The sequence below is a fragment of the Phascolarctos cinereus genome, unplaced genomic scaffold (assembly GCF_003287225.1).
Source record: "Phascolarctos cinereus isolate Bilbo 61053 unplaced genomic scaffold, phaCin_HiC Scaffold_7;HRSCAF=346, whole genome shotgun sequence".
In the NCBI taxonomy this organism is placed as follows: Eukaryota; Metazoa; Chordata; class Mammalia; order Diprotodontia; family Phascolarctidae; genus Phascolarctos; species Phascolarctos cinereus.
This window is the reverse complement of record NW_027556180.1, coordinates 54,302,624-54,363,243: the sequence shown is the minus strand read 5'-3', so window position 1 is coordinate 54,363,243 and position 60,620 is coordinate 54,302,624. Positions and strand designations below refer to the sequence as shown.

General features: G+C 38.8%; 1 protein-coding gene across 2 annotated transcripts; it reads right to left on the bottom strand.

The window, feature by feature from the left end:
- Positions 1-1,888: 1,888 nt before the first annotated feature.
- GK5 (glycerol kinase 5) lies at positions 1,889-60,238 on the bottom strand. 2 transcript variants are annotated; one of them, XM_020970953.2, is made up of 16 exons: positions 59,971-60,238; positions 46,739-46,832; positions 45,161-45,236; positions 40,898-40,991; positions 36,066-36,197; positions 30,859-30,934; positions 30,477-30,538; positions 30,084-30,157; positions 29,696-29,756; positions 27,645-27,771; positions 25,842-25,946; positions 16,323-16,417; positions 11,980-12,083; positions 10,661-10,720; positions 7,993-8,126; positions 1,889-7,236 (listed from the first exon to the last, which is right to left on the bottom strand). In XM_020970953.2, exons 1-16 carry the CDS (start codon positions 60,169-60,171, stop codon positions 7,088-7,090), a joined length of 1,644 nt encoding a protein of 547 aa, XP_020826612.1. In that variant the 5' UTR covers positions 60,172-60,238; the 3' UTR covers positions 1,889-7,087. The 2 variants fall into 2 exon arrangements, with proteins under 2 accessions (XP_020826612.1, XP_020826613.1); XM_020970954.2 differs by lacking the exon at positions 46,739-46,832 and having other exon boundaries at positions 59,971-60,061.
- Positions 60,239-60,620: the final 382 nt, after the last annotated feature.

The window sequence follows — 60,620 nt, the reverse complement described above, 5'->3', positions numbered from 1 at the left end:
GGGGGCTGGAATGTTAGATCCATTGTAATCATTCTATGACTCTTTATTGCCCATTATTCCCCATGTTGTGTGGGAATAAAATTATGCATTGCATTCTTGATATATGTTTGTCCTTTGGGTACCTTTTTTACTTCTCTAGTTCCTCAGGAAACTGAGATGGGCGTGATGGAATCTAGGAGAGGGTCTAGGGGAGCATTTCCCCTATTGAGGAGACATACCACCTCAGAGCAATGTCCTCAAACCTTGAGGACAAGCAAACAGTCACCAGCCCCCTTGGACTCAGCTTAGCTAACTCCTGTGCTCCACCCGGGTCCTTTGCATTTGTAAGGACCCATCAAAAAGATATTCCACTTGGCACTTCCCTTATTGAGTGACCCAGGTTTTAGGATCTACTGGGGAAAAAATGGCATTTTTAGACTGCAATTAGTCTATTTTCTGTTTTGTCTCCTTTCAAATCAGATCAGGTTGATTTCTTTGTAATAATTTTTGCTTATGTTTCTGTACCAATATCTGTCTTATTACTGCACCCAGCACAAAAACTGCAGCTGAGAAGTATGGATTTTGCATTCCTAAACATGGTGCCTAGCTCATAATGCTTATGTTTTTCTTCTAAAAAGAACTAGACTGTTTGCCTTACTGTAAGATTTTTATGTACTGTAGGTCCATTAGATAATAAAGTTTGCTTCCTGGCCTTAAAATCCCAAGTAATCAAGCCCAAATGCTTAATCTCATCTGAAAGTCTACCACATATTCAGGGATTACCAGACTCTACTTCCCTTCATTCTGAACTGTGCCCAATTGTACTATTATTAAGTGAATCTGGAATTTGAATTGTCTTTGCAGTGGCACGGATCCACTGAGGAAATTTTGTGTGCCTTTTGGTATAGGAACCTAGAGAAAATTTCCCTAGACCGTGAAGGGGACATATTTGGGAGCAATTTTTTCCTGCACGTGTAGATTTTTATAAGATCTATGCCATAGTGAGTGTTTTGAGACCCTTTCCAGTGTGGCACTAGTGAAGCAAGTCAAAGGACAGACAATACTTAGATCTTCCTGGGACTGAAATTAATAGAACGTGGACCTGGACAGTGAATCCAAAACACACCTCAGCAGAGTCGCTGAGAGCAAATTTTTAATAGAGATGGGGTGGGGCGGGATGGGGGAGAAAGAATGTACTGGGGCTCAGTTCTTAGAGCATGTTCAGACTTGCTCTCCCTTGTGGGTTATATAGAACATGTACATTTTCTCTGCCTGCTGACAATTCAACATGTAGACCTTTGGGGAGTCAGTTTCTGGCCATGAGTGATGGATGGTGTAATGATGAAAAATCTTCTGGCTGGCTAAGGAGCTCCAAGAACTAATGTGACTCAGTAGAGGCTGACCTGGCACAGTATGTACACAAAATGATCCAAATGTGGATTGTCTTTTGCCCTTTTCTGTGGTAGTGAGCAAGGCAAGAACTGGAGGGGGGGGCAGCTCACTGGGGGAACTCCTCCCCCACCTGACCACCACGTCTCTGTGAATGCAGGAAGCCTGTTTCTGCACTTATTCTTATCCCAAGATTGAAAACACAAGTGGTGAGCGAGAACTGGAGACCCATCAAAGCCATCCAAGTCCGAGAGCCAGTGACAGCAGGAGCCAAGCCCAGTAAGGCCCTAGCCCAGCAGTACACTGACCTGACAGTCAAGCCACCTTGTCTTATAAGGCATCTCATTCTTGCACCTTCATGTCTCCGACAGAAAAAGTGGGGGGCTAGAACCCTGATCATCAGGTTCAAGACCCTATTCCCAGGCTCCTCCCTTCCTGGCCAATAAGACTCCTCCCCCCAAACCACCAAGAAAGAGCTCTCGTCACACATTAGCAAACAGACCAACCTTGCACCACTGCAAATCCTTAATAATTTTTATTTTTTTTACATAAGTACAATTTTTAGAGATGATGATTTTAAAAAACTAAGCTGGTACTGTCATTATTATTTGCAAAATGTCATCCAGTTATGTTTTTCTAAATATTAAAGAATACAGTACATTCATTTTCCCACAAATGATATTCCTATTTTTTCACAAGTTCCCTTATACAAGGAGGTAGAATATAGATTAAGGCTGAACAGGTCCAAAAGGGATCATCCAGCAGCTCGCCTGTAACTTTGCCGCCTCTCAGGGTCATTCTTTTCTAGGCTCGGTTAATAATAGAGTTTTTGCTAAGTTTTCCATCATACCTCTCAGCCCATTTAGTCATTTTCACAGTTCTCCTTTTAAGGTCATGGATAGCTGGGAGTAGCTTGATGTGTAAAAAACCAGGCCGAAGTTTCATAGTTTAGGAAGGATCTCAAAAAATGAATGAGCCTAGAGAGTGGGTGGATAGGAGCAGGACCTGGACAAGACATTTGTTTGCCTGAGCCTGTGTTCCCTGGAGAGTTTTAGCCTTAACTCTAACAATTATAATAACTTATCACAAAATAAATACTATGAGCCAAAGGGAAAGGATTTTTCTGGAACATAAAATGCTTACCTGCCTTTCTTACCCCTAAGCTAGCCCTTATGAGAATAGGAGGTGAATGGGAACCCATATAAATCTAAGACAAAATTTCCACCAAAACACCTAAACCTCCTAGATTTAATGTACAGATGTTCATGTACAGCTATTTATGACAATCTTAATGACAATTTAGTATTAATGAAGCTAAACTTTTGAAAGAAGAATAGAGTGATAGAGAACAGGCTCATATATCCCAACTGAAATCTATATTATACCACCTTGCATAAATATGAAATTATCAAATAAATTTCCTACTAAATCACTTTGAATCAAATCAAGTCCTAGTATTTCAAAATAAGTTTTTAGAAATATTAAGACAGCTGTATAAAGAACTCTATGTAATGCTTAACACATTTTTAAACAATGATATTGTCATATGGCTAATCACAGATCAACATGACACTAATGAACACAGAACTGCCCCTTTCCGCCCCTCCCTTGTATCCTCCAGTCATGCTGAAGATGTCAGTACACACTTGCAAGTTACCTAATGATATCCTGATCAGTTACATTATTTCAAGCCCCGCTTCAGAGTCATTAAATGGAAAAGGTAAAAATTAAAAGACACAACTATGAGGTACTTATCATTTCTCTACCCCAAAGTATCCCCAAAGGGTACACAGAGCTGCTAGACTCAGCACACCAGCTGTGTGATTAAGGAGGGAAATGGCATGGCATGGGGAAATCAGAGGTTTCCGCCGAGTTTCCCATTTCTGTTCTTTGCCATGTAGTTCTTTCCCTGCTTCCAAGAACACTTCTGCCACACTTACTCACAACAATGGGCTATGCTGATGTGCTGCCTGTACCCCTGGAGACCTCCTCTACATCCCTATGGGTATGTGACTGGGGAGGTACATGCTTGGGGCTATTCCTGGCGTTCATTCTGGGCTCCAGTTGGTACTAAAGGTGCAGGAGTGGATCCTGGGGCTTTTCATTCTCTTTGAGGACATCAATGAAAATTCCCAGAGGTGTTCAGAATCCACTGTTGTTCCTGACTGGTGAGTGAATTTGGACCCAGAGTAGACCCAGGTCTCCTCTACACAGTCTGAGATGTTTTAAAAATCACTGTAAGGTCTAAAGATCTTTAGGTACCTTCTTTTTCCTCTCATAATATCAAGAATATTGAGTTTCTTGCTAGGCTCTGGGGGGAGGGGCTCCTTACCACTTGTTACTTTTAATTAAATAAGGTTGATACTGGGGCAGGTAGGGAACCTCTTCTTACAGCCCCTGTCCTGAAGCACAATTACGCTTGACATTTCTAGAATCCCTTCATTTGGTATTAGTCTGTAATAAATATAAAACCTGTGGAAAAACTGTTGTCTTTCCTTAGAAATATCCCCCCAAACCGTCTAAATATGTGCCTGCAGACATTTACTAACATGGAGGATTTTATTATTTAAAAAGATAAAACTTTGAATAAACCACTTTCCTTCATAAAAAGTGAGATTTTCAGATAGGGCCTTAACAATTAAAAAATGGGGATTCCAGATGCTTGGCTCATACAACTATTTACAATTGTCTCTCTTAATCCAATATATTAACTGTAAACAAACATCACTTGCTATCTACTAGCAGTTTTATGGATAAAAAGAGAAAGGGAAACATACATGTTAAAAGTCCAACATAGAGATGAAATTTCACTCCATTAGCTAAGCACCTACTATGTGCAAGGCACTGTGGGTGATACAGAGAGGAAAAGAACATAATCCCTGCCCTCAAGGAGATTACAAAAGGGGGGCTGTATGAAGGACAAAGAGAAAGGATTTATCAAAAGTGGTCTTTGCCCAGAGATAGGAAGGCATCTTTAAATATCTAGTAAATGAGTGTGGACGAAAGTTTCAAAAACACAAATCCTAGAAAAGCCAGGAATCAGATAACATATTTCCATCCTGTCCTAACACTGCCAAGCATATCCCAGAACTGCATCAATACTGTGGCTTTTCTATATAAAAGAAAAGGAACAAGAGCTGATTGATATGATTCTAACACAAGGTTCTCTTCCTTACATTAAAAGTAGGCCTGTTTTCCTTGAATGACTAGGACCTTTCTTCTTAACAATTGCCCAAGCGATAATGGTGTATAAGAAAGAGGGTTCAGTCTATGAGAAAAGAGGGCACTTGATTCAATGAAATGATTCAAAATTTTTCTACTATGACCTGCAAGAACAAATGTGATAACTTCTCCGATTTCAGCAAAATCTGACCACCTGTCTATCAAACTGTCACCCCAAGGGCCAAAAGACCACAACTAAGACTTGTTTCTAGCCTCGAATAGGAAAAAATATAAGCCACTATTACTTGGGCAGGTCCCCAATTCCCATGAAATTCAGTTATACCTAATAATGTTTATCCTTTAATTTGTGGTAATGCAGTAGCAGAGAGACACAGACAGACAGAGAGGAATTAATAGACAAGGTTGAAGTAAAATTAAAATTTTAGGCATTAGTGACATTGCAGTTTAGGATCTGGCGTGCAAAGACCAAAGCATTACTGACTAAAGCACACCCACTAAATGTTAAGTCTCTGAGAAATGAAAACAGGGGCCTCTCTGAGACTGATTTAATCCCGTCAGATCCCACAGAAAGTTAGCTTCAGGATGATGCTTCAGTGTAAGGCTACCAGAAACAAGAGAAGAAAGGAAGGACTAGAGAAGTCAGGGAGACTATTACACTGAAAAATTTCTATATAACAAGACTTCAAAGTCTCAGTGTAAATCTGTAACTGCTGTTGGAGCTCAACATGCTGGAGATTGGGGAGTAGGAATAATCTGCCCGTCTGGCTTTTTGGTCTTATACAGTATTCTCCGAAGACATGAGTTGTCCATTTTTGGAGGAGACACAAAACTAAAATACCCTGATACCCTGATTACCTTCCCTAAATTCCGTTATGACTTGCCAGTTTTCCCTTTAAATTGAAGTGCTATGGTTTGAAAGAAGAAACAACCTCACAACCAGCAAAACAAGCAAGCAAAAGCCCCCTTATTAAATGGGCAAGTTCTGGCAAAGGGGAAATGAGGGTGGTGGTGCTGATGATGAGGGCCAAACGTCAGCCACAGGCACATGACACGTTATTCTATGCTGTGAAAACTAAAATGAGGCTCAAGTGACTGGGAGTGGGGGCAGCCTAGGCTCCACTTCTACTGTCTTCTCTCTAAAATCTTCACCAAGCAGAGGATCAAAGAATAAAATAGGCTTTCTTTGCTCTCCTTGTAGAAGAAGATGGGGCTGAGAAGGGTATCCAGGGCACCTGCCACTCAGTGGGTTTGCTCTTGCCATCCTCTGGGCCACAGAGGCAGGTTATCAGAAGGCAGACATGCAAGGATGAAATGCCAGAAAGGAAGTTTACAAGAACAGGTTCAAAACAGTGCTCAGAAAGTAGAGGCATCATCATCTTGATCCTACTAAGAACTGTTTTGGTTTTTGCACATTAAACACCAGCAGCCCAGAGATGTTTAAAACAAAATGTGCCAGGACATTAATGTAAGACAACAAAATGCTTGGTGAGATCGTGAGCAAGAGGCAGAAAACAGTAACGGTAAGCTGTATGCTCCCAAAAATGAGATTGCGATCAATTCTGTGATGACGGCCAAAGGCTGTGAGAACGTTGTTTCCCTACTTACCTGTAAATCAGGTAAGTTTATGTAAGCAAGTAATATGATGGAAGGAGAGAAAGAAATTTTCGTTCCTTAGCAAACCCTGTCATTTTTATCAATCAAAAAACCAGTATTTTTTCAAACACTACAAATGACCAATTATGAAAAGTTTGTTTGCAAATCTGCAGAGAAACAATACTCCTATATCATAAGAAAGTAGAAATTAAGGCAGTTAGATAAAGACGACACACTAATCAATAAAGAAACCCAGTCTAAAAACCAAATATTGATAAACAGCTCACATCTGGTCAGAGCACTGAACAATTTAGCTTTAAATTTAAAAAAATCTTTTTTTTTAAGGCAATTGGGGTTAAGTGACTTGCCCAGGGTCACACAGCTAGTAAGTGTCAAGCATTTGGTTGGAGGCCGCATTTGAACTCAGGTCTTCCTGACTTGAGGACCTGTGCTCTATCCACTGCGCCACCTAGCTGCCCCTTTAAATTAAAAACATCTTAATGCTGCTTCAGCACTGCTACAATATTTTGGCACAGTCATCTTTTTATTTAGTACATGGATTGTAAATAAATCTAATGAATTCAAGGGAAAAAAATTACATAATTTTTGAATGAAACACTGAATGGTATTCACCAAAAATTGTTGGTAACAAATCACAATGTTCAGTTATAGCACTGATCTACAATATACATATATATATATAATTTTATATATATAATTTTTAAAGATGAGGACCCAAGGTAAGACAGAATAATTTTGGAGCAGCCAAAGCACAATGGAAATGGCAGACACACTCTCCCTGGAAGGCTATTATGAAACGTGAAACCAAGAAAGATGTGTTCATGAGGTACTGTAGTCTTAGCAAGTTTAAGGTTTGGATAAAAATTATGGTAAAAAGGTTTCCCCAGAAAAAGCAGTACAGTGTTTTGTCTTCTCCCACCCGTTACATCTTGCTGTACCAGTTCATGGAGCGCTTTACAGCCTTGACCCAGTTTTCCATACTAGCTTCATATTCTTTCCATTTCCTCTGTGGCTCAAAAATCCTTTCGCTTTCCCTCAGTCTCTTTAATTCCTCTTTGTTTGTCCAAAACCCTAGAAATAAGGAAAAAAAATATTCTCAAATCTGATAGTAAATCCTGCCTGGAGCCATAAGATTGAACACAAAGACTAGAAATATGTGAGAAGGCACCTCCTGGACAATTTTTTTTACAATTCAAGAGCCTGTCAAGATCATAAGGCTGAAGTACAGGTTTGTGAGGTGGAACATTTACCTCCATACTGACTTCAGAGTGGCCACTGCCTCCAGCAACATCCCTCACAAGCGCTCTAAGTTTTAGGACACAGACTTGGTAAGTTGTGACATTACTGGAGGGACAGTGAGAGGACAAGCACATCAAAGCATGACTGGTGGAGTTGTGAACTGGTCCAGTGGTTCTGGAAAGCACTTACTTCTACCTCAAAAGTCTCTAAAATTGTGAATATCCTTTGACTCAGCGATACCATTACTGGGCATAAAAACCTATGAGGTCAAAGACAGAGGAAAAGGATATCTAGATAACTCTATAAATATACATTTATATATACATGTATGTATGTACATATATGTATAACTAGGCAAATATATATGTGTATGTATACATACATATACCACATGTGTGTGTGTGTATGTATCTATTTATGCTTGTCCTGAAGATGGGAGAGAAGTGCAAACTACAAGCAGTGACTTGACTTAAGTGACGGGTGAGCAGGAGCAAAATGCAAACCCATACAGCCGTCCAAGTCTGTGCTTTATGCTGGGAAATCCTGCACCCAGGACATATTTTAAAAGAAAGCTCTAATCATACATACCAACAGCAAGACCAGCCAGAGAAGCAGCTCCTAAACAAGACATATCGATCTGGGCAGGTCTGTCTATCTTCTCATTAATCAGGTCAGAAGTCATCTGCATAATAAAACTATTCTTGCAGACCCCTCCATCTGCCCTATGGGAAGAAAGATGTACAAGGTAAAATATCAGTAATAAACACATCATTTAATGTTCCTTTAAATCAAAGTGACACCACAAAGGAGTTCCTGTAGTCTTGAGTTTATTAAGATCATCTAACCCAGGGGTGGGAACCTGCGACCCTGGGGCCATATGTAGCCTTCTAGGTCCTTGGGTGAGGTCTTCTGACTGAGTCCAAGTTCTACAGAACAAATCCTTTTACTAAGAGGATCCTAGAGGTCCTAGAGGGCCACATGTAGCCTTGAGGCCACAGGTTCCCCACCCCGATCTAGACCATTCCTCACTAAGGTCTTCCTCATTAGAATGCAAAAGGGCCCTGGTCTCTTGAGGTCTGTGGCTCCTATGGAGCTGTGGAAGGGATGGGATGGGAGTGGAAGGTAGAGGGAGGGAGAAGTTGGCATCAATTGAAATGATTTTTCCAATCACTCAACTAAGATATGGGAGGGGACCTAAATCTCTATTAGCAGAGGAAGTTGAAGAAATTAGAGAAATTTAAAGAAAATTTTGTTATACTTGGCTTTGGAAGTATAGCTTTGGTAAAAAGAGAATACTAATATCTGGGAGATCATGGATAAGTCACTTCACTTGGTCTTTTCTTTGTCTGAAAAATGACAGCCCTGTACTGGGCATCCAGCTCTAAAGATCAAGACTCTGCTTGTGATTCACTGAACAAGTTCCCTGTACCATCTTCCCCCAGCTATCCCATTTATAGCTGGCTACTGAAGAAGCTGCAATAACCAGCTCAAACAGACAGATGGTGAGGAGAAAATAAGGAATTTTTGTAATAGTTCAGAATTCAGACATGAAGTCCCCTGGTCTCAAATGTAACTATGATCCATCTGGACATTCTGACAAAGGGCTTTAGGAAGTGATGCTGTCATTCAAGAGAGAAGCAAACAAAACCGTTAATCATGCCAAGATCCTTAACATCCATCCCATCCAGAAGCCATCCAAGGCTGTGCTTTCCTCTAGGATCCTAATGCCTGCCGTCTAGAGTTCGGGGCAAGAGAAGTTAGGTTTAGGCCTTCTGAAACCTATCAGCACTTCCTCTAGCTCATGCTAGAGTCATCTCTAGAAAATGATGGCAACTATTCTTCCATTAATCCAAAGGAACAAGATTTAAGGAAGATCAAAAGAACTTCAGATGTTGAAATTTGTGAGACTGGATAAGTTAAGATGAATTTTTATTCGTTTTAGTTTTATAGTCTTAGTTAAGAAAGATTTGAGAAGAGAAGGATTTATGACCAAACAGGAGATAGAGAACATTATGAAATGCAAAATGGGTAATTTTGGTTGTATCAAATTGAAAAGTTTTTGCACAAACAAAGCCAGTGCAACCAAGATTAGGAGGGAAGCAGAAAACTGGGAAAGAATTTTTACAACTAGTATCTCTGATAAGGACCTCATTTCTAAAATACATAGAGAACTGAATCAAATTTATAAGAATACTAGTCATTCCCCAGTTGATAAATGGTCAAAGGATACAAACAGGCAGTTTTCAGATGAAGAAATAGAAGCCATCTATAGTCATATGAAAAAAATGCTCTAAATCACTATTGACTAGAGAAATGCAAATCAAAACAACTCTGAGGTACTATATCACACCTATCAGATTGGCCAACATGACAAAAAAGGAAAATGATAAAATGGTGGAGAAGATGTGAGAAATTTGGAACACTAATGAATTGTTGGTAGAGTTGTGAAATGATCCAGCCATTTTGGAGAGCAATTTGGAACTATGCCCAAAGGGCTATAAAAATGTGCATAACTTTGACCCAGCAATAGCACTTCTAGGGCTGTATCCCAAAGATATCATAAAAATGGGAAAAAGATCCACATGTATAAAAACACTTATAGCAGCTCCTTCTGTGGTGGCAAAGAATTGGAAATTGAGGAGATGCTCATCCATTGGGGAATGGCTGAACAAGTTGTGGTATATGAATGTAATGGAATACTATTGTGCTATACAAAATGATGAGCAGGCAGACTTCAGAAAAACCTGGAAAGACTTGTATGGTCTAATATTGAGTGAAATGAGCAGAACCAGGAGAACACTGTACACAGTAACAGCCCCATTATGGGATGACTGACTTTGACAGACTTATCCCTTCTTGGTAATGCAAGGATCTAATTCATATCCAAAAGTCTCATGATGGAAAATGCTATTCACATCCAGAGAAAGAACTATGGAGTCTGAATGTAGATCAAAGCACACTATTTGCTCTTTTTTTCTCTTCTGTTTTGTTTTGTTGCCTTTTTCTTGTGGTTCCTCCTATTGGTTCTAATTCTTCCTTACAACACGACCAATGTGAAAATGTGTTTAATAGGAATGTATATGTAGAGCCTATATTAAATTGCGTGCTGTCTTGGGGAAGGAGGTGGGAAGGGAGGGGGAGAAAAATTTAAAACTCAAAAGCTTATGGAAGTGATTATTGAAAACTAAAAATAAATCAATAAAAAAATTTCTAAAAGAAGAAAGATTCTATCATGTTGGAAGTAAAGTCTACATACCTAACTGTGGTAACAGGAATGGCAATCTCCTTTTGCATCATCTCATACAGTTGTTTATTTCTATTTAAAAAGAAGTGCAAATCATGATTATATGTAGATCCCTCAAAATGAAAAAAAATACACAGTTATATGCAGATGATACTCTTTCATAGGACAGGGATAGGGATGGGACCTGTGATACAGGGAACTCCCAGGTCAGAAAACTCCTTCTATCAATGCAGGTTGGCACCTTTTCTGCAACTTAGTCTCAGAAATCTGCCTAGAGAAGTGGTGTCAAACCCAAATAAAAACAGGGCCACTACACCATACATTAGGAAATATTTGACAAAATAGATAAAAATACAATAGAACACCAATAAGGTTAATATGTAGTTTTCTAAGACAATATATTGCCACTGGGATCCTTATGTGTGGTTTAGTGGCCCCTATTAATTTTTTAAACCTTCATCAGATGACAGTCATAAAGACAGAAACTGGACCTATGGTTTCATTGATTTTAGGGAAATCCCTGGTGAGGCAGCTCTTTCTACCAATGCAGATCAGCACCTTTTCTGCAGTCTTAGAGTTGCCTAGAACACTGAGAGGTTAAGCGATTCACTCAGTGTCACACAGCCAGGATGGAGCAGAGGGCAGACTTGAACCCAGGTCTTATTTGCCTGGAAATGACTATTTGCCACACTACAGCACACCGCCTACTGGGCAAATCCTTAACATTTAAACCCCCATTAAAAAGTCTCTTGAAAATCTGAACCCTTAAAAATTAAATTATATTTTAAACACTGAAAGAGTATTATTAATTAGAGTTTCTGTAGTGAAAAACTCTGCTATTCTCCATAAAAAGGAATCCCAACTTGGACCTTAATAGTCTATACCATAAGTAATGGGATTTTTAAAAAATATTTGCAAGTGCTCTAAGTTATGATTTCATTCATACTAATGCTATCTATTAACAGCTGAAAATAAGAACAAACACAGGACAAGATGTAAATGTTAACAGAACCCTTTAGCTGAAATCACAGAATAAACTTAAGGTAGAAGTGTTTGTCTGCTTTTTAGAACATCAGTACAGGGAGCAGGTCAGCACCTTCTCTACAACATACAGGCTTAGAGAGTTCTTTGGGTCACATAGCCCAGGATGTATCCAAAGTAAGTCTTGAACCCAGGATCTCCAGACCCTGAGGCCAGCCCCTTACCCACTATACCACGCTGCCTCTTTCAAAGTAAAAGTACTCAGGTAATATATTGTTTGATTTCTAGTTGGGAATTACAGAGATTCTTCAAAATGTAAAGTGTGGGCTGAATAGGGATTTATTCAATACCTGAAAGCTATTGACTCCAGTATGGCTCGTACAAGGTGATACTTAGTAGTGGAAGATTTTAGACCCATGAAAGAAGCACATGCACAGGGGTCATTTAATGGAACCTACAAGAGAAAAAAGCACATATTATTAATTTATATGTTTAAATATTTGGGAAAGATTTCAAATAATAAAGAGAAAACTATACATGACAAAGAAGATACTATGAGAAGAAAAAAATTACAGACAATTTGAATTATGATATGGGACACTGAAAACTTGAGTGATTTGTCCAAGGTCACACAGTCAACATGTGACAGAGGCCCGCTCCCTAATCAAAACACCACACTGAATATCATTAGGTAAAATAACACTGTAAAACACGAGATGGAATAAATCCTACCCATATAAAAGAAATACTTTCCTTTAGGGGAAAAAACTCCCTCAAATATTTTCCTGGTAAGTTAGTTAAATGCTCTCTTCTAGTGAATTATATATAGGACGCTAATGGCCTAAAATGATTTTGTACCCAGAAGCTATGAATAATTTACTTCTATGGAGTAATTTACTAGTGCATTTGGAAGAAGGAAGATATTGAATGTGTAAAAATTTCTAAGAGGTAAAATTCTTCGTTTCATGTTTCTCTTAAGTGTGAAAAATCATAGCTAACATAGATAGATGCTTAATTTTTTAACAATATTTAGTATTTTATTTTCCCCAGGTACATCTAAAACCAATTTTTAGCATTCGCTTTTAAAACTCTTGAGTTCCAAATTCTCTCCCTTCCTCCTTCCCCTCTCCCCCTCATTGAGAAGGCAAGCAACTCGACAAAGGCTACACATGTGTAGTCATGCAAAAAATATCCATAATAGCCATGTTGTGAAAGAAAACACAGGCCAAAAAACCTCAAGAAAAATAAAGTAGAAAAAAGTATGCTTCAATCTGTATTCAGACACCAACAGTTTTCTCTGGGGATGGATGGCATTTTTCCTAAGTCCTCCAGAGCTGTTTTGGATCGTTGCATTGCTGAGAATAGCTGAGTCATTCACAGCTGATCGATCTTAGGGTAATCTTTCTCACTTCGGTAAATTTGGAACACAGGTTCCAAATGAGGCAGACTGAGTGTAAGACTTGAAGTCAAGAAGGTACAGGTTCAAATCTGCTTTCACAAAGTTAGGAGCTGGATGAGCACAGGCAATGCACAGCTTCTCCGAGCCTCAGTTAACTCCTCGGTAAGATGAAGACAATAATAGCCACATACCCTCCCTCCTCAGGTTGTGGTTAGGCTCCAAAGAAAGCATGTGTGTGAATTAAAAAGTTTTTGCAAGGGCAGCTAGAAGATGGTGCAGTGGATACAGCACTGGCCCTGGAATCAGGAGGACCTGAGTTCAAATCTGGTCTCAGACCAGACACTTGACACTTACTAGTGGTGCGACCCTGGGCAAGTCACTTAACCCCAAGTGCCTCACTTAAAAAAAAAAGTTTTTGCACAAAGCCAAAGCAACCAAGATTAGAAGGGAAGCAGAAAGCTGAGAAAAATTTTTACACCCAGTGTCTCTAATAAAGGCCTCATTTCTAAAATATATAGAGAACCGAGTCAATTTATAAGAATACAATCATTCCTCAATTGATAAATGGTCAAAGGATATGAACAGGCAGTTCTCAAATGAAGAAATTAAAGCTACCTATAGTCATATGAAAAAATGCTCCAAATCACTATAGATTAGAGAAATGCAAATTAAAACAACTCTGAGGTACCACATCACACCTATCAGATTGGCCAACACGACAAAAAAGGAAAATGATAAATGTTGGAGAAGATGTGGGAAAATTGGAACACTAATACATTGTTGGCAGAGTTGTGAAATGATCCAACCATTTTGGACAGCAATTTGGAACTATGCCCAAAGGGCTACAAAAATGTGCATACCCTTTGACCCAGCAACTGCACTTCTAGGGCTGTATCCCAAAGAGATCATACAAATGGGAAAAGGACCCACACATACAAAAATATTTACAGCAGCTCTTTTTGTGGTGGCAAAGAACTGGAAATAGAGAGGATGCCCATCAATTGGGGAATGGCTGACCAAGTTGTGGTATATGAATGTAATGGAACACTATTGTGCTATAAGAAATGATGAGCAAGCACACTTCAGAAAAACCTGGAAAGACTTGTATGATCTGATGTTGATTGAAGTGAGCAGAACCAGGAGAATGTTGTACACAGTAACAGCCACATTGTGCGATGACTAACTTTGATAAGACTTAGCTCTTCTCAGCAATGCAATGATCTAAGAGAATTCCAAGACTCAAGATGGAAAATGCTATCCACATCCAGAAAAAGAACTCTGGAGTCTGAATGCAGATCGAAGCAGACTATTTTCTCTCTTTTTCTGTTTGTTTTTTCTTCTTGTGATTTTCCCTTTTGGTTCTGATTCTTCTTTGCAACACGACTAACGTGGAAATATATTTAATATGATTGTACATGTACAGCCTATATCAAATTAAATGCCATCTTGGGAAAGGGAAAAATTTATAACTCAAGATCTTATAAAAGTGAATGTTGAAAATGAAAAATGAATGAATGAATGAATGAATGAATGAATTTTTAAAACATGGCCTGGGAAGTGGAGGAAGAGTCAGAAGGTATTGCTGCTTGTCCTCATGCTACTACTTCCTAAAGTCATACAACCCTGTGGAGTGCCAGTTTTCTACTCTTTAAAATGAGTGTAGGGGGCAGATAGATGGCACTGGCCCTGAGGTCAGGAGGACCTGAGTTCAAATATGGCCTCAGACTATACACTTGACCCTTACTAACCGTGTGACCCTGGACAAGTCACTTAACCCCAACTGCCTTAAAAAAAAATGAGTGTAAGCATATTTGCCCTGTTGACTTCACAGAGTTCTCACTGGGTTCAAATAAACAGATACAAGGGAAAGAAGTCAGAGAACTATAAATGATAGTTATAAATGATAACTACATATGATGATATACAAAAGTATTAAAAAGCAAATATGCTCCTAAGATAATCATCATAGCTCTAGAGTTCAAAGCAGAAACAAGTTTTTCTTATTTAAGATGGTCATTTAAAAAAAAACATCCTATTGAAGAAATCATGCACTTAGCAAGACATAGCTTTCCTTTAGTAAATAAGTTTTTCATTTATGTATCACTAAAGTCTATAATTTTTTTTGAGTTTCAACAAAATTGCTTTTCTAAACAACTTTATTTAAAAGGTTTACTGGCATGATACTTGTACTTGAGATGCGTTATTTGGACGCTAGCCTCTCAAGACCTTGATTTCTATTTGCCAGCTTTCAAACACAACTAGATTGGGTGGGATCATTTCTTGTATAAAAATAAGGCATACTGCTACAGGATAGTCTTCTGCATTGGGACTTCAGGAGGAGTTTGTTACTTCCTGTCTAATAGTGAAGGAACACAGATTATTACGATAGCGTGTGTCAAAGAAGACAAAGATATGATCCCTGAAACGAAGTCATTAAACATTTCATAGCATCTTTCTCAAAAAGGGTGAGACTCCGGGCAGCTAAGTGGCCTTGTGGATAGAACACCAGCCCTAGAGTCAGGAGGAACTGAGTTCAAATCTGGCCTCAGACACAACACTCACTAGCTTAACTACCCACTGGTTAAGTGGGCAAGTCACTTAAACCCAATTGCCTCACCAAAAAAAAAAAAAGGGTGAGACTTAAGGCGCTAATTATTTCTTACATTTCCTGGATGAAATCTAACCTCCCTTTTTTTGAAATTTTAATGAAATAACTATTCTTCACTTCTTCCCTTAAGTTGGATGAAATTTGCAGCTGATACACTTCACTCTAAAAAGGACATGCTCTTTCAGAGGAGAGTGAAATGATTTCTGCATATAGCTTATAAATCTTGACTGCAGGGATCCTCAGGTATGGTTTGAGGGTGGGACCCCACTGGGTTAGAGCACTGAGAAGACCTTCAAAGGTACACCGTACTTTCCCAAAGGTAAGGAAATGAATACCTTTGGCAAACCTAGTCCTAGGTTTAAAAAAAAGTTCTGTTTCAGTCCATTGCTAACTTTTGGGTTTGGTTATACTTTTAATGAAAACATTCCTAACTCTGAAAAGTCTGTTCAGTATTAGGACAGTACATGAGACCAATAAGGCCCATCTGAAGGGATCTCTGTTTAATCCTAGAGAGTTTCTTGAGGACTAGGTATGGCTTCTCAGCTTTAGAATCCACTATTAGTTCGACTGACCCTATTCCCCTATAGTGTGCTGTACACGGTCCTCCTGTCCATGTCCAGAGAATCTAGAGATAAGGTGGTAGGTGAGTACAGACAAAATTGACTGGCTGAATTTTTTTCTTTTACCTGCAATCCACTAAAAGATGGAACAAAACACACTCCTTCAGAATCTGGCAAACTTTTAGCCATTTTTTCAGTCTCATCAGCATCCACGAAAAGATCTGCAAAAAGTTTTGGGTTATGTAAAAGAAGAAAAACAAATGAAAATATAATCACATAGAACAACACTGAGATTTATCAGCACCACAACTCCACATACATATGGGATGACCACATAGTAACATGACGGCTCAAGCCCTGCAATGGCCACCTCTTGATATTGAGTACACTTTGCCTCTAATATTGAGGACTCTGTTCTAAAGTTGATGGTATTTTAATCCAGTTAAATTCAAGAAATATTTATTAAGCACCTACTATGCACAATGCCCTAGGGATACAAAGACAGAAGTGAAAGCAATCTTTGCCCTAAAGGGGCTTACATTCTACTGGTTGATATAAATGGGACCAGGACAGACTTTTAAGTTTAATCTGCATTTTGTCCATCACTTTCTTAAGTCTAAACAATCAACAAACCAATGAATCACGCTCTGATTTGTAGTATTTGACAATTTCTGTGGTATAAATGCTCACGCTGCAAATTTACCTGTATAAGCTGGCTCTAGCACATCCCTGGATACAAGGATACAAATAAATGCTCAAATGACATACTGGTTTCATTAATGTGGCTTTTCCTTCCAACAGTGCAGATCTCAATCCATCCGTGACTGCCTATCATGTGATAATTTTTTTCACTCGCAAAACAATTTTTTAAAAGTAAAAAGGTAAGTAAACAGAGCTAATTTAAAGAGGAAGAGAGTAAAACCTGGTGTCCCTATTGAGACTCTCTCCTCTCTTAATCCATCTTCCCCACAGGTGACAAAGGGAATGTCCAAAAGCTCAGATCTGACCACATCACTCCCCTTCTGGATAACTCCAGAGGCCCCTCAGCCTTCTCCTGTTTGGCATTTAAAGCTTTTCATGAACTGACTCACTTTCCAGCCTCATTATCTCCTGTTCTCTCCTTCATACACTTACTCTATGATTCAGTCAAAGTGGTTGTGCTGTCTACCACACAGTGTCCTGTCCCTGTTCCACTGTGGGGTGGTTCGCCCATACCTAGAATGCACACCCTCCTCACCTCTGCCTCATAGAATCCTTTGTTTCCCCTGAAACTCAGGTCAAACATCACTTTCTATACAAAGTCATTCCTGATCACTTACACACCATTTAATTTTAAAAAGAACTAGAGAGGCCTTGAGGCCCCTTCCAATCTGAGTCTGGGATTCTGATTCTAATGTCCCTGTTGGCCCTGGATATTAGAAAGGAAATACTTAGTTCACTAGTGGCCCAGAAAGGTGTTTAAGCTTGGAGTGTAAGCTTATCATGTCAGCATAGGTCTGACAAAAAATGATAAAAAAAGTTTTTAAATGCATAGAACAGAAGGAAGCATGTATAATCAGGGCAGTCTACAAGTTACAGGTAGAATTTGTTACATTTTAAAACAACAAGCAATGTAAATGAAGATTCATGGTTTCACATTAAAGCCTCCTTTGTGTTCACCAGTGTGAACTGGTAGGCTTTTTTGGGGTGTTTAAGCTCTGGATTAATGGAAGGAGGAGGTGCAGAGAGATGGGAAAGTGAAAAAAGATATTTTTGTTAAATTTTAGAAATTAAATAAAAACAATTTAAGTAGCTAGTTAAATTTATAAAAAATTGATTCATGAATTGATTCATGGCTAATTCTTACGCCTGGATTTCACCTAAGGATTTGGGTTTTAAAAGATAGAACAGAAATACAAGAGCACAGACAGACAGGACAAAAGAGTGACATATAGCCTCTGACTAGATTCCTGGGAAGGGAAATAGGCACTTCTACAAGTGAACCCCGTGGCCCTGGGGATGCCAGCTGATAAAAGCAGTAAGACATTTAGGGGCCAAGATAGAAGCTATAGACAAGTGAGCTAGCAGTAATGGAGTGTTAATGGTGGAACAATCCAGGGCCCTCTTGGACCAAGTCTCCTCCATTTAGGAACAGAATTTTATCCAGTCCCAGCAGTAAACACTGACTCTGTACCATGGGAATAAAAGAGAAGCAGGAGCTGGGAATGGACTTTGCTGCAGCTGAGAGAAAAGTAGCAAGAGACACAACCGCAGTGAAGAGCACACCTGGTCCTCCCCCTTGTCTGCCATGAGACGTGCGCTGGCCAAGCCCTAAAGAAAGGAAAGATGAAGGCAGGATCCAGGGGGTGACTCCTGAGGAACCTAGGAAGTAATTTCCTCATTTCATTTCAAGACTACATAGGTGCCATGGGGAAATGGGACTCTCTTCTCCAAGTGAAATCTCTGGCTCTTTAGTTATCCCAAGAGCTCTTTCCTTTTTGGAGGAACCATGCTTAAAGTAGTACTATATAAGTCTAGAGGACTACATATGTCTCTGGAGAGGAAAGACTAATGAGAATGACAAAGAACTGTTGGCAGTTTATGTGAGAAGCTTCCAAGGTAAAATACAAGTAGGTGTGGAACTGTTTGAAGGACTGGATCCACAGAATGAAAAGGATGAATACATAGACAAACAGACATGGATGGAGACAAATGGGCAGACAGATCTTTCATTAAGCAATTACTATGTGCCAGGTAATGCGCTCAGTACTGGGAATACAAATGGCAGTAGAAAGAAAGGCAATCTCTGTCCTTACAGAACGTCTTAAAACAGGGAAAGGCAAAACAGAAAGAGAAGCGTGAAGGGGAAAGGCATACCTATGCTGGCCTGGTATGGCAGAAAATCTGGACAACAGAGTGCTGCTGAGATGGTCTGGGAGTGGCATGGAGGTCCCATGGATGCAATGGGGAATGGGGGAGAAGAGGACAATGGCCTAACACAGGCAGAATGGTAATTGGGTGTCAGCTTGGAAGAAAGTCCCTAGTGAAATGTTCTAAGATGATTTCAACGCTAAAAATTCAACAATTTGCTATCAACAGATGGCAAAGTAGTAGGAAGAAGTACATTTAGCTCTGTCCTCTCCCCCACCCTGCAACTCCTCCAAACAGGAGCCGTAATGGTAGAGTAGAAAAAGCTGAACTTTCCCACATTCCCCTCCAAATTACTTTAAAATAATGCCTCAAATCAAAATTTGGAGTGCAGAGCCAACAAAAGGTCAGAGTGAGACATCCTTCCAGCCCAAGACAACAGAGGAGGTCAGAAAGAAACCTAGCAGAGAAGGCTGGCCTGGAGCCCACATGAATGAAACACCAGTGGTGGGACTACATGGTGGCAACAAAAGCAGCAGCAGTTTCAGGAGTTCTCAAGACAAAGACAACGTGGGGACCTGGTGAATGGTCAGAAAGAGTTTACAGGGTACCCTTGTGCTAGTACTGGCCATAGCACCAGACACTGTTCGGCAACTCCATTGCCTATATCCACTTCTGGGTCATAGCTGAAGGGTGGAGAGAAGCATTTTTGGTCAGAGACCCTGAGGAACTAGAATTAAAAACAGCCATGTGAAAAAAGCCTGAAGCATGAGACAGACACCACACACACACACACACACACACACACACACACACACACACACACACACACAACTAAACATTAACATAAAGTTCCAAAAAAAGCAATAGGATGGAAAAACGAGCAAACAACAACAACAAAAAAAGAACCTGACTATGAAAAGCTACTCTGGTGACAGGGAAGATCAAGACACAAACTCAGAAGAAGACAATGAAGTCAAAACAAGCAAAGCCTCAAAGAAATGTGAACTGGACAGAAGCTCAACAAGATTCTTGGAAGAGCTAAAAATAGTACCTTAAAAATTAGAATTGGGCAAGTGGAAGCTAAAGACTCCATGCCACATCAAGAAATAATAAAAGTCAAAAGAATGAAAAAATAGAAGAAAATATGAAATATCTCATTTGAAAAACAACTGACCTGGAAAATGGATTAAGGAGAGACAATTTATGAATTATTGGATTACTTGAAATACATGATCAAAGAGAGACTAGACATTGCATTTCAAGAAATTATCAAGGAAAACTGCCCTGATATCCTAGAACCAGAGAGTAAAATAGAAATTATAAGAATCTACCAATCAGCACCTGAAAAAGATCCCAAAATGAAAAATCTCAGGAATATCAGTCAAATTTCAGAGCTTCCAGATGAAAGAAAAAATACTTCAGGCAGCCAGAAAGCAACCATTCAAATACCTTGGAGCCACTGTCAGGGTCACATAAGATCTAGCACCTACCACATTAAAGGAGCAGAGGGCTTGGAATACAATATTCCAGAAGGCAAAAAAGCTAAGATTACAACTAAGAATAACCTTCCCAGCAAAACTGAACACAATCCTTCAAGAGAAAAATAGATATTTTATGAAATAGAAGACTTTCAAGCATTCTTGATTTCTATTTTAGAGTAGAATAGAAAATTTGACTTTCAAATACAAGATGCAAAACATAAAAAGACAAATATGAAAGAGAAATCATAAGGGACTAAATAAGGTTAAACTGCTTAACTTTCCATATGGGAAGATGATACATCTTTCTTCTAAGAACCTTATCATTACTAGAGCAGTTAGAAGGATTCTACATAGAAAGAGGGTGTAGGAGTGAGTCAATTATGTTGCGATGATGTAAAAAATTTGATAGGTGAGAAAGAGGGATGCCTTGGGGTGGGGGGGAAGGAAGGTGAAGAATGGGAAAAATTATCTCACCCAAAAGAGATCCACAAGGAAGAGCTTTTATGGTGGAGGGGAAAATGAGGGGGGTGAGGCAATGTTTGAATTTCACAAACGGGGAAAAATACATATACATATACATGCACACATACAGATATATAGATATATAGATATAGATAGATATATATAGATACACACACACATACTCAATTAGTCATAGAAATCTATCTTGCCAAACAGGGAAGCAAGAGGAAAAAGGGATAAGAAAAAGGTGGGGATGATAAAAGGTAAGGCAAATAAAAGAAGGTATGGTCAGAAGCAAAACAGATTTTAGAGGAGGGACAGGACAAAAAGAGAGAGAGATGGCTAAAAGAAGTAAATACAATGGAGGGAAATGCAGTTAGTAATCATAACTGTGAATGGGAATGGGATGAACTCACCCATAAAACAGAAGAGGATAGCAGAATGGATTAGAAACCAGAATGGAACAATATGCTATTCACAAGAAACCTATTTGAAACAGAGAAACAGGAGCTGGAACAGAATCTATTATGCTTCAGCTGAAGTAAAAAAAGGCAGGGGTAGCAATTACGATCTCAGACAAAGGGAAAGCAAAAACAGATCTAATTAAAAGGGATAAGCAGGGAAACCACATCTTGTTAAAAGGAACTATAGACAATGAAGTAATATCAATACTAAACACATGTGTACCAAATTTAATGGCATCCAAATTCTTAAAGGAAAATTTAAGTGAAATTCAGGTAGAAATAGAAAGTAAAACTATAGTAGTAAGGGACTTCAACTTTCCCCTCTTAGAGATAGATAAATCTAACCATAAAATAAATGAGAAAAATACAAGATGAAAAGAATCTTAGAACAGTTAGATATGACAGACCTCTGGAGAAAACTTAATGGGAACAGGAAGGAGTATGATTTTTCTCAGCTGAACACAGTACCTATACAAGAAATGACCATGTATGAGGGCATAAGAACTTCACAACCAAATGCAGAAAAGCAGAAATATTAAATGCACCCTCTTGAGACCATAATGCAATAAAAATTACATTTAATAAATGGCTGTGGAAGCATAAATTAAAATCTAATTGATTTTAAAAAGCTAACTAAATAATCTAACCCTAAAGAATGAATGGGTCAAAGAACAAATCATAGAAACAATCAATAATTTCATTGAAGAAAATGACAACAATGAGACAACATCCCAAAATTTGTGGGATGCAGCCTAAGCAGTATGTAGGGGAAATTTTATATCTCTAAATGCCTACCGTAAATAAAAGAGAGAAAGAATAGATCAAAGAATTGTACATACAACTTAAAAAAAAACTAGAAAAAGAACAAATTTTAAAATCCCCAATTAAACACCAAAGTGGAAATCCTGAAAATCAAAGGAGAGATTAATAAAACTTGTAAGTTAAAAAAAAAATTGACCTAATAAAGAAAGCTAGGAGCTGGTTTTATGAAAAAATCAATAAAATAGATAAAACATTGGTTAAATTGTTAAAAAAAAATGAAAGGAAAAAACCAAATTACTAGTATCAAAAATGAAAAGGGTGAAGGAACCACCAATAAAGATGAAATTAAAGAAATTACTAAGGAGTTATTTTGCCCAATTATATGACAGTATATAATCTAAGTGAAATGGATGAATATTTATGAAAATATAAACTGTCCAGATTAACAGGAGAGGAAACAGAATGCTTAAATAATCCTAATTTAGAAAAAGACATTGAATAAGCCATCAATGAATTCCATAAGAAAAAAAAATCTCCATGACCAGATAGATTTACAAGTGAATTCTACCAAACATTTAAGGAAAAATTAATCCCAAAACTATAGAAACTATTTGAAAAAACAGGTAAAGGAGTCTTATCAAATTCCTCTTATAACACAAACATGGTTTTGATACCTAAACCATGGAGAACAAAAACAGAGAAAGAAAACTAGACCAACTTCCTCAATGAATATCAATGCAAAAAAGTTAAATAAAATACTAGCAAGGAGATCACAGCCTTATATCACAGAGATCATACACTGTGGCCAGATGGGATGCATACCGGGAATGCAAGGCTGGCTCAACATTAGGAAAGCTATCCGCATAATTGACAGCTATCAGTAACAATAACAACAAAAATAATTATGTCAATAGATGCAGAAAAAACTTTTTACAAACTACAACACCCATTCCTATTAAAAACACTAGAAAGCACAGGAATCAATGGAGCCTTTCTTAAAATGGTAATATTATTAATATTAATAAAATGATAGCATCTATCTAAAACCAGAGCAAGAATTATCTGTAATGGGGATAAACTTGAAGTCTTCCCAATAAGATCAGGAATGAAGCAAGGATGTCCATTAATACCACTGCAGTATTATTCAATATCGTACTAGAAATGCTAGTTGTAGCAATAAGACAAGGAAAAGAAATTGAAAGAATGAGAAAACAAAATTATCATTCTTTGCAAATGATAGGATGGTATATTTAGAAAATGCTAGAGAATCAACTAAAAAACTAGATGAAACAAATAACTTCAGCAAAGTTGAGGGATATAAATAAACCCACGCAATTAATCAGCATTTCTACATACTACCAACAAAACCCAGCAGCAAGAGATAAAAAGACAAATTCCACTTAAAGTAACTGCAGACAATATAAAATACTTGGGGGTCTACCTGCCAAGAGAAACCCAAGGATTTTATGAACACAATTATAGAACATTTCACACAAATAAAGATAGATCTAAAGGAACTGGAGAAATATTAATTGCTCACAGGTTGGTCAAACCAATATAATAAAAATGACAATATTACCTAAGTTAATTTATTTATTCAGTACCATACCAATCAAACTAACAAATTATCATTTTATAGACCTAGAAAAAAATAGTAGTAAAATTCATCTGGAAGAACAAAAGGTCAAGAATAACAGAGGAATCAATGAAAGAAAAAGTCAAGGAAGGAAGACTAGCTGTTCCAGATTTCAAACTATATTACAAAGTGGTAATCATCAAAACAATCTGGTACTGGCTAAGAATCAGAGTGGTAGATCAGCAGAACAGATTAACTACACAACACACAGTAGTAAATGGCCATAGTAATTTCGTGTTTGGTAAACCCAAAGACCCAAGCTATTGGGATAAGAATTCAACACCTGACAAAAATTGCTAAGAAAAGTATAAAGTAGTTTGGTAGAAACTAGGCGTAGACCAACATTTCACACCACAAACCAAGATACAGTCAAAATGGATAAATGATTAGACATAAAGCATTATATTACAGCTAAATTAGGGGAGCATGGAAAAATGTACCTGTCAGATCTATGGATAAGGGAAGATAAGGGACAAGTGATAGGACTACAGGAAGTAAAATAGATAATTTTGATTACATAAAATTAAAAAAGTTTTTGCACAAACAAAACTAATGTAGTCAAAATTAGGAAAACAAGAAACGGAAAAAAAAATTTGCAGCAAGTTTCTCTGATAAAGACCTCATATTTCTTAAATATATAGAGAACTGAGCCAAATTTATAAAAATAAGAACTATTCCCCAGTGAATAAATGGTCAAAGGATATGAAAAGGCAGTTTTCAGAAGAAAAAATCAAAGCTATCAATAGTCAAATGAAAAAATGCTCTAAATCACTACTAATTAGATAAATGCAAATTACAACAACTCTGGGATACTATGTCACATCTATCAGATTGGCTAACATGACAGAAAAGGAAAAGACAAATGTTGGAGAGGATGTCTAAAAATTGGGACACTAATGTACTGCTGGTAGAGCTGTGAACTGGTCCAACCATTCTGGAGAAGAATTTGGAACTGTGCTCAAAGGGCTATAAAACTGTGCACACCTTTTGACCCAGCAATACCACTCCTAGGTCTGTATCCCAAAGAAATCAAAGAAAAGGGAAAAGGACCCATATGTACAATAATATTTATAGCAGCTCTTTTTGTGGTAGCAAAGAATTGGAAATCAAAGGGATGTCCATAGATTGAGTAATGGCTGAACAAGATTGTGATGGAATTCTACTGCACTATAAGAAATGATGAGCAAGATGGTTTCAGAAAAACCTGGGAAGACTTAGATGAACTCATGCAAAGTGAAGTGAGCAGAACTAGAAGAAAACTACATATAGTAACAGCAATAGGATAAGGATGATCAACTGTGAAAGACTTTAGCTAGTCTGATCAAGATAATGATCTAAGATAATTCTAAATGTCTTCTAATCATAATTATGATGAAAAATGCTATCCATTTCCAGAGAAAGAACTGATGAACTCTGAATGCAAACTAAAGTATACTTTTAAAACTTTTCTTTATTTTTATTGTTTTATTTTGTTTGTGTTTTCTTTGGAAACATGGCTAATATGGAAATATGTTTTGCATGACATCATACGTATAAACAAAATCAAGGAGAGGGGAGGGGCAAGAAGGAAGGAGAGAATTTGGAACTCAAAATTAAAAAAAATTATTCCTAAAATTTTTTTACATGTAATTGGGAAATATTTAACAAAATAAATTCAAAGTAATTTAAAACAAAAAAACAAACAGATCTCGAAAATGTACCAAACCAACTCCTGATTGGGAAATCCAAGGAAAAAAAACCCAAAAACAAGACAGTGAGGTAGGTAGGTAGTCTTAACTACATCTTTATTTCTCTCAGGTTTTAACTTCCAAATAACCATTTTTGTTCTATTCTTTCAAATTCCAAAAGATTTCTACAAAGAGCTCTTACTCAAAGTCCTTATGCAGAAATAGTCAGTACCCTGTCTGGTTACTATCAAAAGAGTAACTGGTACTAACATTTAAGAGCTTAAATTCTGTATATTTTATGATCAGTTTGAAGGTTTACTTACTCAAATTTTGGGCCCATTTTATGGCAGTACCAGTATCTGCTGCATTGCCTTCAGCCAAGCATACAACTTCTGGACCAATCTTCCAACCAATTAATGGATAGAAACCTTATAAATAAAAATAAGTGCAAGTTATACAATGTTTAATACACAACTCTCTGCTTCAGAGACATTTTAAAATAGGTTAATTCAGTCATCTTAAAGACTTCTACATATCTGTTAATTTCTAAACAAGTACTGTACTAAGTAAAATCCAAAGCTATTTTAAGACAAGTTTATTAGAGAAATTAGTATTCAATTTGATTCAGTCAACATTAAGAGCCTACCATATGCAAAGTGCTTCAGATCAAAGACAAAAAAACCAAAAAACAAAAAACCCCCCAAAAAAACAAACCAGGCCTTGACCTCAAAGAGGTTTCTGGGGATATAAAATGAAGAGACAGAGAGAGAGAATGAAGGAGCCAGCTGAGGAAGGAAGTGGCCCATGAACGGAGCCTCCCGGGACTGCAGCAGTACAAGGTAAAGACTGAGTCCATTCCAGGCGTGTGGATTTGTCTGGTAAAGGCACCAAGGCACGAGATAGAATGCTAAGTTTGAGAAATAGCAACTTAGTCTGTAACTAAGATCATGTGAAGAGGAATAATGTGAAACAAATCTGGAAAGTTAAGGTGAAGCCAGACTCTAGAAGGGTTTTAAATGTTGAGCTGAAGAATGTGTATACTATCCTAGAGGCAACAGGGAAGGACTGAAGATTTGAGCCAAGACGTGACATGGTCAGATTTATGTTTCAGTTGGAAGGCATGTAGATGATGAACTGGAGAAGGGAAGAGACAGGAGGCAAGAAAATGAAATAGGAATCTATTATAACACAGCAGGTGAAAAGTAATGAGTATGTGAATGAGTGTGGTAGTTGCGTGAAGGAGACAAAAGGACCAATGTGAAAAATGTTGTGCAGGTAGAACCGACAAGACTTGGCCATGTAAGAGAGTATGGTGGGTAAGGGAGAGGAAAGAATCAAGGAGAGCCTCCAAGGTTACAAACCCAGGTGCTTGTTTATGTCCTCAAACAACCAGGAACATTTGCAGAAGGTGAAAGTTTGGGAGTCACCAAAAGATATTAAACCTAATTCTAACTTTGGTGGTTTATTGATCACTCCAAAGGCAAAACCCCCTAATGAATCACTATAAATTCAATCATAAAGAGAGAAATCTGCCTGTTACAGAACATGAAATATATTTTTATCTATCCTGTATACACTGTTTGTACATAGTTGTTTGCATGTTGCCTCCCCTCATTAGACTGCAAGCTCCTTGGAAGCAGGGATAGTTTTTGCCTTTTTTTGTATCATCTGGACTTAGCACAGGGCCTGGCACAGTAGTACTAGTTGATTTGACTTCAGGCACAGTCAGATGTCCAGATCAGTTTCCAGTATTATCCAAATATTGTTTAGAAAGCAGACCACAGTGTCCCATATTTTCTGAATAGATATGAAGGGGATAATATTTTACATAAGTATACGTCAATATACATTCTATCACGTAAAAATTCTTTTGTTGCCAGAAGGTAAAGAAAACAACACAAGACAGTAAAGGGAAACGTGAGTTGGTTAGCTCTTAGTAGTACTGACTCAACTTAAACAGAGAAAATATTCAGTTACCTTGTTATGAAAAGCCAACAGAAGACATCACCAATGTACAGCAAGAGATTGCCTCACAGTAAGTATCATGAAAGATGTGCTCAAGTTTTCTTAAGAGGTGCGGTTTTATTCACAATAAACAAACAACAGAAAAGAGGTTGGCCATTTACCTCCAATAGTCTGTTGAACGTTGGTGCCAGTATTAATATCCAAAAAAGTCCCTGTTCCCATCGTGAACTTCACATCTCCTCTCTGAAAGCAGCATTCCCCAAACATGGCTGCCTGCTGGTCAGCTACCTATATTAATTACCAAAAGATAAAATTGACCCAATCAGTTTCAAGGTTATATATCACATCTCATCAGACATTTTTCTTTTATTTTTTTTTTTAGACATTTTACTTTTATTTTTATTTTTTTTAGACATTTTACTTTTAAAAAAATCTATTCAAAAAATAATCAAAGTATGATTCACTCTGGGGCTGGAAATTTATTTGGTTGATTCTTCTATATTGTTATGTATGGGCCTTTCCACTAAAGGGTAAAGGCCTCAAAAATACATATCTTAATATGCGGGTCACAGTGGTGGAGGGTCACAGTGGTGGAGAGAACACAGAGACTGTGTACATGCTCTTGCCTACTGAACAGGCTTGCAATTTCACTTTAGCAATTTGACCACTCAAAAGAACTCAGCCTGTAATGTAGATATGCTGCCACCAGGTGGTGTTAGCAGCCTTCCTGGTTTAGTCTAAACCACCAGGGCTAATCTGCAAGTATGGTTTACACTAGACACAAGGGGGAAATATGAATTTCTAGACTAAAAAAAAAATTAAGTATTAAAAAGAGAAAATCATAGGCATAGAACAGTCTTTTAATTTTAAAAGTTTAAGATTCCCTTCTTATTAATCTGTTTTCTAAACGATTTAATATAATCTTACTTTTACCTCTAAACTTAATTTACAATTATCTTTCTAAATCACCCTGAATTCTTCTATAGAACAAAACCAAACTAAATAAGAAAAAAATCAAACCATGCCTTATATTGTTTTTCTTTATCCATAAAGCTCTTGGAATCAAACAGGGTAGAGTAGTTTTTGGCAGTTAATATGGTTTTTTTTCTTGTCACTATCATAAATGTTTGGTTAATATAAGTCAAATAAATAAATGTCTTAATTTGAATTTTGATCAGCTAAAAGACCTATGTTACCTCCTCTGATTATCTTATATTCCTCTTTTCCATCTAGCACAAGCAGATAATAACAATGCATATAGTATTTCCCTCATGATTATTATTCCCTTTTACAGTATATAGTAAATTATTCAGTTGTTTTTCAGTTATGTCCAATTCTTTGTGACACGATTTGGTGACACCTGAGTGGTTTGTTATTTCCTTCTCTAGCTCACTTGACAGATGAGGAAACTGAGGCAAATGGGGTTAAAAACTTGCCCAATGTTTGAAGCCACATTTGAACTCCGGAAGATGATTCCAGGCCCATCGCTCTATCTTCTGTGCCATCTAGCTGCCCTAAATTTATACAGAATGTATGGTTTATATGGCACTTTTACCTTTCATTTGAGCTTTGTAAGCCTAAGATTGTATAGGAATTAGTATTTCCATTTTTACAGAAAGGAAACTGAGGCTCAGAGAGGTTGTGATTTGGCCAAGGTCTCAAGTATAGTGAGTCAGAGAGCCAGGATTTGAGCCCTGCTGTTGACTCCAAGTGGCACTTTCCCTATTAGGTTATAGCAGCTGTCTAAAGAAAAAAAAAAGAAACCTTTCCTCTAGCAGCAGCTGCTGCCCATGTTAAACAATGCCCTTCAGCTAAGGCAGTACCTATGGAAAACTTTAGTTCACATAGAAAATATCAGATACCAGGTCCCTCAAAAACAAATGAATAAAAGAACCACATCCCTATTGGAAAAAAAAAACAACAACAAACCAAACCTTTCTAAACAAAATTTAAACAAAATTTTCTATTTTTTTTAAACAAGATTCTCTAAACACAGCCATGAAAAGAGATCACAAAAGACTTCAAAGTGGTTTCAAGACAGAGGCCCTTGTGCAAACTGTCTGGACCTTCCAGTCAGGAGAATTTAGGGCCCTTTGTCAGGCAGTCCACTTTGTAGTCAAGGCCTGTTGTTTCCCCCATAATCAATTCTGACTATTTCTGGAAATTAACTTACTTTATATCACAAAGGCGAGCACATAAGTTCTCTACTCACCAAGGCCACAATTGGTATGGATGCTCCCAATATTTCTTTATCCACTGATCCAAAGTTGTGACTTTAAGTAAAATGAGTTTTTAAATTAGTCATTTGTGCCTTAAAAAAGCATGAATTTAAGCTTTTAACAACCAATTATAGCCTAGATCTAAATGTTAGGCAATTAGTAGCACAAAGATCTATTAAACTGTGATTAAAAATCACATTTAAGTATAATTTAAGAAAAACATTTTAGTATGTAGTACTATACATAGTATATTTACAAATCAAAAGAAAAATTCTATAGTATTTTATGATTCTGCACAATGATCTCCCCTCCCTTCTAAGAAAATAAAGTGGATTAAAAAGATTTTTTTTGTTGGTTCTTATATCTGAGGCTTATTATTACCTTGTATCTTTCACAGGAGGCAGGACAGAGATTGGTATTGAAAGCAGTGAAGTAAGGATACCACTCCAACACATCTAAACACAAAAATGTAAGAATCAGAGCTGATTTGATTTAATAAATTAGCTCTCTTTTATCTTATTTTTTACATTTTTTTTCATATCACCTTCATTTTCAAGCATATCCCCAAATGATGTAGCTACCCTTTTTAAAGAGTGAAAAAAAGCAGTTCAGCAAAACTAATCAGCAGTTCTATCTGACAGTATGCATGACATTTCACACCCAAAGTCTCCTACATCTGCACAGAGGAAATGTAGGTGCATTTTCTCAACACTTTCAGGGCCAATCGATAATTTATTATAATTAGCTTTCAAAGAAGACACAAAAAATTTCTACCTGATATGGGTCAAAAATTCCAGTTGTACTAGCATTTGAAAAGTCCGTGGCATATGCAGAACCTACATTTATGATGAAAATAAGATATTTAGTTCCAGGTTTCACAACGAACACGTGAAGACAAGTCAAAGTTTAATAATGTATAGATTTGTATCCATGTTTTACTATCAATTTCTTGGGATGCAAACCCTTAGAGGCAGCTCCCTATTTCAAATGCTTAAACTGGCTCTATGTGCCTATTTGTGACTTTTATACTAAGGCTCTGAGGAAAGGGTCTGGGATGGGAAAGCAAACAGCGGATGCTACCACCCACTCTCCTTTATGCACATTTGTGTTTCAAATTTCACTTACTTGAGTTATCACTTTGCTATGTTAGCCCTACCTTTTGTGAGCTTGTGCAACAGCCAAGTATCAATGGTCCCAAAGCAACAATTTTCTTCTGCAGCTGCTTTTCGCACCTAGAAAACCCCAAAATGCAAAATGACATTTAATAAAAAGGTTAGATGCACAGATCTTAATGTGCTAGTCTACACCAAAATGGAAAAAATATTGCCAAACTCTTCTAAAATGTTTTTAATATTTTATTTTTCCCCAGTTCCACATAAAAACAATTTTTGACACTCATTTTTAAAACTTTGAGTTCCAAATTCTCTTCTTTCCTCCATCCCCACCCACCCCATTCCCATTGAGAAGGCAAGCAATTCGATACAGGTTATACCTATATAGTCATACAAAACATTTCCATTATAGTCATGTTGTGAAAGAAAACATAGACCCTCACCCCCCAAAAAACAAACCCTCAAGAAAAATTAAGTTAAAAAAAAAACATGTTCCAATTTGCATTCAGACATCATCAGTTCTTTCTCAGGGATTGGACAGAATTCTTCACAAGTCCTTCAGAAGTGTCTTATATCATTGTATTGCTGCGAATAGCTAAGTCATTTATAACTGATTATCTTACAATACTGCTGCTACTTTGTACACAGTACATTTCACTTTGCATCAGCTCATGGAGTCTTTCCAGGTTTTTCTGAAAGCATCCTGCTCATCATTTCTTATAACTCAATAGTTTCCCATCATAATCACCACAATTCATTTAGCCATTCCCCAACTGATGGACATCCTCTCAATTTCCAATTCTTTGCCACCAGAAAAGAGCTGCTGTTATAAATATTTTTGTGCATATATATCCTTTTCCTTTTTGTTTTTTATCTCTTTTGGGATACAGCCCTAGCAGTGGTATTGCTAGGTCAAAGGGTATGCATGGTTTTATAGGCCTTTGGGCATAGTTCCAAATTGCTCTCCAGAATGACTGGATCAGTTCCACCAACAGCACATTAATGTCTTATCTAAAATACGTTTTAAGAGTTGTTTGTTAATGTGAATGACAGAATATTAATAACTAAAATGAAAGGAATGGGTTGCAAATAGGAAGTTAAAGATTGTTTTGTAATAATAAAGTATCAACAAAACTGAATCAGACAAATGATATGTTGCTATCTGAATGTGAGCTTTTCAGAAAGAAGATGCTGTACAAATACAAAAAAAGCAAAAACTTCAAATTGACAAATGACTGTGAATAGTTAACTTCTGCTAGGCACCATGGGGAGGATACAAGAGTTCACACCATTCTTGTTCTCCAGGAGGTAAGACAGAAACATAGGAAACAAGACAGAAAAGACAGAAAAGAATTAAGAGTAAACTATACGATAAAGGCAATAAATCCTACAGAATGCCGAGAAGGGATCAACTGGACAAAAGCAAAAGGTTTTGTGGAAGACGTGGTAATTGAATCTAGTCTCGAAGTACGTAAAAAAATGTGGGTAGGCAGAGAGGAGCAGAAAAGGCATTCTTAGGCAATAAGGACAACAAAAGGCTTTGTGCAATTCTCTTTTACGTAAAACTTAAGGCAAAACTCTGCCTGAGTATCAATTCCAAATGTACTTGTTTTGTATAAACAAGTAGAAAAATATCTTAGATTTACTTTGGTTTGGCTTACCTACATATAATGGAAACTGCTTTCTTTATTTCTGACACTACATTTGCACAAAAAAAGAGAGTTGTGACAGCTACAAGTAGACTCTACTTGAGAAGATCTAAGTTATAAATTACTCATAAATATGAATGACCTCCAGTCACTACTCCCAAAATATCTCCGGCCACCTTCCTGAAGGAACTCGAGTTATCAGTGGGTACCCTCAAAAGACCCCTGTAACTATCCTCTGAAAACTTCAACTTCCCTAGGATGTCTAAAGCACCCTTTCTGCCCAGGCCCTTGACTGTCACCCATCAGACTCAAGTACAAGGATGGCTGCAGGAGCCAGGAAACCCAAGGCCTCTGTCTCGCCTGCCTCCACCACACCTTCAGAACCCTGGAGGTCCCCTTAAACAAGCCCTACTCCTATCCTGAAAGGCTGCAAGAGCCACTAAGACCCCGAACAAAATGACCTTGGGGGCTGGGTCAACAGTAGGGGAGGGAAAAGTAAATTCACATAGTAGGTGAATAAGTGAGTTTTTGAAAGGAAAAGGGTATGTACTCTTTTCACTGGTAGTATTCTGGAAAGGAGGGGAAATATCCTGCTCTATACGTTTATACCTGAAATGTATTTATATCAATAGGAAAATCAAAAAAGGTATTAACGCTCTATTGTCTAGTTCATACTATAATTGTTATGCTATGGGTTAAAGGAGCCTTTTGGACCCAATTACCCTTTTGTGGTAGAAAGGAACGGTATTTACTGGGATGCCCAACATGTAAGCTATACTAATTTCTCCCCCCAAAACAAGAGTTTTTAAGCAGGGGCCCATAAACTTAGTGTTTTTGTTTTATGAGGTTTTGGCTTTTTTTCTTTTTCCAATTTGGTAACTACACTTTAATATAACTGGTTTTCTTGGCAATCTTAGGTATTTTTATGCATGTAAAAGCATTATTCTGAGGAGTCTATGGGCTTTACCAGACTGCCCAAAGGACTCATGACACAAAGTAAGATTAAAGATCCCTGTCTGGGAAGCTTGACAGGCTCAGAAGGAGCTTCATGGCTGCCTCTTGGTCATTGTTTGGGCCCTGATTGGCTCATACTGAATGTAAATAGCAACTGTTTCTGTTTTGGCCAGAAACCCTCAGGGTCTTTTCTTCCAAGATTGATTTTTTTTTAAACTAGGTCAAAGAGATCACTCTCTGTCTCATTTTTTACCTAGCCTTAATCACTGATTGGGTATTGCCTCAGACAAACTGAGACCTGAGAAAGACTTTAGCTTAAAAAGGCCAGGGTCTTCTACTGGATCCAGGGCCATCTCCAGTCATCCTGATCTATACCTCCCCACTGGACCCAGATGACTCTGGAGGAGAAAGTGAGGCTGGTGACTTTGCCTAGCCCTCCCTCACTCAAATCCACTTCACTTGCAAGTCATGGCATCACCTCCCTGACGTCATGGTCCTTTTCAAAAATGAAGGCCAAACAACAACAACAACAATGGCCTTGAAAAGATGAGCCCAGGAGAAGGCACTGTCCTTCAGACTGGACAGATACATCACTGCCACACAACTCATGCCCTGTCTTGCTCACCAGATGTACTTCTGGACAGAAATGAGGGAGATTTCGTAAACCCAAGCCAAGTCATTCTTCTTTAGTATCCCTTCTCATGTTTGGTTAAGCAGACTTTCTTTTAACTGCTACATGATTGAAGGGTATCGCATGTGGTTCCAGTCTCAAAGCCTGGTTATCACATTGGCCTAAGTCTAACCTATAACACCTTCATAATGTTTCTTTAGAAAAATGCATTATGAATTAAAAACAACTAAATTCTTAGAGAACTTTAAGGAGGAAACCTTTTCTACAGATTGCCTATAACCTAGATTATTTAGGGAAAATGTTTTTGGCAGGATTCCTTTAACTAAGATGGAATTCTCATATATTTTTTTCTCCTGCAGTTTTCCTTTCTGATTTGTTTCTGAAGTAGGAAGGAGAAGCTGTGGAAAACAGGAGTATTCTGTACAGATACACTGATTCTTTATAGCCAAGTGTTAATCTGTATTGAACGTCTATTAAAATGATTTTTTTTTCAAATTTAAAAATTAAAACTTTGTTAAAGCAAATTTAAAACTCTCAATAACTGGTCACATCCAATTCCCAAAGAGAATCAATCTTGCATCTATGACTTAAATCAAAGGGATCTTAATTTGCATTTTGTACAATATATTCTTAAAAGTGATTGACAGAAGAAAGGCATTTCACCTGATGTAATTCTATTCCTAAATAACCGGGACTAGAAGGTTAAATTTCCTATTCACAGTACTTATCTATAACATTAATTGGGTAATTGATCAAATACTGACTTGTTATAATGACTGTATCATGGTCTTGTAGTTTAAAACTTATTTAACTTTTCTTCTGTTTGACTCATCTCCTGAAATAGCATTGTAAACTTCCTGAGGGCCCTGATGTACACACACACACACACACACACACACACACACACACACACACACACACACACACACACACACACACTCATCAGAGATGTATAAATTTCCCACAGGACTCAATACAATAACCTGCAAATAGTCTAAGACTTTGAACAAAAGCCAACCCCTTCCCCATATACAATCTCTTTGGAAAGACTACATACATACATACATACATACATGCACATACACACACACATAAAATAGTTATACACTCAAAAGTAACAATACTAATTATAGGCTGCACTCAAGGAGCTTGAGAAAAGTTCTATAACAGCCTCTGTGGGAAATACAATAAGGAGTCAGTCCATCAAGAAAGACTAAAAGGACTGCCATGCAGTAGTGAGGGATTGGTTGAAATTAGAGAACATGAATTGGTAGTAAAATCAATTAGCATGGTTTTATGTCTTCCTCTAGCAGCATTCAGTGATTCTGGGGTAGAAGTAGAAAAAGAGGTTGTAGAGGTGAACCATTTTTGAAGAACAGGAAATGAACAGAAAAACAACAGGGTAAAAGATTAAAGGATGGAGTACAATGAATAGTTGAACAGGTTAGCCACAGTATGAAGACTGTGAAGGGAGGAAAGTGAGGTTAGAACAGGGCCACAGAATAAGAGAACTGATAAAGATTAAGGACTGGAGGGCACACTAAAGCTGACAACCAGATTTGGGAGGAGGAAGTCAAGGAGACAAGTGAAAGGCCAGGAGTTTACAAATGGAGAAGTCAACTTCAAAGTAGAAGAACTTGGAGATGGTGAGATCTAGTGGGTGGCTGAAGCACACAGAGACAGAGGTCACAGGACCACAGAAAGCCAGCAGTAATCATTAATAAATCTACTGAGTGCCAACTATTTTAAGAACATCTTGAACTTTTCTCTACACACCTGACCAGCATGTAATGAGGCACAGGGTACATTTTATCTTTGATCTTTATTGCTGATGTAGGATTTGGATCTGAGTCTCAAAAATGGAACAAAAAAATCGAGGTGCCCAATCTCCTATCTCAGCTCTACTGTGAAAGGCTAGGTTTCACCTATATAGATGGATTAATACATTCACACCTGGAAATGTTTCTTCCCCAAAGCTCTCATCTTGCCCCTCCTCATCACCACATTCTGTTCTTACCTCAATCAGGTTCTGTAAAACCCAGGCCAATCTCAAACCTACTTGTTGAGTTGTAAATGTGAATAAACTGATGCCTAAAAGTCGTCTACTTCGAGTGAAAAGGTGAAGCATTTTGCAGGAATTCCGTATTAGCTGTTTAACAAAAAGAGTACATTTTAAAAGTAGGTATTTAACCTTTCTTTTTAGGAGATTAAGTTAATTACATGAGGAAGTAACAAATATAATTTCTTTAAACTATTTAGAAACATAGTTTGGTCTCCGTCTTATATACTGAATAGATTTTTTAAAAAATCACCTCAATAAAGGGAAATGAGCACGAGCAAAAAGCTGAAATGCTGCACCGCCTAATCCAGCCTGTTTATTGTGGCCAGAAGTCCTCGCACAAATGCAAGTCCTCCTGAGCAGCTAGGCTATTTCCGACTGAAATAGAAAGGTGTCATGTTTACAGTAGTCATACTGTGTCAAGTGGGCCAGCTCCAGATGGTGAATTTTGCCCTGGAGTCCCCAGATAACTACAGGCCGTTAGCAGCTTTGGGGCACTTGGTACTCTACTGAGGCTTAAAGAGTGTGATTATAAACGGAGCTAATCTCATGTTGGAGAGCAGGAAGGAAGAATTTAAACATCGTAGGTATGCACCCATCAGTCAAAGTCTAAAGATGACAGCATAGCCAGACTGTGATTTCACTGCCGTGGGCATTTCCCTGGTGAGGAAACTCTCTCCATCAATGGCGGTCAGCACCTTCTCAGAAAGCTACAATCTTCGGGAGTTGCCGACAGCGCTAAGAAGTTAAGTGACTTGTCCAGGTCCACACAGTTGGTCTATGATAAGAGGCAGCACTTGAACCTAAGGCTTCCTGGCATCAAGGCCAGCTCACCTTCCATTACGCTGCCTCTGCTGAAGAGTAACATTTGAAATATTTTCCTTTTACTCATACTCCCACATCTTGGCTTCCAATCAAATCTATGGCTTGAAACCTTGAGAATGTTATAAAACCAAATATGCTTTTAAAAAATTTGCTTCCTGAACTTATTCTCAGTTCAAAACATTGGAATTCATGTGGAAGAAAGGTAGGTTAATACTAATCTGGCATGAAGATGTGTGATTACATACTAAGAAGTAAAATAATTCTAAACCTTCTACATTTCACTCTTTGATAAACTATATTCCAGCTTTATCAGAATATCAAGAATGAAAAGAGCATCTTCTTACAGTTTCAGGCTTACTTCTCAATAGCCTGATTCTTTTTTTAAAAGCCCAGAACAGGACTTAAGTAAAATTTAAGACAGAAGTTGGAGGTTTATAAGAAAAAAAATCAGTCCAGTCAACTCAGATGTCCACAAGAAAGAGAATTCATAACACGTCAAACAAATAATGGACTCAAAAGCTAATGGTGCTATTTATTACATGGTGAAAATGGATACCATTGCTTCTCAAACCCACAGAACACCCCAAACTGACAACATACACTAAACAAAGCTGCTTTCTCTACCCTTTCCCCTTGCTCTTTGTTTGGCTGTCAGGCTCACATCTTCCCCAGAGAATGAAGTGGTTATAAACACTATAAACCCAAAATGTTATTCCTTCCATCTTTTTCCTCACTGATAAACAGAATTATAGGATCTCCAAAGGAAGAATTTAAATAAAGGAGGTGTACAGTTATTAGCCAAAATCTCTAAGTCACAAGAAAGTTGGCAGTGAGGCTTGCCAAGGGTCAGAAAAAAGCCCTGCAGAAAACCTTCATATTGTTGATTAAGTCAAAAGCAACTGAATCAGAGCTCAAAGGATCTCGGGGGATAGCTAGACTATCTCCCTATCTGCCATAAGCAGCATCTTCTTCCCTTACACAGTGTCCCCAACAAGGATTCATCCAATCCTGGCTTAAATACTTTCAATGATGACCAGGAACAAACACCACCTCACTACCTACGGAGGCAGAGCCTGTTTTCTGGCAGTGGAGGATTTTACCCATGAGCAGTAGAAAGTACTGTCTGCACAGCAAGGTTATGGACACTGTGGCACAGCCTAATCAAATGACGTATGCACCCACAGAAGCAACAAGGAATTTAACCAACCAACAAAACCACAAGAAAGCAAAGAAGACATCAAAGTATTCTAAAAAAAAAATCTGAAGGTGAGAACACCTGGAGTTGGGAAGGAATCTTTAGGAAGAGGAGAGAAGAAATGAACACAAGCCACAAGACCCCCAGAAAGATAACTGAAGCTTATCTGGCAACAACTATGTGTCAGATAATAAAGAGTCAGAGAAATTCTACCAAAAAAATTCTACAAGATCTTCCAAACCAAGTCAATACGTACAATATTCAATAACATCAATGAGAAGGAGGTTACAGGGTAGGACAGTGAGAAACATTGGCAAATACGATTCAGGATTAAGATATGAAAGAGGTCAAAGGCGTACAGGCTCTTCAGAAGTCTCCTGCCAAATATATCATTCATGCTTCCTTCAAAGAGAGAGTTGGAATTGGTTCATTGACAAGCATTCACTAATGCTTACTCATACCAGTAATCTTGCCAAGTGCTGGGCAAAAATAGTCCCTGCCCTCAGGAGGTTTACATTTTAATGAAAAAGTCCCAAACATAGTGAGTACTGACCAACATCATGAAAAAATGAAACTGGTATATCTTTAATGGACAAAAAATGAAAATTCATTGATGAGGAAGTCATTTTCAAAACATCTGTCTGTGAGTACTCAGACCACAGACTAGCTTGAGAAAATGTCCAAAACCACATCAAATTAGAAGAATAATTATAAGAAGACATTGTGTTCAATAACAACAGCTCAAACCTGACCTATTCAAGCAAGCTACTGATGCCAAAATGGGAAAAATGCTATAAAGGAAAAGACATAGATTCTAACGATCACTTTTACCAAAGTCTGAGTGATATGAAGAAGCTGCTACAAGGAGACCAAAAGAACCCTGAAACTGCCTCAGTCAGCAAATACTTGATTTCTTTAACAAGTAAAGAGACAGGACCACCAAAGGTCACACTGGTTTAAAATACAAATTCACGGGAAAAACAATAAGGAGAAAGATAATGAAAGGTAAGGAGCATACCACCTCACAAAATAGCAAAGCTGCAGACAGCTTCATGTTAGGCAGATGTATGTAAGCCAGATCGTTCCAAGAGGGAGCAATGGGGACTCACAGGGTCAATGACCTAGAGTAGGAAGAGAACTCAGAAAGCACCTAGTCCAATCTCACCCCTCCCCCATTTTCCAGATGAAATGGGACAAGATTGACAGGGTTTCCCTAATGATGTTTTCATCACTGAACACCGTGGAATCACTACATTCAAATAAACAACTCAGTCCCTGTGCTATATGAAGTAGTGGAAATGGCACTGAAGGGGAGGGTCAAGAAGGAAGTCTGGACCAGACCAAATACACAATGGAGAAATCTATGCAAAAGGCAACAATCTCACAAATACTGGGGGGGAAATATTCTCATCGAACTCGCAGATGAAACCAAGCTAGGAGGGATAGCTAACAATGGAGATCCAAAAGGATCCTGACAGCCCAGAGCACTGAGCTGAATCTAATAAGATGAAATTCAAAAGGGATTTTCAAATCAAAAGTCTCACACACAGGTGCAAAAAATATCATCTTCACAAGTGGATGGGAGAGGCAGGGTTAGACAGTTGTTCTGAAGAAAGATTTGCAGCTTAGAGAGGATTTCAAGCTCAACATAATGCACTGAGGATGATATAGCAGCCAGAAAAGCTAAGGTGATCTTGATCTGCATTGAGAGGAACAGCTGCCAGGAACAGGGCAGGGGAAGATCCGACGGCAGCCTCACTCTGAACACCTCATCTGGCATATTATGTTCAGTTCCAAGGACTGAAACTGAAGAGACATTGGTGAGATGGAGAAGGCCTAGGGGAAGGCAATTAGGCAAAGGGCCCTAGGTCCAAGTCATGTGAGGATGGCTGAGGAAAAGGGGGTTTGGGAAGCCAGAGCTCTGTTCAAGTCTATGCAGGGCTATTAGACAGAGGAAGTTTTAGATTTGCTCTTGGGCTCTTCTTCCTTAAAGGTCGTCAAGCAGACAGCCACTTGTTAAGTATGTTTTAGTGTGGATTCACGTTAAGCAGGATTGAATTAGATGCCTGCCGAGGTCCACTCCAACCCCTAAATTCTCTGATTCTGATCTTCTCTCCACAGCTATTGTACAAACCAGCCACACTGCCCTAGAGGGGCTTAGCTGCACTCTATAAACTACCTCCATCTCCTATGCCTGGGATGCTCTCCCTCCTCATTCATGTCTGTGGGCTTCCCTGGCATCCTGCAAGACAAAGCTCAAGTTCCCCCCTGCAGTAAAAGGCCTTTCCTTGTCTCCCAGCTGCTCCCCAGCCTTCCATCTCCTTTGTCTGTATCTCTCCCATTAGATTGTGAGCTCTGTGAGGGTGGAGACTCTTTTTGCCACTCTTTGTAGCCTCAGCACTTAGCACAGGGCCAAACATTAACAAAAGATCATGGGTCTACCAAAATTACATCTTTATTTTCACCAACTTTTGGTTTCCTTCACAATGTATTTTATTTTATGTATTTAAAAACATTAATTTGGAGTCCACAGGCTCTCCCAAGCTGCTGCCAAAGGGGGTCCATGACACACAAAAGCTAAAGAGGCCCCGAGTTACTGCACTACAGCTACAAATGGGACTCAGTTTCTATTGAAATGATTATAGTTCAGACATGCTTTAAAATGTGTCAGCCTTTCCCTAGGTTTTAATAGTATTGGTGAATAAGTAAAGTGCACTAACTGCATCTACACCAAAAGGAGCTGAATCATACAAGGTAAGGAATGGATTACCTTTAACAAAATAGAATTATTCCAGGATTTCATAAGCTCAGTAGCTCTTAGGTCTTGCCAACTTATGAAGTTGTGAAAATGATTTCCTGTTTTCCTAAGAAACAAAATAGTATTTTAAGAGTCATTGCAAAATCAAAAGTGTCCTGTTAGAAACCACACAAAGGGTCTATTGCAAAAGACACAAATTTCGAATTTCAGAACATAAAAGTAATTTCAATTTCAATGTCAAAGTCAATGAGATAATGAGATTGGATATGCTGTGCAATAAATTTTTTTATACCCAAGACTCTATGAAAGTTTCAACTATACAAAAAGTAATTCCTTCTGAATTGCTTTACTTTGAATCATCATAAAAAAGATAAAATCCCCCAAAAGGTTGGCTTCATACATATTCAAAAAGCCAAAAGGATAAAAATGTTTTCTTTCTTCATAGCATTCCTATCTTTATACATATTAAACAAACGGGAACTCTCTAACCCAGAGTTTAAAGGATGGGGATAAATGCTTTCTGTGGACACTCCTGTTCTTCCTGGCTTGCAGGGTCGAAATCTGCTATATGGGGAAAAAAAAATTCACATTCATACTTAGGTGTTGGAGAGCTACTATATATAGAATCATTTCGATTTCTACCAATGGCTATGCTATATTTCTGAACATTCTTAGGACTCTGCTCATACCTTATATAAGCATTCCCCATCCAGTGTTAGCTGCATCCATAAGAATGTGGCATTTGGTGAAATGTTGTTATATGGGGGGGATTATTTCTAGAGGAATGATGTTAGAAATTTTCCTTTCTATATTTTCGGTATATATTTATTAATATACATTCCCCCAATAGAATGCAAACTCCAGGAGGACAGGAACAGTTTGATTTGTTTCATATTCTCAGCATAGTATTTGGCACATCATAGGTGTTTAATAAATGCCTAGTTAATTAGAAATTATATTTGCCTGAATGATGTCATAGTGGAATTTTTCTTATTAAATAGCATATTGTTATAAAATGATGTTTGCTGGGGCAACCTTGTATGAACTGCCAGCCTTGGAGTCGGGAGGACCTGAGTTCAAATCTGGCCTCAGATACTTGACACTTACTAGCTGTGTGACCATGGGCATGTAACTTAACCCCGACCGCCTCACCAAAAGGCAAAAATGAATAAATAAATAAATAGACACTTTGTATGAACTATAACTATACTTTATTATAGTTCAGATGTTCATAGCTTTAGAGCTGGAATGTGCCTTGGAGGTTGTTTTATCTTCCATACCAGATTAGAAGGTTCATGAGGGCAAGGATGCTCTGAAACAAGACCATAGTTAGAGAAAGAACAAAACTAACAACCAGGGATTTTTCAGAAACCACCTAGAACAATGAAATATCCCAAGATGAAAATATACCTTCACTCTAGAGAATCTCTTTACTTAACATCTAAAAAGTGCTAATCAAATTAACCATACTAAATAAGTTTTTAGTCTTCAAAGTAAGCAGGTTGGAGAGCTCTGGAATTTGAGGGTTTGGGAAGGCGGAGGCGACACAGACCTATGGTTTCGCTGTGTCAGGAAACCTCAGAAACTTTTGCTGCTAATGCATATCTGCAACTACAGGGCACCCGGTAAATCAAGCATTTATTATGCACCTCCTCTGGGTCAGGAATTGTGTTATGTACTGGGGACAGAAAGACAGAATGGAAACCCTGAGACTGACATTCAGAAAGCTGCCTGGGGTACTGAGCAATGAAGTAGTAACTTTGCTCACATGTATCAGAGGGATAATGTAAAAATGTTCTTAAGGACCCTGGGCCTCCCAGAGGGTGATGCCTAAGAAAAGTTTTAAGCTCCTTAGCCACAACTGTTGAGAACAAATACTTGTAGAGTCAGGGGAAGAAGAACTCATTTACTTGTCATTGCTCCCTACCATGACAAGAGGGGAACATGAGAACCAGCCAGCTATGGATCTAGGCCATGAACTTTTCTACAGTGTCCAGTTCTTCTCAGCATCTCTGACAAAAAATTAGCTAAAAGCACTTTCTGCTAGTCTGAGAGACCTGTCTTTGGCCCACCTGGCCCTTCACCTGGCCTTTCTGCAGAAGTTGCCCAGTATTGGCTGAGTATTGCTTGGCCGCAAGGGTTCAGCTGAGACCAGGCCTGAGGGATGGCATAACTCAGAAGTGGGTTCTGGTTTTCACAGATCTTATATCAGCAATCCCCGAGTTAATTTGGCCATGAAACATTTTGGGGCTTGAAATATATTGATGGAACTCACAAACGCTGGCCTAAAGGCTCTAGAGGTAAGGAATGCTTCAGGATAAAAGAGGAGCCTGGGAAATTTGGGGCAAAAGAGAAGAAATTAAATCCATTCTCTTAATACCTGAATTCCACAGATACTTTTAATATATGCATAATTTCAGGGTTAACATTTTAGTGGGAAAAAAAACTTTGTTAGAATAACAAAGTATCAAGGTTCAGTAGACGAGTTTGGGAAATGCTGCTTTCTATGTTCTAAGACTGAAAGGCGATGCAAGTATTTTAGTTTCAAGAACAAAAAAGTGGCAACAGAATCCTAAGAGAAGAGCAGAGAGATATTTGAAAAAAAAGAAAGTGAAACCACAACACCAGAAAGACGGGTAGCGTAATGAAAGCCACGCAGCCAGTCCACAGGAGGGACCCAGAGGCAAATCCCAGATCCAGTGGCTCTTAGTGAACTGGAGGAGTCCCTCCACCTTTCGAGTCTGTCATGTCGATAACCTGCCCGCGGGATTACAGGGAGGCAAGTACTTGATAAACCTGAAAGCATTAGGTGATTGTGAGCTATTTTGACATTATCAACCAACTGTTTTGATAGGCAGTATTTATAACTAACCACATGCCAAGCAAAAACTAACAGAGGCAGAGAGAAACCTCAGCTTCTTTTCTGGGCAGTACGGTGCCTGGCATGACCCAATCTGAGTTTTCTAAGACAGTGACCCTCCTCTCTACAAGTAAGAGCTAAATCAAGTACATACACCTTTAGCTGCCAAATGTATCCTGAGTTATTAACCTGCTGCGTCCCTCCCATCCTAGGGACGAGTGTCTTAAGATCTGAAAGTTCCCTGAAGCTGAACACTGACTGAAGATAAACGATGTAGCCCTACCTAGGTAACTTAAAGGTCGTCCCAAGCCCCAGTTCCCACACAACTCTTCTGATGAGTAGAGGGTAAGAGAATACCTATCATGGCAGCTTTGTCGTTTGTTTGGATAATACCTAGGATTTTCAGGGTACAGAGAACTCCCCTTTTCAGTGCAAAACTATAGCAGCTCCACAATTTAAGAGTTTCAGAGAGGAGCCACTGAAGAGGTTAAATAACTGACCCAGGATCTCAGCCAGTATTGTCCAAGGTAGGACAGGATGGCTCTCTGTGCACACCACCACTGGACTGCCTCAGTGATGGTGGCTAACAGAGTTGAAATGAAGAAGAAAAAGTCTCTTACCTGACTAGGCAGTGTTTTATTTTGAGGGTACACGTAGGACCTCTTCATGCACTTACCTTAGCCTCACTAATCTTACAAACACCCCCCGTAAGCCCCAGGGGCACATGTCTCCCATAGTTTTAAAGGTCCCTAAAACTTTCAATGCAGTATAACTGCAATGGATCTAATTAATCTTCTTGAGGACAAGGACTTGGTTTGACCTTTATTCACTACCGAGTCACACATTAGAGACAGTAGATCTTAAGACGGTAAGCTGAAGAAGCAATACCATGGTTTTATAATTTGGTACTTCTGGGGACTGGAGTACATTTTCACAGATTCATTGGCTTAGAGCCAGGACATTAAAGGTCATCTAGCCCAACTGTCTCATTTTATAAAAATGGAGAAACTGAGGCTCAGAGCAATTAAAAAAACCCAACTGCCCAAGGCCACAGCAAGTAGCATAGCTGGGATTCAAACCTGAGTCCTCTAACTCCAAATTTAGCACTCTTTCCACTGGACCAAAAGAAAAATCACATAGACAACAACAGTTCAATTTCCTGGGTGCAGGTTAGACAGAGTTTAAGTTACAACCACTGTCTTTTGAAATGTACTTTTAAGTAACTAAAGAATACATGTGGGAAGCCTATTTTAGTAAAAGAGAAAACATCAATTCTTTCCAAAGCCAAGAAATACAGCATTTTATTCATATGGTCAAAGCTCATCCCAGGAGTTTCAAAGTTTCATTCAGCACTAAGCAGGTTAGCTTTAATCAAGAATCAAACAACAGTAGTGCTTATGATACAATGTACTCACTTGTTCCATGTAATGAAAGTTGCTCTCTGTGTTGAGATTCCAAGGCCAACAATCTGATGCATTTGTATTCCTGCAGCTAAAAGTAAAAATACATAGAAATTAGTTTAAAAGCTGAGGAAATTTTCCTTTCTGATATTATAGTATGATCTTTAAGAAAAATGCATAACAGAGAAACATTTTTGCTAAAGCAGTTAATCTGAAAATAACTAAGCATTCCTCTAGTAACCTGGACAGTAATTCTTATAAAAAGGGTTGAAAAAAAGCAGAAAAGAGTTAGATTTTAAAACCAGATACAATGACCTGTTCATATGAGGTCCGAAACATGAGAAAAAGAAACCGAACAAAGACTAACTAGCTAGACAATGTTTTCTTCCTACTGCTAGAGAAAAGTTGCAAGAATTTCACTTCTGAGTCTAAGTGAATACCAGTCTTCCATAGTAGAAATGCCAGAAAAATAAAACCAAAATATTCAGGGAAAGGAATATGATATCCTCCCATACTAAGAATACAGATGAAATTTCAAATTCTGCTGAGATACATTTTTCACATAAATTGATACCAAGGTAGGACAAAATATTTTTTTCTCATTCAAATTTTCCATAATACTGAAATTTACATATGAAAAGATATGCAAAACAATCGAACCAGAAATCTCTACTACAAAACCAGGATAAAGACCACCTGTGATCTCACTGGCAAAGGAAGTACCTGGATGGGGGTGGGGGGGAATATCTTTTCTATAAATTGGTCTTTGTTGTTCAATCTTTCTGGTCTTGCCCGACTCTTGCTGACCTCATTTGGGGTTTTCTTGGCAAAGATACTGGAGTGGTTTGCCATTTCCTTCTGAGTAAATTGGTCTTAGAGAATGCCCTAGAGCCCTGAGAGAGGTTCACTGACCTGTCCCTTATAGGCCACACTGGCAGAATGTAGCAGAGGCTGTACAATGAAACCTGGGCTGGCCTGGCTCCAAGGCCCCCTCTATAGTCACGGAGCCACGCTGCCTCTACAAAACATGGCTTAGAATACTGTCTGCATAACATTTTGCCACTGAGGTAATATGAAAAACATACTTAAGAGTGCTAAAAAATATTTTTGTTTTCTAACCAAAAACACTTTCTTTTTGGCTTAAGCCAATGTGACCCAGAACAATCTGGATAACAGATTAGAAAGTTTCCTGAGCAGCTCTGTTTGAGGATACCTTTCTCTCTCTTCAACTTTTCCATTCCCCACAGTACCTTCTACAGAGTATGCATTCAATGGACATTTGTTACTTGATTATCAAAAGTTGCAAAAGACTGAAACTAATAAAAGCTGAAGAGGCAAGTGACAGTCAAGAGCACCAAATTCTAGCTCCTTCTTGACTTGGTCTAGGTTGTGGTACTTTTTCCAAAGAGCCAACCTGTAAAACTCCCTGGTTGTCCTGAGGTACGGCGGGCTTATATTAATTCTACCTGAGTGCTTACCATTTAGAAAAATACACACTGCTACAGAAGTGTAGGGGGAAGCTATTGTTACTGTTATTACTACCACCACCAAAGGGGCTTTAGAAGTTTCTGGTTTTTTTGTAAGTCTAATTACCTTGTACAGCTTCTTTTATTACAGCAATAAATTGACTCCAAAGAACTTCGGGATCTATTTCAACCCAGCCATTTTGAGGATAAATCACTTTTACCTAGTTATGAAAGGACAATTTAAGCAAAAATAACATTAAGTTTAAATGGTAACAACCATTTTAAGGGCCTGCTTAAAATCCTATCATCCACCAATGATTTTTTTTAAAACAATGATTTTATAAGATTGATTTACATAAAAAAATTTTTTGACAAAAAGCTTAAAGGGACCTATATAAAAATAATTCAAATATTATGAATCTACGAGACTGCCATGAAACAGAGGTATGACTGCTAATGACAAAGTTCTGGAAAGCCTTTTTCAAATGTCACTAAATTCCTACTCTAATTATTATTGTGAGAGATGATCTCTCAGAAGTGAAGCCTCCTCAGGGGGTCATTAGCTCTTGTTAATGGTTCTGGTATTGCTGCTTTTGAGTGGTACATGTGTACCAACACTAAGTGAAGACCCCTCAGAATACAAGACCCCCTCCCCTAGCCTTCTCCCTCCCCTGCAAGTAGATAGTGTTAGCAGAAATTCCTGAGCCATAAGAGCATCCTGTCTATCTCATCCTCTAGCTAGTTATATGACCTTGGGTAAAAGGCTGCTGAAACTGTGAGGCCCTAAAAGGGAGAACATGCTAACATAATTTCTATACCTCTTTGTTCTCTCTGTTACTGGGGTAGTTTTTACACGAATAGATTGTACACCTGAGGCTCAGCCAATGAGACGACGGGAAGGGGGTTAGTGTGGGCTGCTGCATTCAGGTCTATATAATCTTACCTTAAACAAAGAGCACCCGCACTCTTGGGGCAGCTTAGACAGCACGGGGGTGCCCTCTCTCAAGAAAGTCAATAAAGAAATTCCTCCTTTTTGTAATCTTTTGTCAAGACTCTGGTTTTTCATTTGGGTAGGTGGTCTCTGTCCCACACATTATGATACTCAGTGGGCACTGGGTTATTGGTGTTAAGCCAATGGAGTACAAGTGCTTGGCAGGTCCTCTAACACAATGAAAAATATGGGCCCAGGGACAGACTGTCACCCCAAGACCAACCCTGCTAAGTTTGGAGGTCATCATCACAAGAGGGTTGGTTGCCAAACGATGCATTTTGGAGCTACAGATTCTCATGAAACCCCATACAAAGGCCTGGAATGCATCGCAATATTCATTTATGCATTGGTGCAATATACACACAGATGAAACACTAGATTCTTAAAATGTTGAAAGCCTGTTGTGCTGATGTCCAACACATTTTCCATTCATTCGGTTCTATTTGCAGGCTCATCTTCCAAACCACTCGAGGAGAACATTACTCAAAAATTATGTCTTGGGCCCTCTTCTCAAACTTTCTACCTTTGTATTATAAATTTACCCCCATAGCTTCAACTACACCTCCCCATAAAGGATAGCAAAGTTTGTATTCTTAGTGCTAACTTGTTTTTCAATCTCTGGACCAGCCCTTCTAAAACCTTCTGGTCTCAGGACACTTTTTACATTTAAAAATTATTGAAGACCTCAAAGAATTTTTGTTTACATAGGTTATAGCTACTGAAAAATATATTATGTTAGAAATTTAAATTGTATTAACAATTAAAACTGATAAAAGATTAAATATTTAGCAATTCTTTGAAAAATAATGATAATAAACCCATGACATGTTAAATAACATTTATAACAAATAACCATACCTTTCAAAACAAAAAAAAATTTAGTGAGAGAGGTGACACTGTTTTATATATCTTTAACATCTGACTTAACAGAAAACAGCTGTATTCTCATATCTGCTTCTATACTCAACCTTTTGCTAATATGTTGTTTTGGTTGGAGTATATAAAGAAAATCTAGCCTCACATAGATATGCAACTGAAAAGGGACAAATTATTTGAAAAGACAAATAATCTTAGTATTATCATGAAAACAGTTTTGACCCTTGAGACAAACTCAAAAGGAAGAGGTACTTGAGGTCCAAAATGACTTTTTAGAAATAAGGTCCTAAACAAAACAGATGATTGAGATATTTTGACTGGGCTGCTCCAATGAGCAGGAATAGCAGGGTTTGGGTATTTTAAAATGTCTGCCAAGCACTCCAAACTGCCCGACTCACTCCGAAACCAAGAGATTTCCATTAAGCTGGCTATTTCCTATCACCCAGCATTTCGATCCCGACTATATACAACAGAATTCCGTGAGCGCACTACAAGATTTCAAACTGGTCTCCCTACCTCAGCTCTCTTCCTCTTTCAATCAATCCTACATATCCCAGCCTTATTAATCTTATGAATTCAAAACTATTTTAAAATTATGTTCTTCTCTCCCCACTATCTACAAAATAAAGTCAAACTCTTAGCCTGGCCTCATTTCATCCCGATTTAGATTTCCAAACCTATAGTTCAATACTTCCCTTCAAATACACCCATCTTCAGTAAAAAAGAACTAATTAATAAAAGCTCACATTTATGGAGCAGTTTTGCAGAATGTTTTACACACCTCATCTCATCAGATCCTTTGTTTATGCTGGTCCTTCCAGCTGATATATCTCCCTCCCACTAACATCAGTCACATTCCTACTTCTCCTTCAAGGTCTGATTCACATACTACCACCTTGCCTTCCTTCACACGTGACCAGTCACGAAATATTTTCCTCCTCTGAGCTCCCATAATGTTTTATCTCATTCACTTACTTTATTTGGCTTTGTATCGTATCTGTGTACGTGTCTTATTCCTTATGCTAGACTGTCAGGTCCTTGAAGGCAGGAACTACATCTTAGGTCTCTTTATATTGCCCATGGTACTCTGCATAGACAGGTTGTCCCAAAAGTCTTAATAAACTTTAATAACTTCAGAAATATAAATGCTACAAACTTACCAAAAAGTTTGAAATTTTAATGATGTAAATATTGGTATACTTCTTACCAAAATTCAACATAACCACCATCCTGTGCTATCTACACATGAGTAGATTTTCTAATTTCATAAAAATTTTCCTTAGCTGCTGCTTAGTGATGAAACAGATTGCATTTGTAATCTTAGCTTTAAGACCATCCAAAGAAGGAGGTTTTGATGCATACAGAGCAGTTTTGATGTGATCCCCCAAGAAAGAGTTTAATGGGATGGATTAGGTACCCAAGGTGGCCAGCCAAGAGGATCTCCCCTACTGATCCGAGACAGTGTCATCCAGAAAAGAATGGCCAAATAATTACATTTTCAAATTATATTTTCCCCTAAGTTTGTACTGTTTCTACTTCTGAAGTTATTAAAGCCTAAAACTGCACTAAAATGGAATAATTAAAATACAAACTCTTTATAATAAGGTTGACCCTGGAGATAACAACAGAACTTAGTCCACCGTGTGCAGATGATTAATTCAAAGGAAGGTAAAGGAAACACAAATATGGTCACATTTTACTGCATGTGTGTTTTTTAAGCCAGATGCTACAATGCCTTTTCCTTAACGTATCAGTGTGTGTGGCACTGAAAATGTCACTCTGTTACACAATTGCCCATCAAAGATACTGGGTGGATACATAACACATTTGCTACGGTTTGCCATGAACTGCTATTCCACTTGGGGAAAAAATAAGCTTTCTATGTTTTTAGAAACTAAGATATTATGTCAACTATCTGTAACACTTCTAGGAACAAATACAGCCCTATAACCCAATCATTTGAAGTGCTTAAAAAAGGGGCAGCTAGGTGGCACAGTGGGCAGAACCGGCTTTGGAGTTAGAGGACCTGAGTTCAAATCAGCCTCAGACACTTGACACTTACTAGCTATGTGATTCTGGGCAAGTCACTTAACCCCAACTGCCTCTAAAAACAAACAAAAAAAGTAGAAAGATTAAAAAACTTAGGCAAATCATAGGAGAACAAGGCTATTTCTGCTTTGTTACCTGCAACAAAGCACTGCCTCAAGAGATGATGGCTTCAGCATTAAGTAAAAGGACTATAATGTAAGTACAACTGAACTTAACATGTATAAGCTCAGTTTAACCAAGAAATAAATGCTGCTCTATTTCTTCGAGGGGGAAGAGGAAAGTGATATATCTTTTTATTATCTAAAAAGAGAATTTGCTGTTATTTTTACAAAGCCTAGCATAAGGATATTTTAAGTTCCCAGCAAACATCCTAATTCCAAATGTGGTATCAGTTAAAAATTCTGGCCACGAAAAAATTGCAAGTATACATTTTTTAATTTCAATAGAGTGCTGAACTCACTTGGCTGCCAAAAACAATACTTTCTAATAACATTAATGAACAAGAATTTATTAAAACACCTACCGTGTGCTAAGGGATAAAAAAATACTTGAATTCTTTTGGGGAAAGGCAACATGTAGAAGTAAACACACAATAAAAATAAGAGGGACAGAGCATTAGCACCTGGCACCATTAGGAATGCCTGCTGACGAACTGTATTAGGAATTGCTTGATTTAAGTCTCGAGGCCAAGTGGGTTCTATGAGGAGGAAGGGAGGAGAGAGCACATCACAACCTGACAAACAGTCAGGCCAAATGGCCAGAGGCAGGCAATGGAGCAACGAAGAGGCCAGTCTGACTGGATGGCTGAACATGAGAAAGTGTATTATGTGTAACAAAGCTGGCAGAGCAGCTAGATGGCACAGTGGATAGAGCACTGGCCCTGGAGTCAGGAGGACCTGAGTTCAAATCCGGCCTCAGACACATAACACTCACTAGCTGTGTGACCCTGAGCAAGTCACTTGACCCCACTGCCTAAACAAAAACAAACAAACAAGCAAACAAAAAAGCTGGAAAGGTAGACTGGGCCAGGTTGTAAAGAGCTTTAAATGTTAAACTGGGGAGCTTGTCCTTGAAGCTAGAGGCAAGTCAGTACAACTGGCATTGACTGATTAGAGGAAGAACACAGTAAGGCTCAAGCCCAGAATTCTAGAGTGGCAAGTCCCCTCTAAGGCCAATCACTCCAATCTGTAACTGAAAAAGGACCCCCTCTACATTATAGTTGTAATAAGAAAAATTTTCACCCAGGGCAGACAGTTCTGGGGGAGGAAATGGGAATGTGGGATACAGTCACATTCACCCCTGGAGAGGGTGGCCCAACATTTGCTTCTGAGGGACACCAAAGGACAGTGGGAGATGGGATGGGGGCAGTGACATGAACCATGAAGCAAGGAACAGGGAGAATGATTCCCAAGAAAAGGTAGTGAACCCCACTTCATATCAATGCCCTCTTCTAGTTCTGCTTTAGTGATAATAAATTTTGTAATAACATACCTTGTAACTTGTATATAGCTCTAGCTGCAAGGAAATTTTTCCTCATATCAAGTCTATATTTGGCTTTCTGCAATTGCCCCCAATTTCACTTTCCACACTCTCAAGGTCAAAGGTGATAAGCCTCTTCCACAGGACCTCCTTTTCCTTCCCCCTGCTCTTCCTCAAGGCTAAATATCCTAATTTCTTCAACCAGTCCTCATAGAACATGAACTTAGGCTTCTTTATCAACCTGGCTGCCCTCCTCTGAACACAATCCAGTTTCTCAACAACCTTCCTACAATGTCCTGCCCAGAAGAGCGGTGATTTTCACTTGAGAAGATAAAACATCACATTCCAGGTTTTATCTATTAGTTATCTAAATAAACTTTGAGCTCATAACATACTTTCTGAAAAGCTGTTACTCAGTTGATATTTATTGAACAGCAAAATTGGTGTAGATGCCCTTCCCCCTCATATAGTTAAGAAAAACAAGGCTTTCCTGACCTCACGCCCTCAGGGAAGGTATAGTCCAATTAGCATAAGATAGCAGAGATATGAAATATGAATCAGGAAGTTCACTAAATATATTTGTATGACTATATAAAATATACAACATTCTCTTATAACTTCCTCTTGACATTTTCATTTTAAACTGATCAGATTTTTACTTCTGATTTGCCACTACCATTTTTCCCAAGGAGATACATCTTTTTTCTTTAGGAAAGAAAAAAAAGAGACTCACAAGAATCATATAATAACTTTGTAATTTTCAGTTTCTAAGAATCCTTTCTTTCTCTATTTTATTAACCAAGGATCGACAATTCCTAATTAAATGCTTGCACAGAGAATTAAAACAGGAACCTTTCGCACATATATGATGTGTGTCTACTTGTGGGAATGAGCCTCAGCAGCAGTCCCAGGGGTGACTCACAATTTTTTCTCAAGTGCTTCTTCACCCTATTCTCTGTCCTCATTAAGACCTCCATGCTCTCTCTCTCAGTACTTTCTCCCATCATTATTTCCATTCTGCCTTCACTCTCCTCTCTCCAGCCTCAGCCCAAACATTCAATATTTCCACTCTACACTGACCTCTGCCCTTGAATTCCCTACCACCTTGTTCTCTCATAGCTCCTTTCTTGCCAAATTTCCACCCTAGAGTTTTCCCACCATCCACTTCCTAAATACCTGCTCACTAGTTATGGACAAAACCTGAGGAACTCTCACAAATATGCGGAACGGAAGATTACAAATTCATGTTATCCCACCTCCAACTAGGCCCTTGCTGAAGTAATGTAAATTGTAGTCATTTCATTCCTGATTCCCTCTCATCTATTCCAAACCTTCTCCTTCCCCCGAAGGTGCTCATACTCTCCCTAGCTCCTCTCTCCAAAGAGACCCTTGCCCCTTCTGCTGTTGTTGTAGTCATTTTTCAGTCATGTCCAACTCTTCAGGACCCCATTTGGAGTTTTGGGGGTTTTTTTTTTGTCAAAGATACTGGAGTAGTTTGCTATTTCCTTCTCCAACAGGATACAGTTAGTGACTTGCCCAGGGTCATATAGCTAGTGTCTAAGGCCAGATTTAAATCCAAGAAGATGAGTCTTCCTGACTCCAGGCCCACACCCTATCCACTGAGCCATCTGGCTGTTCCCTTTGCCTCTTACTTTACTGCAAAAATTGAGGCTACTAAACATGAATTAGGGGGAGGGGGTTCTTTTCTCCAATTTTCTTCATTTCAGAATCCGGTGACATCATCTCTCACTCTCTCCATCTGTCCTCCAGTCTCTGACAATGAGTTGGCTCTTTTCCTTGCCAAGGCCAATACCTCTATATGGCAATCAACTGATTAATCAATGAAAACGTATTAAATTCTTACTGTGTTCCAGGAACTGTGCTAAGTGCTGGAGATACAAAAGAAAGCAAAGGCAGTCCTTGCCCTGCAGGAGCTCACAATCACATGGGGGAGAAAACATGCAAACAAATCTATACAAGCAAGTTATATACAGGCTAAATCAGAAATAATTAACAGAGGAGGCATTATAATCACGAGGGATTGGAAATACATGCGTATTTAATCCTGTCTTCTCCAGAAAATTTCAAACTCAATCATCTCCCCTGTCTTAAATCTTCAATCCTTTCCTATCAACTGGTTCCTTCTCTGTTTTCAAATATGCCCATGTCTCTCTTATTCTTAAAAAAAAAACCCATCACTAGACTCTACCATCCCTTTAAGCTATCATCCTATATCTCTTCTCTTTCTTAGCCAAATTCCTTGAAAAAGTTGTCTGTAAGTCACATCCTCCCTCTCTTCTCCCACACTCTTCAACCCCTTCCAATTTGGCCTTCCACCAAAACATTCACTCAAAACTGTTCTCTCCAGGGTCACCAGAGACCTCTTAACCGTCCAGTCTGATGGTCTTTTTCTCAGCCCTAATCCCTATCAGCCAATTTTGACATTGCTGATCATTCTCCTGGATGTTCTTTCCTTGACCATAGAAAGTTACAGTGGTGACAATAAAGATCAAAATACATACTCAGAAGAAGACAACTAAGTCAAAATTCCTGCATCCAAAGCATTATAGAAAAATATGAATTGCTCTCTGGCCATGGAAGAGCCGAAAAAGGATTTTGAAAATCCAGTAAGAGAGGTAGAGGAAAAATTGGGAAGAGAAATGAGAATGATGCAAGAAAATCATGAAAAACGCCTCAACAGCTTGATAAAGGAAGCACAAAAAAAATACTGAAGAAAATAACACCTAAAAAACCAGAATAAGCCAAATGGTAAAAGAAGCATAAAAATCCAATGGAGAGAATGCCTTGAAAAGCAGAATTAGACATATGGAAAAAGTTATACAGAAATTCATTGAAGAGAAGAACTCCTCAGAAAGTAGAATTGGACAAATGGAAAAGAAGGTACAAAAGCTCACTGAAGAAAATAACTTCTTAAAAGTCAGAATTGGGCAAATGGAAGCTAATGACTTTATGACTCGTTAAGAATCAAACAAAATCAAAAGTAAGAAAAAAATAGAAGAAAATGTGGAATATCTCTTTGGAAAAACAACTGACTTGGAAAATAGATCCAGGAGAGATAATTTAAGAATTATTGGACTACCTGAATATCATGATCAAAAAAAGAACCCAAGGGGCGGCAGGTGGTGCAGTGGATGGAGCACCAGCCCTGGATTCAGGAGGACCTGAGTTCAAATCCAGCCTCAGACACATAACACTTACTGGCTGTGTGACCTTGGGCAAGTCACTTAACCCCATTGCCTAGCCAAAAAAAAAAAAAAAGAGCCCAGATATCACCTCTTTCAAGAAATTATGAAGGAAAACTGCCCTGACATTCTAGAACCCAGGGTAAAATAGAAATTGAATGAATCCACTGATTACCTCCTGAAAGAGATCCCAAAATGAAAAATCCCAGGAATACTATAGCCAAATTCCAGACCTTTCAGATCAAGGAGAAAATACTGCAAGCAGCCAAAGAGAAACAATTCAAATATCATGGAGCCACAGTCAGGATAACACAAGATTTAGTTGCTTCTACATTAAAGGACTGGAGGGCTTAGAGTACAATACTCTGGAGGGCAAGACAGCTAGGATAACAACCAAGAATCATCTACCCAACAAAACTGAATATAATCCTTCAGGGGGAAAAAAGAACATTTAATTACATAGAGAATTTTCAAGCATTCTTGATGAAAAGCCCACAGCTGAATAGAAAATCTGACTATCAAATACAAGATTCAAAAGAAGCATAAAAAGGTAAACAGGAAAGAGAAATCATAAGAGATTCGATAAGGTTAAATTATTTATATTCCTACATGGGGAAATGATATATTTGTAACTGCTAAAGACTGTCATTATTAGGGCAGTTAGAAGGAATATACATAAACAGAAAACACAGGTGTAAGTTGAACGTGATGATATGACCATCTAAAAAAAATAAAATTAAGGGATGAGAAAGAAGAATGCAGTAGGAGAAGGGGAAAGAGAGAAGTAGAATGGGATAAATTATCTGACATAAAAGAAGTCTGAAAGAGATTTTACAGTGGAGGGGAAATAGGGGAAACGGGGACAGAAGCACATGAATTTTACTCTCATTGGAACTGGCTCAAAGAGGGAATAATAAACACACTCAGTTTCGTGTAGAAATCAATCTTACCATACAGGAAAGTAGGAAGGGAAGGGGATCAGAGAAGGGGGGCAGTGAGTTGATAGAAGGGAGGGCAGTTTCGGAGAAGTAAAAGTCAGAAGTAAAAGTTTTGATAATGGACAGAGTAAAAGGAGAGAAAGAATAGGATAAACAGGGGGGGAAAAGAATGGATGGAAATACATAGTTGGTAATGATTACTGTGAAAAAAATTTTTTACAGTGAGTTTCTCTGATAAAGACTTCATTCCTCAAACATATAGAAAACTGAGTCAAATTTACAGAAAAAAGAGCCAATCCTCAACTGATAAATGGTCAAAGGATAGGAACAGGCAGCTTTCAGACAAAGTAATCAAAGCCATCTATAGTCACATTTTAAAAAATGCTCTAAATCAGTACTGACGAGAGAAATGTGAATTAAAACAACTCTGAGCTACTACTTCATACCTGTCAGATTGGCTAAAATGACAGAAAAAGAAAATGACAAATGCTGGAGGGGATGTGGGAAAATTTAAACACTAATTTACAACTGGTGAAGTTGTATACTGATTCAACCATTCTGGACAGTAATTTGGAACTATGCCCAAAGGGCTAGAAAACCATGCATACCCTTTGACCAAGCAAAGTCTGTATACTAGGTCTGTATCCCAAAGAGATACAAAAGGAAAAGGACCTTTGTGTACAAAAATATTTATAGCAGCTTTCTAGGTGGTGGCAAAGAATTGGAAATTTAGGGGAAGTCCATCAATAGGGGAATGGATGAACAAGTTATTTTACGATTGTGATAAAATACTATTGTGCTTTAAGAAATGATGAGCAGGGAAAAAAAGAAAGAAAAAAAGGGGGCAGCTAGGTGGCAAAGTGGATAAAGCATCGGCCCTAGAGTCAGGAGAAACTGATTTCAAACCCAGCCTCAGACACATAATGCTTACTAGCTGTGTGACTCTGGGTAAGTCACTTAACCCCAATTGCCTCATATTAAAAAAAAGAAGAAGAAATGATGAGCAGGATGTTGAAAAACATGAAAGTGAAATGAGCAGAATCAGGAGAATCACAGTAACAGCAATATTGTATGATGATCTACTATGAAACTTAGCTATTCTCAGCAATACAATGATCCAAGACAATTCTGTAGGACTTATGATGAAAGGTGCCATCCGTCCCCAGAGAAAGAACCAGTAGAGCCTGAATGCAGATCAAAGATACTTTTCCTTTACTTTATTTTTCTTGGGGCTTTTTTGTCTGTGTGTTCTTTCACAGAATGATTTATAAGGAAATGTGTTTTACATGACTACACATTATAACCAACGTCAAACTGCTTGCTTTCTCAATGGGGGGGAGGGGATGGAGGGAAAGAATTTGGAACTCAAAATTTGGGGAAAAAATGTTAAAATTGTTTTTACATGTAATAAAAATAAAATATTAAATGAGATTTTAACAAAAGGGGAAAAAAGAACAGCTAAGGGGATCAGGCTCCTTCATATGCAGAGAGCGTATGAATGAACTGTATCAAGCAAGCAATCAGCGAGCATCAAGTGCCTGCTGTATGCTAGGCACTGGGCCAGCTGACCATTCGTTTTCAGTTGCTTTCCCAAATGTGTGACCAGCAGAATACACATGAGCAGGGAAAAAGGCCTAGGATGTATTTCTCTGCATATAACTAACAGTCCTTTCTTTTCCCCTCTTACTGGGATCAAACCGCAAATGGAATCTTAATCAAAAACCTTTTCTAATTTGTTCTTCCATAGGGAAAGGGGGAAAAAAAAGTAGAGGACTCCAATGCTAAACCTACCCAGTTAACTGATTCAGGATAGTTGGTAACATAATATGTTAATTATAAGGTAATTTTCAATTAGGAGCAGCTTTATTTGGTCTCATAAAATAAAACAGGTTTTTTTCTCCCACTATTTAAACAGTTACTCAAAGACTTAATGGATTCTTGGACTACATTAGGAACAAGTAAGCACTCACCTTTTCGATACTAAGGCACTTTATTACTAAGTTAATATTTACTATCAACTAATTCTGAAGCTAAATTTAGCTGTTGCACTTGAATAGTAAGAAAACCTTTTTTTTGCAAAGGAATCAACAAAACTTGTACTATAAAATCAAATTCTTGATAATATTTATAACCAAAAAAGTTTTGATGATGAAATACTTTTATAGAAACTTGACTGGGTCTTTTAAATCCAGGAACCCTATACAAGGAAAGCCTCATGTTCTATGAACAAGAAGAACTAAACTGAACATATATATACCAGTGGGGGCAGGTCTAGACTCTAAAGTCTCACTTAACTGGGGGATGGGTACTGATGGGCATATCCTTAGAACTTTCTGTCACATGAAAAGAAATAAAGAAGCACATATTTAAATTCTCAAAAAGCATTTAGTAGCGTCAAGAAGCAATGAAATATTTAAAAGAATGCCAAAATAATCAGTCTTGGGAATAAAAGTAAATACAAGAGCAATTTATCAAATAAATACCAATTTGGCATGCTGTCCCTAAAATGGAGCAGTCATTTACTTACTACTATCAATTATGAAAAGCAAAGACTCTTTCAGGAAATCTGGAAAACTAAAAAAGGTAAAAATGGTGTCATAAATCAAATATTAAAGGAGGCTCCTTACTGGTCCCAAAGAAAGATGAAATCCTAACAGAGATACATAGTTGTCAATCTGTGGAAACTTCTAATAGCTATAGATAGCAAACACACGACTGCTTGAGAAATTCATATTATAGGCCTGCCAGGAAAGCAACAGGACACAGGGGTATCTGCGTGGGAAGCAGCACTGAAAGGTGACAACAATGTTTAAAAAACAGCATGTGTAAAACTTAAAAAAAAAAAAGCGGACATTAGGACTTCAAAAACAGAAATGGCACCAAAATCTGAAATGATGAAAACATACTGAGAAGCCAGTCAGAGGGGGCAGTGAAACAAAGCTGTGGCCAGTCCTCCTGAGGCTGATAACTAACTGATTCTATAAAGATACTTGCTCAGTGATAGGGAAGAAAGAGAAGCAGGCAGATTCCTCCAGCAGACACAAAACAAACACAGGGAGCAAGCTGGAACTGTGTTCACACGTACCACATAGCCTGCTCTCTCCCCACTGGCCTTGATAAAAACTTATTCTTGTCTTCTCCAGAGAGACACTTGGAAGACGGAGGGAAAAAGCTTAAAGCCTCTGAATAACGTCCAAACAGAGGCCATAAAATAAAGAGGAACAGCCAGGAAATGGAGGTAATGTGCTACAATAGAAAGAACACTGGAGGACCTACGTTCAAATGCTGTCATTTATCTATGCTGGGCCTCAGTTTCCTCATCTGTAAAATGAGGGATGGGTCTAGACAGACTCTGAGGTGCCTTCCCGATCCAGGTCTAGGATTCTATTAATAGGAGTTCGAGCTGCTCTGGGTATGATTCTTTCATAATAATCAATCTGGGCCTCAGTTTCCCCATCTGTAAGAAGGAGGGGGTGGGTCTGCACAGCCTCTGAGGTCCCTTCCAGCTCCAGTCTAGGATTCTATTAGTGTGACTTTGGGCTGCTCTGGGTATGGTCCCTTCCTAACTAGTCTGGACACAGTTTCCCCATTTGTAAGGAGGGGGCGGGTCTGCCATCCCATTAGGGTGACTCCAGGCTGCCCTGGGTATGGTCCCTCCATAACTAGTCTGGACTCGGTTTCCCCATCTGTAAGGAGGGGGCGGGTCTGCCACCCTATCAGGGTGACTCCGGGCTGCCCCGCCTGGGGCGGAGGGTCCCCGGGAGCTCCCCGACCCGCGCGCCCAGCCCCACGCCCCCGCTCCGGCCCGCGGGGCCCCGGTCACCTTCTGGCTGCTGGAGCCGTGGATCCGAGCTGCCCGGTCATAGACGTGGCAGCGGATCACGCTGCTGCCCAAGTCCAGCCCCAGCACATAGCCCGGCCCCGGCGGGTCGGGCGGCCCTGGGCCCTGGCTCGGGCGAGCCCTCGCCTCCTCCGGCGTGGCCTCGGCCTCGGCGGCGACGGCGGGGGGCGGCGGCACCGACATCGCGGGGCCGGAACCTCCCGTGCGGCTACGGCGTCCGATGGCTCAGCAGCCAACCGCTCCCCAACTGCCGCCGGCGCGGCCGCCGCCGGCCCAATCCTAGCTCGGGAGGCCGGCGGGGGCGGGGGCGGGGGCGGGGGCGGACCCGCCCGGGGCCTGACGTCACGGCCCCCGGCCAATGAAGCCGCAGGGGCGGTGCCCGCGTCCTGCGGCCCATCCTCGCCCTCCCGGCGGCGGCCGCCAAGGGGCGCTGTGCTCTCCGCGCATGGTAGGCGTCTGACCGTGCGAGGGCCAGGCTCCCCGGAGGGAAACCCGCTGTCCCCCCTCCTCCGCGGGCCCAGCCAGCCTCCCGCACAAACACTGATCAAGCACCTGTTGCATAACACGTGTGACCTGGCTGGAGCCTCACGCACGACCGCAGGTCCCGTGAGGATGCCCATCCTACAGCTGAG

Bases quoted from the DNA above. Each gene is read 5' to 3' on its own strand.
- GK5 (XM_020970953.2), bottom strand. From the start codon at position 60,171: ATGTCGGTGCCGCCGCCCCCCGCCGTCGCCGCCGAGGCCGAGGCCACG. The intron at 27,772-29,695 runs GTGAGTAGAGAA...TAATTAATATAG, and splicing joins CCATACCAATTGTGGCCTTG to GTAGCTGACCAGCAGGCAGC. The intron at 10,721-11,979 runs GTATTGAATAAA...CTTTTTAAATAG, and splicing joins CTGGAGTCAATAGCTTTCAG to AAATAAACAACTGTATGAGA.